Below are 61,205 nucleotides of genomic sequence, written 5' to 3'. Positions count from 1 at the left end.
AAATATTTGTTTTTATTATTTATTATTTTATTATCGGTGTTATACTTAATTACAACACCGATAATAAAATAATAAATAATAATCCATTATGGACAATAATGGATACTTTTGGATACCTGGATACTTATTTAATTTCATAAATAAGCAAGTAATATATAAAACGTTATTTCATGTATAAGTAACTATAACTTACTTTGGGAACATTATATGCAAACTGCTCATGTAAAAATGGGGAGGGGGAGGAGAGAGGGCCTTAATAAAACTGAGCAGGAGAAAAATAAAGATCATAGCGTTTTATGAACTGAGAAATGAGAATTTTAGAATGTACGAGCAGAGCACTAACGAATTAGATGAAACGAAAATATTGTTTAAAATAATGAAAACTGCTATTAAGGCTTGATTGGAGGACGTGAGAAAAGAATAAAAATAAAAATGCAAAAAATACCGAAAATAAGTGAAAATATAGCGAATAAATGAGAAAATACTTTACACACTATTCCGACTAGTCACGTTGTAGATGAGTGGCGTAAATTGTCGTATAACGGACATCGTATTCACCACCGTTTTGGAAAAATTGCTTGTTCGGTTTAGAAATAAGTGTCTGCACCTTTTAATTTAAATATTCTTATGAAGAGGAAAACTTTCGTGATCCGGTAATTTTTGTTAGTATGTTGTTCTAAAACGTTTATAATTTAAGGAAGTTGCTTTACTTTGCCATGCACCAAGAACAGCAAGTCGTAATGGCGAAGAAAATAACAGGACTTACATTAAATCTGTAAGTTCGGTGTTTCATACTGATACCCGATTACAAAGAAATGTTGAAGAAGATTTTAGTTTATGTGACGAGGTAACATTAAATTTGTCCTTGGTGTTAAAATTGTATGAAAACAGATAAAAGATTTCTTCTTTATCGTTTGGCGACAAGTTTATTGCCATGTAGTTTGTTGTAACATGACTAAACAATTTTATCAGACAAGAAGTCATTTCAGTTCAGTATGTCTGTTAAGTGAGAGGAATAGTATGATTGGTTGTTTTTCTCGCAGTGGGGGAATTGTTTTCACCGTCTGAGATGCTTAACTGTTGGTTTAACTGTATTAACGTATAAAATAGCGGGAATTTGTGAACCTCGTGGATTTTTGGATTGTTGCTGCTTGTACACTTTCTGCTACTTTCATGCTATTGCCGCCTTTTTTCAGGGTTGGCTTTTCTTCGCCATTTTTTGCAGTGTAGCGGAGAGAGTGCTAGTATGGCAACGTGCCGAACCTGTGGTGATGATTTTGTTATTATTGGCGTCTCAATTAATGAGAGATACAGTCCTCTTCTTATTTTGTTAGGAAGTATGTTTGGCTTTTCGTCCGAGCTCACCGTATGGGAGATGTTGGCTGCTATTGCGAAGATTCTGGAGTTACATTCGGAACACATGTACACCACTTTTCAGTGCCAGGTATACGTGGAAGGATTCTGCAGTGATGGGCCTCGAATAATCGTTATGGACCAGAGTCTAGCATGGCATAATGAGAAAACAACTTTTGTGAATGTACTCGGGACTCTTCCTTTTATACTGGACTGCTCATCATGACACTGCAAATACCAGGATCCTGTCTCGTCTAAGCCGCTACATTATTAAAAGTTATTGAACATTACCACACCTAACACACCTCCGACACGATTAGTCTATACAACACACTAATGCCTTTTCCTTTAGAATTTGCTCTGTCCGAATCCCAGGGGAGGCTTGAATTAAATTTACTGCCAAGGTAGTTTGCTTTGCTATTTACCGAAATTTTTTCTCCAAGTAATCTGATCTCAGCGCTTGTTTTTCTTTGCTTATGTATACAAATAAGTAGATGGTATTATATTTTTTGGGTTAATGTACGTCCTCTAGTCTGCACATCAAGACGCGATCTCCTAAATTTTGTCTCGAAGCTGTTCAATAACAGTAATCAATGTTAAATGACCTCTTGCTGAAGACCTCTACAAACATGGGGAATAAAACAGTGACATAAATCAATTAAAGGCGCCAAAACTGGAAAAAATCGAATTTTTATATTTAAAAATGTATTAATCAGAAGTTTAAAGAATGCTTTTAATAAAAGCAAATTTTTACCCTCGCCAGTTTCATCGCCTGCTATTTTTACTTAACTTCGTTTTATACGCAACCAAATTCATTTCAGATTTAAAATTGTGTATCATATATGTAATAAATACATCTTAGTGACGTCAAACAATAAGTCAAATACTATATTATGAATAAGAAACGTTGTCTTCTATTAAAGAAATGTTTAACAGCGGCAAACATTTACTAGGATAAAAGATTTTTATCTTATTTTTATGTGCAGCAAATGCAACATAATCTGAAAATGGTTTATGCCCGAAAATACTTCCTGATATGAACTGCGTATACAAGTTTTAAGCAAACTTTTATTTATATTTGAAGGAATTTATTAAAGTTCTTGTAAAGTAATTAAAAAGTGATCTTTCGCTGTGGGCATGTTGCTAATTTATATCACCTGCACTTCTACTCTTTCCATCAACACCATCAAAAAGTACAATTTAAGCGAGTTTAACTAAAGAATGACTATCTAAGTTCAGAAAGAGGTTATTGGCATATCAAGCATTAGGTGCTGTTTCTGTCATACTGGTAAATACAGTGGTTACAGTCACTGGGTAGCTACAGTAGTTTTTGGCGAGTTTTCTGAATTTAGAAATCTGGGCTTAAAAATCTCTCATAAATTAGTTTGTATAGTTATTTAAATATAGTAAAGCATATGGAGGCTACCTGCCTAAAGGGAGAAATGTTTTTTATGGAAGACTTTACTAAGAGGAACGTTTCGTATTCATGCTGCGTATGGGGAAAAGCACGCAAACCATGTACCCAGCTTATTCACCTGGATTGAACTTCAGAACAAACTAATAGCACTCAACAGTCTTTAATCGCTCGACCACTGGTGGAACTGTTTAAATTAAAAGTGTGATTAAAGTGTGATTATGGCAAAGCCTCGAGGGCTATCTGCCTAAGAGGAGGGATGCCTTCGTGGAGGACTTTCTAAGGGAAACTGGCTCGTATACACGTTACACACGGGGAAAACCACGAAAACTCCCATGCAGCCAGCCCGTTTGCGGGATTCGAACCTCGGACCGAACTACCAGTGTTCAGCGATTTTTACCGCTCGGCCGCTGGTGGGCCGAAATTATTGAAGATTCAAGAATTTATTCAAATAAGCGTTTAGACATTAGTTAAAATAAGTTAAGTGCTCATTTATCATGAAACTAGTTTTTCTTTCTTCCCCTGCCTTCAAAATGCCTAGCCTCTAAAGACGTTCAGTAGCATGGACAACATCCTTTCACTAGTTTCCTCTGACCACATACTGATGAAACGGAAGCGATATCTCTTCTCATAAGAATGCGATAGAAACCAAGCTGTTTCCAAACTGAGTATGGTATATATGGAATAAAAAACGTTTCTTGAGACGATAAGCCATTAAGAAGAGAAATTTAAGCAAATAAAATGAATTAAGGTATTAAGCAAAATATTTATTTTTGTTTGATTAGTTTTATTTACTCATTTGCTTAAAAATTTAGTCTTTTTCATGTTATGCGATTTGAAAATGAAAAATTTGAGCTTATAGGAAATATGAATAATAATTTAACAAACTTGTAGGGTTTATATTTATTTTAACTAACATTTATTTTAAGTTTAAACTATCTTTCCTGTCAAGCCTTACTTTCCCCTGGAACTGCCAATGCCAGAATATGTAAATTTGAGTAGAACGCGCAAGGATTCAAATTATCAGCGGAAGTATTCTGATTTAAATAGAAGGAAACAAGTTCGGTGTGGGGGGAGATTCTCTTACTTAGCGAGCGCGGAGGTAGTTAGCGAGAATTGAAGAACCCCGCGTTGCGGCCTATGTGCTTGGCGGGAAGGAGTGGTCATCGTTCCAGTGAGCTTCAAGTCTGCTGAATTAGCAGCGGTATTGTAAAACGCAGTGAGTTAGTTATTTTAGAGAGCCTCGTAGTTAGAATCTTGTCTTTATTTTCTTTTCAGGTTATTATTTTTATTTGACTGCCAAGTTGGCACCGTCTGTAAGCGTCAAGAGAACGCAATTGTAATTTATTACGTTGAATAAAAAGGGACTTAAACCCTTCACAAGCTTCTATCTTTTATACAAGTTTTCACAGTCACCTCTTGGTTGCGTGCAAGTTGGAGGCGGGCAACGTTATATTGGCGCCCGAACACGTATCGAACTGAAATGGCCGAAAATTGGATGGAAGCCGCTGGACAACACCAAGAAATGACAACGCAGTTAGAAGGATTTGGATACCTGGTCCAGACTTTGAGAGCATCAATCAAGCCAAACGTCTATTTCGACGGAAAAAATTCGGTGTCCGTATTTTTAGAAGGTATAGAAAACCACTTTCAGCTCTACCCTGTGCCTGAAAGACAAAAAGTTGCCATCGCCACATCAGCACTAAGAGGACAGGCCGCGCTATGGTGGAAAAATATAGGCAAATTTCTTCTAGGTGAATTTGGAAGCCCGACGTATACATTTGAAAATTTCAAAAAATCGTTAGTAAAGGCCTTCCCCATAGTGAAAGATCGCGCACGGCTGGAAGCCGAGCTATATAGTTTCTATCAACGGGATACAGCAGATTTGACGGACTTTATTTTACGAAAAATCAAGCTAACGGATATGCTGTGTGATAAAAAACCCGATGCGAAGATAATTGAAATAATATTACCAAGATTGTTACCCGCTGTCCAAGACTACTTTGAAATTAGAAACCCAAGCACATTGCAGGAACTTTTCGAATTGGCGGTGAAGTTTCAAAATCGCAGAATAGCGGAAAAAGCGAGAGGGGAAACATATTCTCAAAGTACCCGAAGGAAGGAGGAAACCAGAAGTGGAAATCGCTCATATGGGGGAAAGAACTATCAAGCTAACGCATCGAAACTCGAAGGTCAAGGCCCAAAAAGAAAATTTGAAAATAAGCATCCGCGTACCCAGAAGACACAGATTGAAAGGAAAGCTTTAAACGACTAGAGGGGCCTGTGAAAGGGAGGGTCCAGACCCCGGAAGTTTTAAAAAAACCCTCAAATAGACATTTAAATACAGTCATCGTAAAAAACTCACAGCTACCAATTATACAAGTCCTGGTTGGCGATGTACCAGTAGAAGCCCTCATCGATACAGGAGCAGAAGGAAATTTCATGAGTGAAAAGTTCTTCAAAAAGAATTTTTATAGGATACGACTATTTGAAACCAAAAATACGGAAATTATAGCGGCGCAAGGAAAAACATGTCACTGCATCGGGAAATTATCATTAAACTTACAGGTAAAAGAGGAAAATCTCAAAGTATTAATTTTTGTGGTGAAACACCTGCAACACTCTCTTATTTTAGGTATGGACTTTTTAAGGGCCGCGAGGGCCAAATTGGATTTTCAGGATAGTTCCGTGGTGTTGGAGATGGACCGGAGGATGGTGGAACCTGTGGAGACACCTGAATTGGACCTTAGCCATTTGAATGACCAGGAAAGTAAAGCAATACAGCAAGTGGTGAGTAATTTTTCTCATTTGTTTTCAGAAAAACCAGGAAACTGTCAAATCGTGACTCACAAGATTCAATTAAATGCCGAAAAACCTTGTAGGACTAAACCGTATCGCTATGATAAACAAAAAGACTTAATCATCGAAGAACATATTCAGGAGATGTTAAAGAATAAAATAATAACGCCCATAAATAGTGAGTACGCGAGTCCAGTCGTACTATGTAGGAAAAAGAACGAGTTTCCTCCTTCAGATAAAAGGGCTTGGAGGTTTGCTATCGATTATAGAAAACTAAATAGTATCACTAAATTCCAGTTTACCCTTTGCCGGTTATAGACGAGATCATTAGACAGATCAAATCGACAAGATATATGTCTACTTTGGACTTAACGTCTGGCTACTATCAAATAGCTATGAGACCCGAAGATATACACAAAACCGCGTTTATAACAAAATCGGGCACTTATGCATTTTTACGCATGCCCTTTGGGTTGTGTGGGGCCCCATCAACATTCCAGAGAGCTATGGACATTGTTCTATAGCCTGTCCTAGGAAAATCAACTTTAATTTATCTAGATGATATAATTATAACGAGTAGTACGTTGGAACAACACATTAATGACCTCGAACAAGTTTTTAAATTATTAAAAGAGGCCGGTCTTACAATTAACGCCTCAAAATGCAAGTTCGCAACTAAAGAACTTAAATATCTCGGTTATAAAATTTCGCAAAAGGGTATAGAAACGCAAGATTCAAAAATAAAAGCTATTAAGAATTTCCCACCGCCCAACACCGCCAAGAAACTTTCGTCTTTCCTTGGATTATGTTCTTACTATCGATCTTTCATAAAAGATTTCGCTAATATTGTTGAACCACTCTTAGTAATCAAAAGAAAAAAGAGTAAATTTACGTGGACAGCGGAAGCGAACACAGCTTTTGAAAGATTAAAAGAAGCGCTTATTAATGCCCCTGTTTTAAAATTCCCTGAGGGGGACGAAAACCTGGAAATTGCGGCAGATGCATCAGACTATGCGGTGGGTGCGGTTCTTATGCAAAATAACGATCCGCTGGAATTTTTTAGTAAAACATTGAATCAAACACAAAGGAATTATACAGCTACAGAAAGAGAAACATTAGCCGTATTAATGGCTGTACATAAATTGAGTTTATTTCGGCAAATCGCCAGTAACAGTCTTTTCGGATCATGCGGCTGTTGGTAGACTTTACTCGGGAAAAAACCTAACGCCCAGGTTAATAAGATGGGCTTTAAAACACCAAGAATATAATATCACAATAAAATATAAACCGGGTAAAGAAAACAATGTAGCTGACGCACTTTCTCGTATAAAACTGGACGATGAAGGTAATGAACTTAAATGCGCTGTGTTGACTTCAAAAATTTTAGATTCTAGAGATACGGTTATTACTGAACTGAAAGCTGATCCTGAATTTGGAAATATCTATGCTTATTTGAAAGACCCCGAAAGCTTTGAGCATACAGATATCGATGCGATAAGAAATAGAGCAAAAAACTATGAAATAATAGATAATTTATTATTCTATACGAAAACAACAAACGAAAATCTTGAGTATAAGCCAGTCATCCCAGCCTCGCTTCGATTAAGCATTTTGAAGGAGTTGCACGAAAAAAAAAACAGCGGGCCACCTCAGGGTCAGAAAGACTATAAAAAGGGTACGCGAGGCGGTATATTTCCCGCAATTATACAAAATAGTAACGGCGTATGTCAGGTCCTGCAATCAATGTCAGTTAATAAATGATATTAATTACAGCCCGGCCGGGTACTTAAATAGCATTCGCGCTACATTTCCGAATGAAATTTTAGGCATAGATCTTCTTGGTCCCTTCCCCCAGAGCGAGTTAAATAAAAATCGTTTTCTTTTAGTAATAGTAGATCATTTTTCAAAATGGATAGAAATTGTTCCACTTAAACGCGCGTCAGCCAAAACAGTCGCAGATGCATTCTTACACAGATACATTTTAAAATACGGTGCACCGATAAAAGTCATTAGCGATAACGGAAAACAATTCATTAGTCAAATATTTGAAAACATATGCAATGGACTAGGCATACGCCATATCAAAATGGTTCCGTATAGACCACAGGCTAACATAGCAGAAAGAGTTAATAAAAACATTGTAAAAATAATTCGCAGTTACGTTAGCACACATCACAAGCGCTGGGATGGCTACATAAATGAATTAGCTTATGCTTTAAGAACGGCACATCATGATACTACGGGAAAAACTCCAGCAGAATTATTTTTAGGCAGAAAGTTAATTACGCCTTTAGATAAATTATTCTTTGTGCAACAAAGAGAGCAGGAGTTTAAACAACAAGATGTGCAAAAGTTGATTGATCAGGCGCTTAAAACCTCGGATACGGCAAGAAATAGACAAAAGTTATATTATGATAGAAAACGCCGTGAAGCAGATTTTAAAGTTGGGGATAAAGTATTGAAGCGGAAATTTTCTTTATCAAGTGCCCCAGACAATTTTATGGCAAAGCTAGCTCCAAAGTTTGAAGGCCCCTATGTAATTCAGGAAATCAAAGGAGTAGTCTTATATCTTAAAAACGAGAGAGGGGAAATCTGTAAAGCAAGTTCCGACCAGGTGAAAAAAATACTATAATCCAAATGATTTTGAAATCCTTAAAAGTTTCTTGCAGGGCTCAAGTCTAAACGAAATAGAAGGGTCAGAGACTACAACAACTATTCCACCACCCAAGAAACAGAGAAATGAAGAGAGATCTAGCACTTCTACAACCCGGACGTCGGTATCAAAAAGAAAAAATGATTTTCAAACTCCGGCGTTTAAGAAAAACAAAAATACAGATGAACCGGGTAAAGAAACCGTGGTAAAAAGAAAAACACCACCTACAAACGATAGCAGGAGAAATTACACATCAAGGAGAACGCGCACACGGCCACAGAGTCAGGTACCAGCAAGGCCGCCCTGCCGGAAACTGAAACGCCAACAGGAGGCACAAAAATACGACGAACAGAAGAAATTCAAGAAGGACTCCAGACCGGAGGACGTCAAGACCAGCCGTCCCAGGCAGAAACGCAAAGGCCAACAACCAGACGATTACTCCGTCAAGAGGCCAGCATGTAGAGGACGCAAAAGAAAAAGCAACGGGGACGACACTCGGAGATCAATAAGGAGAAGATTGACATCCATGAAACCTCTAACTTGGGATCAATTTTGCCAAAAACGGATGACGGAATTTCAAGCATCGAAAACTCAAAGATAAGTTAAAACCTTCTATAAATTTTTCTTTCTGTTTTGTTCCGAAATGTTATGCATAAGTACGAAGTTCTATGTTTTGACGAAAGTCAATATGTCTCGGTTGAGACTTAGTTTTGTTTTACTTTATTTAGCTAAGGCAAAAGTATTATTTTCTTTAAGTGTAAAAGCTAAAAACAAGCATTTTCTGTTGGTCGAAAGACTAATTCTGTTATGTTAAAGCCAAAATTTGGCCGGAGATAAAAATAACTTCGTATTCTTGTATTAATAAGAATTTTACTTTCAGTGCCGCCAGCTTGGCGAAGAATGAGTAAAGTAAAAATTTATTTTCTCTTATTCATTTTATGGTAAATTGTAAAAAGCATATGTATTAAAATTTTGTAAATGTATGTAAATACTTGCATGTTATGTAAAAGTAGAATTTAGTCTAGAAACATAAAATTGTAGAGGCTAAAAGTGAATGCTTAAAAGCAATGAAGTCAAAATTTAAGTATTAAACTGTAAAGTCATGCTTTAGAGCGAAAGCCTGCATGTTTAAAGATGAATGAGGGGGAAGTTAGAATGAATGTGTTTTGTAGGGTTCTCCACCTACATTTGAATTTTTAAGAATATTAAAGTAGCTCATTGAGTTGTAGAATGTCGAGTAAGGTGTGTCTATTTGGTCGTTGAATTCTAACAAATCATGGTGGTTAGGGGAAGTGTTGTAAGACTAAAACACGAATATTTCCGTTTGACACCACACACGGTGGAGAGCCAGGGTAAAGTTAAATTAATGCTTGAAAAATTGAATGAATGTGAATTAAGCAATAACTAAGAAAAACGAATCGTTTAAAAACAAAAATTTATTGTTTCAAGAAAGTGTAAATTATAATGTATGTAGAAAGATTGTTATTACTAAAACATAGTCTTATCATTAAATATCATTTAAAATAAAAATACTTCCGTCACTCATCCCAGATACCGAGCAATCCAGAAAAACTAAAGACAAAACTTGTTCACTTACCTGGGTAGTGTGAAGTTGAATCTGTAATAAAAACTCTAATATGTTGATTTATCTAATTATATTCTTTTTATACTACAAAATATATACATTTTTTAACAATTGTCGGGAAATTTTTCTGGCCCCGAAAGTTATTACACACTTCATCAGTTCACGTCACGAGATCGAAAGGGAAAAACCCTTTTTTTCTTCCTACTTCAATGACAGCCAACGCCATCTGTGTCTCGCACATCAAAATGAAGAGATTTGTTTTTAATATTTGTTAGATACAGCTAATCAGTTTCACAACACTCCCACCTTTTTGATTTTCAGAAGGAAAATCAAAAATCAAATAATGGTATCCTTAGTACAGGAACACACTTCTGGAGGGTACAGTTTACGTACAGGACGAATCAGTATGCCATTTCCAGTTTTTACTTTTACAACTCTTACACGTCCATCTCTGCTTGTACAAAGTTCTTGGACACGAGCAATTGGCCAGTTCATTCTTTTAAGGTTCTCACAACCTATTAGCACGATGTCTCCAACTTTTAATTCACAGTCCGTCTGTCCATGCTTTTGTACTAACTGTCCAAGGTACTCCTTGCGGAAACGGCTACGAAATTGTTCTCGAAGTTCCTGGCAGAAACGCTGACGAGCCAAGAGTTTATTTCGATCTAAAGCATCCAAATCTGCTGTACCTGAAACCTTAATGTCCTGTAAGAACATGGAAGGCGTTAATGGTAGAAGGTCCTCAGAGTCATTTGACACGTAAGTTAGTGGTCGACAGTTTATTACGGCTTCCACATCACAGATGACGGTGAGTAACTCTTCGTAATTGACTGCAGCTTGTCCTAAGACTCTCACAATCAAATTCTTGGCTGTGCGGATTAGACGCTCCCACCATCCGCCCCACCAAGCAGCAGTGGGCGGAATGAACTTCCAAGTGATGGGATGCAAAGTTTCCTGAGCAATTACCTTTACCCAGTCAACCTTTTTCAGCAATGCAGATGTACCGATGAAATTTGTGCCGTTGTCTGAATAAACTGTAGATGGCCGACCTCTTCTGGCTATGAACCGACGAAACGCTTGAATGAAGCATTCGGTACTTACGGATGTCACTAGTTCCAAATGTACACATCTATATACAGCACACGTAAACAGTACTACCCAGGTTTTGTTTTTATTTTTGAGAATCAGAGGGCCACATAAATCTATGCCGGTAACTTCAAATGCGAACGCATCTCGAACTCTGTCTAATGGTAATTGAATGGATGCAGTAGTTGGAGGTTTTGCTGAAAATCGTTTACAACGGACGCACTGTTTCACCACCGATCTAATTCGGCGTCTTGCAGCAATGATCCAGAATTCTTCTCTAATTATAACAGTTAATGCTTGTACGCCGGCATGAGAATGCTTTAAATGGTAATCTCTAATTAAACAGTCAACAATGTAATGCTTAGAAGGTAATAAAATCGGGTACCGGAATGCATAAGAATCATCTCGTTCGGTGATTTTTGTTTTTACTCTTCTTAAGCCACTCTGATCTCGTACGGTCAAAAGACCATTGATGGAGTCTCCAGTCTCTGGAAAACTCTCCCCCTGAACAAGTGAAAGAAGTATAATTTTAGATTCCTTCATCTCGAAAGCAGACAGAAAAGGCTCTTTATTTACAATTTTCTTTTGACAATTTTTGATAAATCTATTTATCCAACCTAAAACTCTTAACATTTTTGAAAATTTAGAGAACTTCTCACACCACTTAACTTTATCCGCTTTTGTAGTTATACTAAGATTTACATTTAAATTTATACCTTTCCTGCGCTCTGAAAAAACTAAAGTTTCATTTGGCTTAACCTCTAATTTTGGCCAGCTATCTCTAGGGTCTTTGAGCCAAACAGGCCCTCTCCACCAATTTAATTCGAAAAACCGAAGAGGGGAACAACCACGAGAAGGTAAATCAGCTGGGTTAGAATGACCCTGTACATATGACCACTGATTTGCTTTAGTGAAAGCGCAAATTTCCTTCACGCGATTGCCCACAAAAGCCCCCCACGCATCATTTCTTTGAATCCAAGATATGGCCGTGGTGGAATCGGTCCAAAAATATTTCGGGATGTCATCCAATGTAAGAGCTTCTGTCACATATTTGGAAAGACGCACGCCCAAAAGACAGGCCATAAGTTCTAGACGGGGAATAGTAAGTTCTTTTAAGGGTGCGACTCTTGACTTAGCCATTACAAAACTGACTAATGTTTCTTCTTTAGTTTCGCATCTCAAAAATATTACCGTGGCATAAGCATGCTGGATAGCATCACAAAATACATGAAGTGTCCAGGAACTTCTATCTCCAAAACCTATACGTCGCGGTATTCTCAACTTATTCAAAATTTGTAATTTATTATACCACCTCGAAAATTTACTTTTGATACTATCTGGTAATGGAGTATCCCAGTCTGCTTTTATCGCCCAAATTTCCTGTAGCAGTAACTTTGCAGGCAATAAAACAGGTGTCAAGAAACCCAAAGGATCAAACATTGTCTGCGTTACTGACAAAACCTCTCTTTTAGACAAATTATCCGAAACCAATACAGTCTTAATTTCAATATAAAGGTTATCTTCTATTCTGTCCCACATAATTCCTAAAACTGGTACAGAATTCTCCATTGTGGACTCAGTGCACAAAGTACTTTGGGTTAGTTCCACATCTTTTTCTACTGGGCCATAGGTCCACATACGTAAGTCCATTTTTGCTTCAGCTAATATTTCAGTAGAAGATTTCACAAAATTCACAAGCTCCTTTTCCTTATCAACAGAAGTCACACAATTATCAATATAAAAGGATTTATTTAATTTCTGAGCAATAGAACTTTGTTCCTTTGGTACTTGTGCCAAATGAACTGGAATAACCGCTCCTAATAGAAAAGGGCTAGACTTTACTCCAAAAACTACCCTCGTATGGCGGAAAACCTTCAGTACATTATCTTTCTCCCACCATAAAAATCTTAAAAAGTCCCTATCTTCTTTCCGTAATTCAATCTGTAAAAATGCACGCCGGATATCAGAGGTTACGCCAATGCATTTTTCTCTAAATCTTAACAAAATTGAAGGGATTTCTTCTATTAAATTTGGTCCTTTTACTAAGTAATCATTAAGGGAGGGCGATCTATTAACTTTGCATGATGCGTCAAAAACAGGTCTTATCTTAGTTGAGACACTGTCTGGTTTAAATACTGGGTGATGCGGTAAGTAGTGCTCTTTATAATTCAGTTCATTGTCTGGTACTATTTCAATTACACCCTCCTCCATCCATTCATTAAAAATTCTATCATATTCTTCATATTTATGTAAAGACTTGAGTTTTCGGGTGACACTGAACAATCTTTTTTCTGCTACATGACGATTTGATGGCAATTCTGCGTTATATGCTAACCAAGGTAATCCGACACAATAACGACCATCTTCGTTTCTGGAAAGAGAGTTTAAAAATTGTTCGTGGGCAATTTCTTCCTCAGCAGCGTTAGTTGAATTCTGGTGAGCATCTAATATTCCGATCGTTTCTAAACTCCAAAGATCGGAGATTTTAAAGTCGTGACCCACTAAACTTGCACACAAAATGGAAGCATTTTTATCTTTGTGATTAACAAATTCCTCCGATACACCACAAACTGTCCAACCAAGTTTCGTACAAACTGCTATTAGTCCTCCTTTTAATTGTTTTACTGATCCCGTGAGAATTTTTCCATAAATATCACTACCGATGAGCATTTCTATTTTTGGACAATCTGCTCCCAGATCCGACAACCAAATGTTGTTTCGTTTTAATTCTTTTAATATTGGACGTTTGGGTACCCGAGGTATATCCCCACATATTATGTGTTGATCTAAAAATTCAAATTCTAGATCTGAATACTTACGCGGACTGGCTGAACATAATTTTACCAAATATTTGTTATGCATCTTTGCCTCTGTTCTGGCACCTCCAAATAAAGTAAGAGCAACATTTTCTTTGGAAATAATTGGTAACCCCAATTCAGTAGCTAATGATTTCAAAATATACGATTTCTGGGAACCACAATCTAAGAGTACTCTAACATCTTTATGCTTTTTGACACCAGCTACGCTTACGCGTAAAGTCATTAAAGCTACGTCAGCGGTACAAGTTTGCCTGGCTGTAGCCGTATGTATGTTGTCTATTTCTGATTTTTCTGTAGCAAGTTCAGTTTCATTATTAATGTCCGGACACACAATAACTGAGTGTGATATACCACAAGCAAAACACCTAACAAACTGTTTACAGAACTTTGCCATATGATTTGGTTCCAAGCATTTTAAACAGCATTTTTTCTCCTTAACTTTAGAAATCCTTTCATTAAGAGATAATGAACGCGCATCGTAACAATTTTTACTATCATGCATTTTACCACAAAAAATACATGCATGTTCTCTGGTTGTAAGAAAACCTGTGGCAGTGGAAACATTTCCCTGTTTCTTAAATTTAAATTTACCTTTTGTTTCCCTCTTTGCTTTATCATGATATCCTTCTTTACGACTAACACCATCGAGTCCAATACGCGCCAATTTTAATCTCTCCTCACCCTCCACTTCAGACTTTAAAAATTTCATTAAGTTGGTAAGGCGAGAAAGATCAGTTCCTTCAGGCTGGTTAAAGAGCGAACTCCTTTGCCGCGCCTTTAAAACATCCTCTGTGAGACACGATTCCACCATCGGAAATAACCACGATGTGTTTTCGCTCGATTTAAGACCTAAAGACTCTAAGGCTCTCAACTGAGCTTCAATTTTATCATACAGTTTATCAAGAGGTAATTTATCCTTTTGATCTGCCTTCACATTAGAAACAATTAATTTAATTAGTTCCCTAACATACACTTCTACTAATAATTCAGGTTTCTCAAAACGTTCCTTCAAAGCTAAAACAGCTTTATCATAATTTTCCGAAGTCACCGGATAGCTTTCAATGAATTCTTTAGCACGTGATCCGGGCTTCATACACTGAATCAAATAGGAAAATTTGTCACTTTCATATAAATCAGGGTCAGTGTGAATTTTCTCAAACTGCGACCAAAACGGTAACCAATTTATCAATTCCCCATCAAACTTCTTAAGTTCGATTTTCGGAAGTCTATACTGTTTAATCTTACTACAACAAATACCAGCACCATCATTTGGTCTTGTTTCTAAATTGATTTCATCTGAAAATTGCAATTTTTCATTAATTTGCCGAGTTAGTGTTATGAAATCATCAGAATACACCTCGCGACTTTCGATTTCTTTAGTAACATCATCCTCTAAAGTTTTCCCGTCTTCAGCTAACAAATCAAGAATTTTATCATCTACATTTTTTATATCTGAATATACAAGTTTTGTATATTCAGATATAAAAATCTGAATATACAAGTTTGTAGTTTAGTAAGTTTATCTCGTACTAAATCTACAGAAAAATCTTCTTTTACTAATTCCGTTTTTAAAATATTAGCAGTTTTTGCAAAAGAAGTGCGTAAACCTGCCCGTTTAAGTTTCAGAGCCTTTAAAGCTTCCATAGTTAACTTTCAAAATAAAACAAACTGCTTTACAAAAAATAGTTTCGAATTTAAACTTAATTATACTTTAATACATCAAAAACTATCTATAACCATTAAAATAATATTTTTTAAGTTTATTTCTTAGAGTCCTGTCACGGGACGCCACTTTTTGTTATTACTAAAACATAGTCTTATCATTAAATATCATTAAAATAAAAATACTTCCTTCACTCATCCCAGATACCGAGCAATCCAGAAAAACTAAAGACAAAACTTGTTCACTTACCTGGGTAGTGTGAAGTTGAATCTGTAATAAAAACTCTAATATGTTGATTTATCTAATTATATTCTTTCTATACTACAAAATATATACATTTTTTAACAATTGTCGAGAAATTTTTCTGGCCCCGAAAGTTATTACACACTTCATCAGTTCACGTCACGAGATCGAAAGGGAAAAACCCTTTTTTTCTTCCTACTTCAATGACAGCCAACGCCATCTGTGTCTCGTACATCAAAATGAAGAGATTTGTTTTTAATATTTGTTAGATACAGCTAATCAGTTTCACAACAAAGATACTGATCCTTCCAGATGCTGGAAGGAAAGACCAAGATTGATTGATGAAGTCCAGGAAAAGTTGCTATAAGAAGAAAGCTTTGTAACGAGCAAAAGAATTTTAGTATATAATTGTTACATAAGATTTTTTTTTGTGTAAACGAGGTTCTCGCCAGTTAGTTCAGAATTAGATAAACTTACAACAGGTCGTTTGTAGGACCTGCTTCCAAGTTTTCCAAATTCTGGCAGCGGCAAATGTAGGGTTTATATTTATTTTAACTAACATTTATTTTAAGTTTAAACTATCTTTCCTGTCAAGCCTTACTTTTCCCTGGAACTGCCAATGCCAGAATATGTAAATTTGAGTAGAACGCGCAAGGATTCAAATTATCAGCGGAAGTATTCTGATTTAAATAGAAGGAAACAAGTTCGGTGTGGGAGATTCTCTTACTTAGCGAGCGCGGAGGTAGTTAGCGAGAATTGAAGAACCCCGCGTTGCGGCCTATGTGCTTGGCGGGAAGGAGTGGTCATCGTTCCAGTGAGCTTGAAGTCTGCTGAATTAGCAGCGGTATTGTAAAACGCGGTGAGTTAGTTATTTTAGAGAGCCTCGTAGTTAGAATCTTGTCTTTATTTTCTTTTCAGGTTATTATTTTTATTTGACTGCCAAGTTGGCACCGTCTGTAAGCGTCAAGAGAACGCAAATGTAATTTATTACGTTGAATAAAAAGGGACTTAAACCCTTCACAAGCTTCTATCTTTTATACAAGTTTTCACAGTCACCTCTTGGTTGCGTGCAAGTTGGAGGCGCGCAACGTTATAAACTAAATGCACTATGATAAAATAATGTAATGCAATGGCACAGCGATAAAACGATGGTAAATTATTTGTATACATATCATTCTAGATTAAAATGTAGATAGTACTACTTTCTCACTCATATATCTTTTCTGAATGTCATTGAAAGATGTATTAACCGTGCTTTATGGTATTTTCTATTTTAATGTAAAATGCAGTTTTCAAAGGCATAATGACGAGTACTGGTGAAAAGGATTTTTTCGAATAAAAAAATGCTTTTCAAATAAATAAAATTATCAAAACATTTATATGAATAAGCATGTTTAGATCACGCAATGCAAATGAATAAATAGAGCCTTTTAAGATTTTAATTTTAAAGACTGTAATTCAAGACCTCAACTCAAATAGTTAAAATAAAATTCTTTAAATGGAAATATACCTAAATATGACAACTATGATTTAAATATTTATAATAAAATTAAAATATTTAAAGAAAAGAAAATACAATAAGAAAAATTTAAAAAATCTGAAAACTTTCAGATTTTATATTACGCCCAAAAGGGTGTTTTTTTAAAACATTTTTTGTGTTACCTTAACTTATTAAATTTCATATTCTTTACGCTTAAACGATAAAATTCAATTCAACAGCAATATCATAAAGTATTTAAAAGAGCATATATATAGAATTTCCCATGCAGAGACTCGTGTGCTGGAGATAATTTTTTTTTCGTACAGTGTTGTCATTGCTGGCTTTGAAATCGTTGAGTTTCTTAATCATAAATTCTTTAATGTTTGAAAACATATGAAATAGATAATAAAACAAATTCCAAATTCGGGCTTCCAGATGCGCATATAATAGAGGAATGCGTTATTAAAAATTTGATGTCTCCAGGTACAATTGTTTTTTTCACAGTGTCGGAAAGATACATACATTCATGCAGATTCTTCGTTATTTAACTTCTTTAAATATAACGCAGGGCTCTAATATTTGGTAGCAACAGTTTGAAAAGCGAAAAGACATTTATAGTAAAACGACTCAAAATGCCAAAAGGAAATTAATAGCCGTTCCGGGCTAAAAAAGAAAAATCTGAAAGGTTTCAGATTTTAAATTAGGTCCAAAAGGGTGTTTTTTTAACGTTTTGTGTGTTACGTTTAGTTATTAAATATCATGTTCTTTGTACTTAAACCATAAAATTCAGTTCAACAGCAATGTCGCATAATAATTTTAAAATGAGCATATCTTTAGAATTTCCGATATGCAGTTCCCCCGTTTTTCCCCCGTAGAGTGTTGCCATTACTCGCTTTTAAATCGTTGAGTTAGTTAATTAAAAAGTCGTTAAGGTTTTACAAAATATGAAATCGATAATAAAATAAATTCCAAATTTTAAATTTGGGCTTTCAGATGCCCATATTCGAAGAAGGATTACGTTATTCAAAATTGGATGGCTGTAGGTACCGTTGTTTTATCGCAATGCAAGAAATATGCATACATTTATGCAGATTCTTCATTATTTAATTTCTTCAAATATAATACAGAACGATATATTTGGTAGCAACGATTTGAAAAGTGATACAGCCTTTTAAAGTTTTCAACGTAAAATCGCAAAACGAAAACAATAGTCCTTCAGGGAGAAAGCCCTTTATCACTAAAAATAAAATCTAGTTTTGCCTGACGTCTAGAAAAAAAGGGAAATCAAAAATTTTAACATGCACTCAGAAGTTCTCCAAGTGAATTATTTTCGTTGGAAAGTGAAAAACGTACGTCAAACTGCAGTTTGAAATCACTCGGTATCTCTCTCACCAAATTGTACAAATTTATTTTTTTTTGGGGGGGGGGGGGGGTTAGGTGTAATTTGAGTCGTAGAATCAACATAGTATGTCACAGCCGGCTTGTCATTCCAAAAGAGTTCGATTTTGCGCAAATATATGTATGTTAAAAAAACGCTATATATAAATTTAATATATATCTTATGTTGTGCTTTCAATATATGACAAATGCATAGTGAATTTCGTTGATCGGTTGAGTGCAACGGAAGCTATAGAGCCGTTCTTCTTTTTTGAGCTGGTATACATTTTCTGTGTTAAGTGGCGTAGGGAATTTGCGTCTAATTTTAATGAAATAATAATTTTCTCCTCCCTTTCTTTTCATATTTGTACACGTTTTCCATTAATTAAAAACTGTGTAAATTATAAAAAGAACTGAGATTTATGAATCTCTTGAGATGGATGAATCACATTTGTAAATAATAAGGATATATTCGTTTCATTAACTTAATATCATTAAGAAAATACAATATGAATTTCTTTTATTACTAACTTGTCAATAATGCATAGTTAAATAAGCTATATTTTTCAGTTATTGCTCATGTTTCATGAATAATTTTAAAAAGTTCTTTTATAAAATGAGAGATGATTTCAGTCAGGAACTATTTATACTCATGTGTATTCTCTAAGATATGATTAGAAATTTTACTAAGATGCTAAAAAATTATTTTTTTCCTAATTCCATATAAATTATGTTTATTAGTAACAAATGGTGGTTAATGTTTAATAAAATGTTTAATGTTAATTAATGAGTGGTTAATTAATAAATGTTAATTAATGAGCGGTTAATTAATAAATGTTAATGTTTAATAAAACACGTTCATTTTTCTTTATTATTACATTATGTGATGCGTAAAAAATAGTTAATAAATTGTTATTACATTGCGAAAATGATGTTCTGTTAATCATGTAAGTTCTTTTGAAAGAAATATGCTTTCGAATTTAGTAGATGATGATATAATTGCTTCGACTTATTTACTTATTTCAATATATTTACAAATTTGTATTCATTCATATCAATAAATGTTAGTTCACTTTTTGCTAACTATTAAATATTATTTTTTAGTATTTAATTATTTGTTTTACCAGTTAGTTTCTTTTACCAGGATGCATTAGAAATATAAATCGTTACGTGCACCTTGATTCCCTCCCCCCCAAAAAAATGAGACATTTCTGTAACTCCCGTTTAATTGGAACAGTTGACAAAATTTATCATATATTTTTCACGTCTCGAAAGCGCGACTTAGGATGTATGTTAGATTTGTATATAGTACTGTTCTAATATAGGTATTTTGTCAGAAAATATTACTTTTCTGAAATGGCATATCTGTTTTTTTCATATTTTAATTCTAAGATTCAAATTATACCAAAATTACAAGTTTCGTAAATCGTTCGAGTAGTTTTGAAAAAATAAGCTGTCAAAAAGTTCTTCAATGTTAATTGTATTTGGTTCTTGTTTATTAATATCTCTTTTATTTAACTTACTTCATTTATTCTTTAATAGTTCGAAATTTAGGATGAATACAAATAAAATTCGCAGATATCTTTTGATTTACTTTTAAAATTTGTATTTTTTGTAACTTTTATAAATTTTTCAAACACTTTTTGAATTATTACGGAAAAAAATTACCATCATCTTAAAATAGCTGTATTTCTAGACATACCTGCAAAATGTCAGAATATTTTATTCAAAATTTTCAAAGATATACGTAAATTTATATATTGAAGCGATTTTAAAAGTGGCAAATTTTTTATATGCGATAATTATGCCAAATATGCTTTACGCAATTTGTTAAAATTATTTGAAAGAATGAACCATGCACTTAACGTTTTCCGCTGGAGCACAATGAAAATAGGGGAAGGACAATGGGTTATATAAATTGAGATTTTCGCCAAATGAATTATTCTTGGTGCAAACTCAAAAAGTGCATCAATTTTTAAATTTCTCGCTAAGTTTCTCCCCAAATTTTATAAAATTTAATATTTGGGCATAATTTGCGTCGCAGAATTGAATATGGAAAAAAATTCCATATGTCATTCCAAAAACTGTCCAGTTTAGTGTCAAAATACCTATGTTAGAACAATGATATGTATAAGTCTAATATATGCCGCCCAAACGAAATAGGGGTTAGGGAAGCCGACTGCGATACTAAAATGCCCGGGTTCGAATCCCGGAAGAGGCATGATTGCAGCTGTCCGTCCCTTCATAGAAGGCAAAGGTGGTTCACCTGTTAGGTTCCATCAATAAAGCGAACAGCGCTTCTAGCCTTAGAAGTGGCCAAACCGAAGTCGGCTTAGGGCTTGCTAATAAAAAAAAAAAAAAAAATGTCAGATCTATTTTAAGTCGTGCTTTTGAGACATGAAATACTCAAGCTAAATTTCGTGAGTTGGCCTAGTAGAACGGGAGACATAGAACTGTTCCATTTTTCTGCACAGAGTCTAATATTTAAATGACTAGTGTGATTAGTGATTAAAAATATATGCAGAAATAACTATCTGTTTTTCTAATTTAAAATGAGTCAAAACTTATTCCAAATATCTGCTCTTACAGGTGTCATTATGGATTCTCATACCGTAATTAATAGGTTTTTTGCTTTAACTTGTTAATGGAATTATGAATTTAACACAACAGTTTGTACTTAACACATACAATTTTTCTTTGATTGTAAAATACTTTATCTGTATCGATTGAAATTATCAAACAAAATCTTTGTGAAATATAAACATAAATGTAATTGAAATTATTATTAATCTTTTATTGTTCTAATTTTTGGCAGGGTTATGTATTTAATTTTAGTAGTATATATGCCTTAAAATAAAATCTGATAAATTCTTTACATTTGCAGTATTGAAAAATTTGTTACAACCATTATAGTTTAAAAGTGTTACTAACCTTTATGTGTAATAATTTATATACTTATACTATGCAATTATAAAGTATTAGAGTCGAATCCCTCTAACTCGGCTCTCAGTTTCTTGAGAATCCGTATAATTCGATCATCACCTTTTTTATAAATCACTAAAGATATTCTGATGACCAATCAAAGAATTTTCATTTGGAATAATATGTGATGTATTAACAGCTAGACTGGAATAATTTCTAAATCGCCTATACAATCCAAATGGTATAGATATATTTTAATTATTGTATTATTGTAATTACAATACATATTTGTACGAGTTTTAGTGAATGAGCACATGATTCTTGATCGGTCCAAAGACTGTTACAGTATTCTAGTTTTGCAGTTTTTATCCATTTGCTTTTGTGAAACTAATTCTTAGATTGTCTAACGAATTTGGTTATATGTTTTGTTGTCTTCTTGAAAATTAAAATCTTCCCTATTTTCCTTTCAGTAACGAAGTGGCTGAAGAAAGTTAGATATCCTCTGTTAATTACCATCCACATTTCTTTCTATCGCTGGCTAGCTGTTGCTTCCTTTAGCAAGTTTGCCTGAAGGTATCTTGTTGTATTTTGTTGTAAGTTAAACTTTCAATTCATTGTGGGTGCACTTTATTAGTTTACATACAAATTTAAAAGTGTTGGTCTGTGTTATATGTACAAGTGAAAATGTACAGCGAGCAGGAAAAAACAAATTAATTTGACAATGTAAAATGAAATATTATGTATTAATCAAACTAGACAAATGAGAAAGCATTAATAAAATCACCAAGGATTTTGGTGTTGGATGGAACTACGACGATACGATGAAACAAAAGAGGTTCAAAATCGAGTTTTAGTGTATGAAAAGATCATGTATTCAAAGTTTACAGGAAAGGAATGTATGATAGTGCAGAATATGAGAAAATGAGGGTTTTTATATATGGTTTAGGCAACATAGAGACCATCCATTTTGTAGTAAAAGCCCTCAAATCCTACAAGGAATTTCAAGAACGAGAGCTTGAACTTATCGCTAGTGAGATTATTGGCTCTCTCTCAAGTGACGTTACTGGCACTTGTGAGAATTTCAGCTTACTTTCAGGTGAAACAAATGCTGTGGCATCAGACAGCTACACGTTTGTGGAAAAAAGTGTCTGCTAGCTTTTAAAAACGTTAACAAATTTAAGGAAAATTTCTACTGACTAACTAAAAGAAGGGTTTATTTGGGGATCAAATTTACAACTGCTGATATATCCGGTCGGAATGTTCAAATGCTGCCTTCGAATATGGTAGCATCAGGAGAAGAAAAATCGTTTCCAAACTATAAAAGATGTAAAGAGAAAGTTATGCCCTGGTGTTTAAAAACGTAAATCGGTGCAGTAATGAGATTGACACTTTCTATGAGTTGCCTATTTGGCACAGTAATTTGTCAAATGCATGTATGAATGGAGTGATTTTCAAGTCATTTAATTTAGTCATTGAATAGAGTCAGTGGAGTTTAGAATGTAGTCATTTAATTTAGTCATTGAATAGAGTCAGTGGAGTTTAGAATGGAGTCATTTAATTTAGTCATTTTAGAGAATATTTGTTTTTTCGGTGTAAAAAATTCTTAAATCGAAAAATCTGCCAAGGAAATCAGTTCCGATTCTCTGCAATTCCTTATCCTATCCTGATGTGGATCAATTACAATGAAAACATAAGATCCATGTAGGAAGGAAAACACCTAACTTTACGTCGGTATATCAGCCAATAGAACAGGCAACTCTGTAAGAGTTGAAGAAAAGACACAGAATAAACTTCCTTCTTTCCTCTTATTACTCATTGATAAAGGATGTGACAAAGTTGATAAACTAAAAAATGTAATCACGTTGGCGTAATAACTGGACATCTGAACCTTGGAATGAACTTGAGAGTTAAGCTTCATTCATTCCTGGAAAATTTGCTGAGTGATTCACGATGAAATCGGTGAATGTTTAGAAAATGGTAAAATAATTGCATTAAAGAAAGAAATTGAGGATAATAATGAGAATAGCGAAGACAACGAAGAGGTAAAAGAAAAATTAAAAATATAACTCAAAGTGAAGGAACAAAGGTCGTTGGAAAAATACACCGTTAACTTGAAAAAGTAAGCCGCATCTAATATGGAATAATTTTTTTCATTGCTTCACGATGTCTCCACGAAGACAAAATAAGTGAGCGAGGCAATCTGGAATCAGGAGATTGTTTTTACCAAGAAATGTAAGTCATGTCTTCAGTTTTGTATGAGATATCTTTTTAAACTTTTGTTTTAGGGCATGTACTTTTCCGTGTTTTTGTGCTAGACCTTTTATTAGGATAATATGCTTTAAAATATTATGCGTCGTGAATAACCCGCCTTTATTATGCGGTACTTGACAGTTTCACTAATTCCTCACTCATTCAGTGCACATTACATCGAATATGAGGACTCTACTATGTTAACTATATTACAAAAGGTTATTTAGTTTGCTTAGTGATATTCTGTACTGCATTCTTCTCTTCTATCTAACTGAATGCTTGCTTATCATCCTTTTTGTTATGTAATTATCGCTAGTAAATGCCGTTATTTTTTCCTGTAGAGATAAATTGCAATTCAGTTCATTTGTATGAAGCTAATAAAAATGTCTTCCATAAAGTTAAAACATAATTAGAAATTTAGACTTCATTGTAACTACAAAACGATTAAAATTCCTGCACTGAAGTAGAATTAAAATGAATAAAAACCCTTCATTTACTTCATTCAGGTTTCGTTTACCCTTTCTTTTAATGTACTTTTAAAATAACCTTTCGAAGTATTTTACTCAGTCTGTAAATATTATTTTTACAATTTTGAGTTGAACCCTTCTAACTTAGCCTAAGCTTAAGAAACTGTTCTTCTTTAATATTTATAGTTTAGTGAGAATCTTGCAATTAATGAATGGAAAACACCAAAAAATATTTATGAAAAACATACATTTTTTACAGTTTATTACATATAATGTCCTTTACCATTTACATCCAAATGCCTTCTTGTATTTCTTTATCTTATGTATAGGATGCATCGTATATTTCAATGTGTCTCTAAAAAATATTTCATCGTAGCTGGAACATTTGTTAAAACAAATAAAAGAAATTTCTTTTTCATGTCCGCTAACAATAAATGTTCTTACAATTTTAATTTAACATTTATTTTGATTCTTCATTTCCTGCTTGTTGTTTATCAGATCTGCCAATTCTAGGTGTCAAAACAGCTCTGCGTCCGATCCGAGGAATAAAAGCTCCCCTGCTTTTAACCTTGAACCTGGGGTCTCGTCCTATCCTAGGAGTTAAAGGAGCCCTTCCGATTCTTGGAGTGAATGCTACCGCTCTTTTGCTTCCAAAGTCTTCTTCATCGAAACTTTTCTTTCCTACTCTTGGCACAAATGAATTCCTGCTGCGAGCAGTCTGGCGATCGGGACGGAAGAAATACTCGCTGTCGAAACCATTAAGTTCGTCCCATATAGGTCGGCTAAGCCCAGACACTGACTTTGAAATCTCTTGTCCACTTTCATTCTCAGACTGATCATTTTGATTGCCTTGATCTTCATCGATTGATCTCTTCTTACGTCCAATGCGAGGCACGAGTCTAATGCTTTGTCTCTTTTGTTCTTCTGGTTGGTTGCTTAAGACAATATCCGGTACTTGATCATCAACAGCGGGCATGATATAATCGGACGTCATCAAAAAATCGTAGTCGTAGTTTTCTGGATCGACGATTAGTCTTCCAGCTCTTGGGTAAGGTATAAGAGTCTTAGGAAGTTCCCAGACATGCCGGCCGAGGCGTGGATATGGCATCATGCCTCCACTTTGCTTCTTTTCCTCAACGAAGGTCCAATATCCCGCTCTGCCAAGTCGTGATAGGGGAATCAGGCCTTGACGCTTGTCTCCTTCGTACATTTCATAACCTGAACAATATATTGAGAATTAGCTGTTTGGGAAAAGCACTGAATAAGAAAATTTTATTTTCAGTGAAATATTTATTTAATGGTAAAACGTACAGCCAAGCAGCCTCTACTTTTAAAGCAAATAATGAATGATCCGCACTATTATCTAAATAAATACAGTATTCTAAATATTAAAACACTTACTGAAAGCTTCTAAACTTTAACACCTGCAATTTCCTTCCACAGGAGTTTCTTAATTATCTGATTTAAGAAGCATGATTTGGAAGGAATACTAAGAATTAGCACTTGAATATATTGAGAGTTAAAGCTAATTTTAAAGAAATTAATTGTCTAATCTTTTTATTTTGCATAAGAAATTTTTTTCTGCTCATTGTAGTATATTAAGTATATACTTTGAATATAACTAAAAATTATGATCGATCAAGACACATAACAATTGGAGGTGAAATCAATCAAGAATAATTAAGAAGTTTTTCATCGGTTAGTTCTAGATATTAAATCTTTTTTCCCAAAATGCAAGCTGAAAAGAAATTATGATTTTTTTCTCTTTCTTTTACTTATATGTTTAACATAGTCAGCAAATAAAAAACAATAAAGCATCAAAAGCACTGCAAACATCAATAATTTATTGCACTGTATAATTAGGCAAATACATAAGCAGCAAATAAAAATTAATAATTCAGTATGCAAATGTTATCCTGGGAAAAAGAACATGTCAAAATTCAGAATATCATTTTCAGATTTAAAAGTTCTATAATAAATATCATTAAAACAAAAGAAAACATAATTTAGAAATATTTTTATAAATTTATTATAGCATAATAAAAGATCTTAAAACTTATGCTTAATGTACTTGTTTATTGTAAAAATTTTGTATGGTTATTATTTTTGAATGATCTGATGGTTTTTATTCAGGGGGAAAATGTGATCTTCTTCTGTGCTGCTGCTTCGAATGCAAGTCGATCATTTAATTACACTAGTGTTATATGATTCTTATATTTCGGCAGGAATTACTTTTATGACGTAATCATCAAGAAATAATTTAACGTCTCCATTATTATGAGATGAATCTTCTTCATAGGCATTAATATCAGGAGCCAATAGGTGCTTCATTTGATTAAAATATTTTCCGTAAAAAATATTATCATTTAACAGATTTTCATTAGATGGTTTTGCATAATCTGAAAATATCTGTCTATGTAAATCTTCTGCATTTTCTGGTATATGTAAATTATGTAAATTGCTGGTATCATAAAAATCTTCCGAAACTTCTTCGTCAAATGTCTCTAATCCGTGTTTAAGCATGGCTTTCTTAGAGACCATATTCGCAGTATGCAAAACATTATTTGCCATCAGTTGTTGCTGGACTGCATTGATTAAAGTCTGAAGATTTGGAAGGAATTCGGAGACTAATGTGCTTTCTTCATCTAGTAAATCTCGACCAATCCTAGGAAGAGGAATCATGTTTTGCCTTTTATCCACCAGTTCACGACCGATTCGAGGGTAAGGTACCATGTATCCGCCTCTCATCTTCTCTAGGAAGTCCCAAAATCCATTACGTAGGAGCCGAGACAAGGGAATAAATCCTTCTCGGGTATTTTCTCCATAAATGTCATAACCTGAACAATACATATTACAAATGAGCTTATTTACATTAACAATCATGCACATTTAAACTCAGTAATGTGTGCCATAACATTAATCACATAGCTAAAAAACATTTTGAAACAGATGTTATTGAAATTGCTTGCTTTTAATTTCATTTAATTGTTTTATTTTAGATATCTGCTTTCTAAAGCAATGCTTAGATTACAGCAGTTCCAAGTTATTGACATTAGGCAAAAATTAAATTTCGATTCTGAATTATTCATAGAAATTTAGACATATTGTTAAGTTTTAAATATTATTTTTCTTTGAGTGAACTTATATAACACTCACTTTAAAATGATTTAAATTTCACTATGAAAATTTTAATTCAATATGGAGAAGTAACTTTAAAGTCATCTGCTGTCATTAGCTAATTGTGAATTCAATTCGAATTTGATTTTAAGTAAAAAGCGTTATATTATTAAATGCTAAGTATTATTTCCTCATTAAAGCATATAACACAAATGTATATTATTAAAGCTCTACCTTTCGTGAAAAGTCGTTTGTGATAATATCGTGGTGGGTAATTACAATGCATGCAGAGAATAAAAATTATAGTTATTACAATATGGTAGGCTTAATCTCATTTTGGATGATTGTTTTAATTCTCGTAAAAGTATTTTAACTTAAAGATACAATCTGCGAATTCTAGGAAGCTATTATGTGACGTGAAAGTTGTGAATCACTGCTGAGAAGTAAAATGAGCGTAAGGGTTAAATTGTGGAAAATTAAAGAGAGGAACTAAACCATTTCGCTAGAGCACACAGACACAAATTTATCTCAAGTTGTTGTAATTTTGAGGAGTGCACTTTTACATCGGAATCTTTCCTTACATCAGTAGTCTCAAACTGAAACTGCTTGCGGGCCGAATGCACGACCCAAAAGCAGCTTACAGGCCAAAAAATTGTTAATAAAAGGGGAATCTTTATCTTTAACAAAACACAGTTCTTCAAACTAAATTTTAAATTTTATTTACTAAATATTTATCAAAACATATAATATAAACATTCCTAATAATGGAGCAAAGGAAAAAATGAATTTATATTTCTTTCTGTCTGAAATCTAAACGTTAGCATTGGCCAAAAATTTGTTGATCACATTGCGTTATTCAAATACACTGATTACTACATTTTTCACACTGGATTATGTTTTAAATAACTTTGATACACATAATTGGTCGATGAATAACTTAATTAAACTAAAATGTATCAAATCATGAAACTTTCCAATGTAACAAAATTTGAAAATAAAAAATTAAACCCTGTTCTCATTTTTGTTTCATATTTATTAAGTTTTTTGATGCATAAAGAAAACAATATATGGAAGTAATTATAAGCATTTCTATTTATAATTACAAATTTCTGTTACAGCATCTCAGGGTGTTCATATTTTGATTCATTTTCAACTTTTGAGAAACATTACTCAACCATGCCAGTCACGAATTGTAGATACTCTTCTGTCAGTTTGGTTCTTTTCTTAAGCTTATTAATTCTCTTCTAAAAAAACTGTTCAGACTTAAATGTACTGTCAAGCAAAGCGATTATTATTATTGCAAAAGTTCGTACCGTATTTATCTCTTGAAAAGTACGAAAAATGATTAATAAAATCTGTATTTTCAAATCTTTGAATAAGATTTATATTACACTGTAAATAATTAACTCTATTTGTAGGTTTTCAGGGACTTTAATCACGTTTTTAACGATAATGAAAGTAATGCAAAATCATTAGAATAATAAGCTTTTTTCAAAATTCTTTTTATAATAATGCTAATTAACTTACGGGAAATGAATTCGAAGACTGTGTAAATTTCGGTAGCTTTATGCGGCCCAGGGACCACTAGTTTCAGGCACTTACTTTATAAAACACTCAAAAATCTATGTATTTTATATTACACTCATAAGGGCGATTTTTTTAACATTTTGAGTGTTATTTTTATTTATTAAATCTCAAGTTTTTCGCCCTTAAGCCGCACAAAATTGAATTCAACAGCTATATCACAAAATATTTAAAACTAGCATATCTTTTATTATCTTATTTATCATATTTAAAAACAGCATAGAATTTCGATACACTGTCTCGAGAGCTGAAGGTAAAAATGTTTTCTTTTTTCTGCACTGCTGCCATTACTCGCTTTGAAATTGTTGAGTTTGTTAGTGAAAAATTAATTAAAGATTTGCAAAATAGGAAATAGATAATAAAACTAATTCGAAATTTAAAATTCGATCTTCCAGGTGCCCATGTTCGAGTGGAGGATTACGTAATTTAAAATTTGATGCATGAACGTATATATGTTTTTCGCATTGCGAAAAACATGCATACATGCATGCAGATTCTCCATTATTTAATTTATTTAAATATAATACAAAACGAGAGTATTTGGTGGCAACATTTTGAAATGTGATTCAAAGCATAATGCCTTTTCGAGACCAATAGCCATTTTGGGCTAACGCTCCTTTGGACTAATAATTTCAGATTATATGAAAACAAGATATTTTAAAAGGTTTAATGAAGGATTAAACAACTTATTAACTTTTATTTATAAAATTACATGCTCTTGTTTGTTGTAATTTAAATAATATTTCTTTTCTTTAGAATCCTGCGGAATTTAAATCGTTTTGTCTCTTTTATCTCATTTATTTTTTGAGTTATATATTTTTTAATATGCTGAACTTTAACGAGGGAAGCCGGAACTTACTATTCATTAATTTCCGAAATGAATGTGGAATAATATGTAAGAAATTAAACACTTCATTTTAGCTACCTTTTTATAATATATCAGATCTCGATGAAGTGACATCAACTCTTACGATCTATTCATTCCCAAAATGAAGAGAAAACTACCAGAACATAAAAAACCTCAGCTTTTTTTACCAAAAGCGAGACTGCAGACAGCTTATAGTTTGGTGGGAAAAGAGTTGTTACGTATCTCATATGTGTAGTCGTAAATAAGACGCATTTCCTTCGCTATTTTTTCCCTGCTTTGTTTTATTAAGGAAACGCGAGGTATCTGGGGGGATTAGAGGTATTGGTGGCAACCCCCTGCCGTGTGATCTTATGTCTCCTTTTTCGGGATAAAGATTCCCCAGAATTGCTACGAATTGACTAAGTTTTCTGATGCCAAATGAAACAGAGGTAGCGCGTGCCTGAAATACTGAACGAAAACGCCTAATGAAAAAGCAGATTATTAACAACAAAATTACATAAATATTTATTTTATGTTTGGATAAGGGTATGGAATAGAATAATTGATCTTTATCTTAGATGTTCCATTTCTCCTTCAAAACCGAATTACACTTTATACTAAAATAACAATCGTGTTTTCTATACGTAACTTGTTGATTGTCTCTTCAGTGTATCATTAGTATACTACGCAGAAGAGCCGAATTCTAAATTTATTCGTATTGTTAATGAATCACTCAGATGTGATAGATATTTTCTAAATGAAATTACTGATTCTCAGATGTTGATAGGACTCCACCGTTAACTACCGTTACCGATAATAAATGAAAATACAAATGATCTAAAACAATAAAAGAAGCTTTCTTCAGAGATTGCTCAGTTCAGCAGAAGAAATTCAGAAATTACTTAAATATTTGAAACAATAAATTTAATAAACCTGTAATAAATGTAGAAAAAGTTTAGCCCTGCTTAAATAAAAAAAACGCTGGACAGTATACAGCAATTGTTAAAATGTACTGATTATTATTTTAAAAATCCTTTCGAATGTATGTTCACACTTTATAGCAATGATAAAAGAAGTGCTAATGACACTGTATTCCTTTGTTTTACAGTAATACTTATTCAATAAAAATGCACCATTAGATTAGAGTTTCAAATTTTATGCACAACATAATTCATACTATTGCATGCCTTTTGTATGGTTTAAATTTATCTGTAACTTGAATAGCATTATTATAAATTTTTGAGTTAATTCTAGAAAGAGGTGTTTAATTCTGAACGAAGTAGTTTAACAAAACTTTTAAACGTAATTCCAAATTTCATAATCTTGAAATATATTATTTTGAACATACCATCTTTGCTTAGATGTTGCTTTTATAATATAAGGATACGAGGTTTAGATAGAAGGTTCTTCTCAATGTTAGCAGTTGTTAAAACCTCCAATTATTCATTTACTTGTCTTGGGATAATGTATAGCGAAGGTATTAAAAGGTAAGAAAACTATATGAGGCGAAACTGTTTCAGAAATTTCTTCACTTAAATAAATTTTTGTCGCGAATCAAACATTATAACACTTTTTTTTTCACTGTTAAATAAAATAAATCGAAAAATACATTTTAAAGTGTTTTCTAAAATTTCATTTTTAAACCAATTAACTCTGTTTTAAATCGCATCAAACAGTTTAAATTTTATTATAAAGCGGGAAGGACGAAAGAAGGATGGGAAAAATATTGCATTAATTTTTCATTCATATTGGGTTTATAAATAAATCTTGCTTTGTAAAGGCCGATTGCATAATATTTCCACATGTTGCATTAATTAGTACTTATTACTTTGTTTCCCATCAATAATTAGCTTAAAATGGTCACTAAAATTATAGCGTCTAGTATACTTAATAAAAATACACCAATGTGTTCTAAAAGACTAGAAGAATTATCTTCAAGTCTTGACACAAGAAAAAATCAGAAGAAGGCTATATAATATCATCTTATTCAAACACAAAGATCTTCGCAGACGGTCTCACTTGGGCTGCCATAAGCCAGCACTTCTGGCTGTACGTATGCAATTAATGCTGAACTAAAATTAAATGTAGCTAAATTAGCCTAACGGCTCACAGGCTAACGTAACGCGCAGGAAGGCTCTGGTTTGCAGAAAATAGGCAGAACATGCCTAATAGCTAGAATCATTCAGCGCCACAGAATCAAATCGCTATTTAGTCACGGTAATGACATGGCGTCAAGTAGGCAGAACACGCTCTAAATAAACTCGCGAAACCCGCTTAAATAGCATTTCCTTCTCCCTTAATCTAAATAAATTCTGGCATGAAAAGAGTGGGTGAAAAGGAGAGCGACAGAAAAGTACTTTAGTTAGTAAAAATTTAGTTAATAAGTAAAACTAAACAGGACATCATCAAGATCAAACGTATATCACTCTGTTATCACTTATTTTACTTTCATTAACTCTAGTAATTCATATTTTGATATTAGAAATATATTGCTGTACTTAATAATTACAGTATGCTTTCTTTACAATTATTATACGTTATATTACGTTATTTATATTAAATTCTTCACGTCGTTATATACACATTCTGAATGAATATATTTACTCAATAATTTTAGCACTATTTTGGAAGTATAGGAATCTTCAAAGTCATTACGTAAAAGTCTTATGATAAAGTGAAAATTGTATTTATATGTGCGCTCCATATAAAACCACATTTATCGGAAGCATATATTTAGTTCTTCGTTTCTTAATATTTAAATTTGAAAAAAGAATTAATATAATAAAATTAAGCAAAATTAACACATTTGAATTTCTCATGATTTTGTTATCGAAAAAGATAAGTTTTTGGATGTGTTATAAGGTATTTCTCCCACCTTCTTAGCATGCCTTCGTGGTGTAGTGGTCAGCACGTTTGACGCATATTCGAGAGGTCGGTGGTTCGAGTCCCGGCGTCATTTTTCACCTCTCCTACTTCGAAAAAACCTAATGTCTCAAAAATATAAAACAAATTTATTAGACAGATGTAATTAATTTATATTTTCTTCAAGCCACATACTTAAATAAAGTTTATTTTACTCAGAAGGAGTAATATTGTGTTTACTCAGAAGGAGTAATATTCGTAGTTGTCAATAATTGAATGGATTTAGTTTCTTTTTATGTATTATCTGTTTTCAAAAATAGATAATTAAGTTGTAGAAACATTAAGATATTTTTGGATGCAGGCAAGATGAAAAATGAGCAATCGCCTCGGCCGGGAATCGAACCACGCACATCTGGAATACCGGCCCAGCGCGCAGAACCACTATACCACGAAGGCACGCTAGGAAGGCGTGAGAAATACCTTATAAAGTAACAGCAACTGCAGCTTATGAGAAATATTTAGCCAATGAAGCTCTTCTTTCTTTCTTTTGTAATCTCATGCTGCCTTATGTTTCACTGACTTTGCATTTAGAGGAAACTTTTTAGCATCTCTTAGGTGCATTTATTATGATATAAAATAAAAAAATATCAAAATAAGATTATTCTAATAGATGAGGGATTTTAAGTTAAACTTAAATAAGCGAAGCTCATTGTCATGGTGGATTTTGACAGTACTTCACTCTTTTTAAGAAGGGAAATATGTGTTAAAAATTCAGCGCTTACCTACCTTGCTGTCATAAAAAACGTCGGACTCCTTCATGTTCATCAACGCCTTTCATATATCCTTAGGTGTCTGAAGCTGCGATAAAATAATATATAATAATAATAATAATATCACACTTGTGTGATGTAGCAGGATTCTTGAATTATAGAATGTTTTATTTTAGTAATTCCAAAAGTGACAAAGAATTCTTATTGGAAGAGAGATAGCTCGAAACTGAAATTTGCGTATGATGACATCCTGTTCGGTGACAAGTTTGAAAGACTTTATATTAAAATCTGGTTTATCTTTCGACAGTTTTACAATATTTTTGGCAAACTTTTTGTTTTTCTTTTATAGGAAAAAATAATATCAAAAATCGATTTCGCTTACCTGTTTTTGCAAAACAAAATACAGCAGTTTTCAGCATAAGTGGAAATATCTTAATATATAAACAGAAAAAGCTGTTAGCGAAAATCAAAAGAAAAGGTTGTTATAAAACATGCAAAAATTCTTTTGAAATGCAGGAAAAGAGCAGAAATAGGCAAACTAAATGGCGCACTTTTATATGTCTGTTAATAATTATACTAATTAATAAACTTAAAGAATTTGCAAGGTATACTCAAGTCAAAAATTTCTCTGTAGATGTTGCTGAGAATTTATTTTATAATTGTGAAAAGTAAATTCGAAATGGGAATTTTTAAAGCCTATTTTGCTTAATCTTGATTACCTCGCACAGAAATGTAAATTAAAGTAGAGGTTCAAAATGTAGGAAAAAATAGTTTTTAAATAATGCGTCTTCATTGCATTTAACGGCTCTAGTTAGTTTTGTCATAGACAAAATCATTGAAACCACTTAAAGCCACTAACTAGTATTTTTCCCTTGGGTTCTACTCTGTTCTTCTCTTTTTAATTTTAAATTACAACGAATTATCTCTAGAAGTTTATGCAAAGTAGATGAAAGAGAGGGAAAAGCGTTGCCTAAGATTGCATAAGCGTTGCCCGACGTTGCATGCCCATACGTGACATGAGCTTAGATCAGTGTTGAAAGCGTGATTCGAGCAATTTTAGAATCATTGCTAAATTGAAGTTTAAGTATTAGATTTACCGAAGAATGGATATTTAGAATTATATTTTGAAGAAGAGAAGATTTTTATAAATAAGTGATTTATCACTTTTTATAGTGCCTTTTTGGTGACAGAGTTCTGTAAATACTGTTCCCTTTTTGGTCGTAATATCCAGTATATTATGTTTACGTATTATATTAAGAGGGAGTTGTAGCTATAGGTAAATCATTATACGTCAAAAGGATACTTTAGCATAAGTCGTAAAGCTTTCGTATCTAATTTTATAGAATCATTATATCCAATTATAATCCGAAGGGAAGCTATGAGAAGGGAGGAATTTCTTTACGATCATAAGTAGTAGCTTTTAAACCTGTTAACGGCTGTATTTATGTTTCTTTTGTTTTGTAATTAGTTAAATAAGAAGGTTACTAGAGACAGGTCAAAAAAGCAGACATTCAAACCTCTGATGCCACAAGGTGGGAATTTTCATACATGTTTTGTAAATTAAATTTTATGCGAAGATTTAATGAACATTTAAATCTAAATATGAGACATCAGGATTTTTTACTGTCATTCGAGGTCATAAATTTATTTCTTACTTTGCTTCTTATTTCAATTTCCTACGCAAAAGTAAATTTTTGTGTACTACTTCTCAGCCAAGTTTTAGAGTACAGTTACTTTATATTAAAAATTATTCGCTATATATAATTATCATTTTTCTTCATTTCTCAGTTTATTAGATTACATGTGAGACAAATCTAATGCCTTGGCGAATATCTATGTCCAACATTTATAATTAAAAGCAGTGAAAAAAATTTTAATGTGAAAGCGTTCAGATTTTAAAAGTCGCCAAAAAGGTTTGTTGAGGTTTTTTCACACTCTCGCTAATCTCGCAATCTACCACTTTGCTGTTACTCCTACTAACCCATTTTTTGCATCTTTTTAGCTTTACTGTTAAGTACGATTTTCTTCGCACTTACGTCATATACAATTCAATAACAGCAAAATTTACAAAAATTTTTAAAGCAGCATGGCAGCATATGTTTAGAATTCCCGATGAAATGCTAAGTGTTAGCATACGTTTTTTCTGTTTTTTCAGGCTTTTCTCAGTTCATCATATCAGTGTTCACTTTTCTTACTAATATGGCTAACAAAACTTTTTTTGCCTTTTTATATGTTTTGTGTATTAACTTTGTAAAGAAACATTTAGTTTTAAACTAACCAATTTTTGTTCAATTACTTATCTTTTCTATCTTTCCTCATTCCCATTACCTGCCAGAATTATATTTCAGTCTCGATATGCAGAGTAGGGTAGAAAAAACTATTTAAGATGGTCTCTGAGTTACTCCAGAGAGAGCGTGTCCTGCTTTCTTTCTTTTTTTCCACCGACAGCGAGGCAGCCGGTCCACTGGGTAGTTAGCATTTTCGGCCAGGTAGCGCCACTGACGCAAATAACAGCGGTTTCTGCTGTTTGACCACACTGGTTGCTGATTTAAGCTCGATAATTTACAGCTGTGTATAGTAATTGCCGGTTTGTCGGTGGTAGGGTTAAGAGCCAACTTGCATTAATTGCCTAGACGCAGATTCGGTTGATTATTTAACTTAGTTTTAATTTTATATTTCTGTTCTTGATTTGCAGCCAAAAATATTGGCTAAGATTATAAGCAACAGGAGTTTAGTCTGTAAATTCTTTATTGAGTTATATAAAAGGTTATTTTTACCCTTCTTACGTCTTGTCATCGTTACAGTCTGAACTTAACAAATAGTCGCCTCACAGTTCAAGTAAAGATGTAACCAGCAAAGTAAAGTTAATTTAGCTAGAGTCTTACTACTTTTTATTAAATATCACATTCTTCGATTTTGAAATTAAAATATTACCTTTTTCTTTAACTAGGAGTCCTAAAATAAGACAAAATTATGTGACAAGTGACAAGTGGTTGAACAAGTGACTTCTAGAAGCTTGTACTCTTGATCTTAGCCAAGACGAAGAGATGAAAAGGGTATAGAACAAGCGAGATCCAAACGGTACACACGTTAAGTATTGACTGAACAGTTAGTGAGAAGCAAATGAAGTTCAGATTCTTCCAAAGGTAAATAAATTATAGAATCTGGATTATTAATAGAAAAAAGGAAGATTTTTTATGGATGTTAAAAGCATGTAGGAAATCTAATTCGCTAGATGAAGTTATCTTTTGAATAACGTTGATGACAAAGTATTAGAAAGTGTGGTTTTGGACAACAGTGTGTAGGGTATGACTTATACATTCTATTTTTTACCCTGAACATACGTTTCATGATATTTAATTCGAAATATAGAGAAAATGCAATAAATATAAATCACACAAAAAAAGAATAGCACAGATGTCCCAAGATTTGAAATCTGCAATAACAGCCTTTTAAGGGTCTTTTTGCGAAAAATACATGCAATTGTAACAATTAAAAACAATAATGATAGAAGAACTATTAAAGTAATAGCCTCAGGAAATAAAAGCAGTGCATTTTCACGAGGAAGAAAGAAATAAGAGAAAAGTCATGAGAAGAAAATAATTCCAAATATTTTTGCACCCCACTGCCACAAATTAAGGCCACTTTCGTCTTAGTATTTAAATATTTAGTTTAAAGAATTTCTCTTTTGCACTAGGCATCATAACACCATTTGCTCTAATTTGTCAATGAGCTTAGAAATGCTCTTAGTAACTTCGTCATGCTTTCATTCCATTTAAAATCATTATTCATTTCAATTTTCTTTAAAATTGTCATCCAATTCAGAATCAATATTCAGTTCCAATTTACCATTTCTAATCATTATTCAATTCAAATAATTTAGTTCCAGAAGTAGCATTCAAGGGTGAAATATCTACAAAAAAAATCGAAAATTCCATTTCTAACACGTCGAAGTTAATAAATTACTCTTTGTTTCTGAATGCGTTCTGTTAACAAAAACACAACACGTTTTCCAAAATTGATTTTACCACTAAACTGAATGTTTACTTACTGCGAGTCTTTGATAAATCTCATTTTAACTAGCATTTATTTGCATCAGCCACTAGGTTAGAAATGCTGAAGGTATTTTGTTCTACCTTGAAAAGGAATAATAAAAACTTACCTAAACTTCTTCCAATCGTAAATGCAATTAATCCTGCTTTCGTTTCCATTGAGTAACATTATGTGTTTGAAATTGAGACAACAAAGCATCTTTCACTTTTCACCCCTTTAGTTACATGTAAAGAATTTTTATTTCAGCAGTACTGTTCGTTGCACACTTTTCTGACCTTTTCCAAATCCTATCATTCTGTCCTTTCAGCCTTATATACGTAAAATTCAGTACTTCGTATTCGTTACCCATGAAATTTTCTGCCGACTTTTAATGTATTCGATTTCGGATTTACATTGGAAGAAAATGAACGAAGGTATAAAGGGAAAGAGTCATATATTAATTATAATCAAGAAAATCTCATTTATTCAGTACATTTTGAGGAACTTTGAAATTTCAGAGCTAAAGTCGTAACACTCGGAGGGACGCAGAAGTTGGTTTTTCATTCAAGCTTTCATTTTCAGGCACTCGAAATTTTTTCTTCTAAAGCAACTCTTTATCAAAAAGTCAAGTAATTGAGACAGATTGCAATCGGCAGAGATTTATCAAGCGGTTCAATATTTTCCTCTAATCACATTTGAATGGTGAGAAAATAGTCTTTCATTCCTAATAATTGTAAGAATTTAGTATCTATTGTATTTTTTCTTTTTCTTTTTCTTTTTTTTTTTTTTTTTTTTTTTTTGTTACAAAATTGCACGTACTTTATACGGGTTTAACTTTCTTGTCGTTCTTTTTCATATTAATAAAATCCGAGTTAAAGATATTACCCATGTGATGAACTCCTGGAATATCTACGGTATTCCTTCTAATGTTGTTTATGTTACATTGGTCAGACAAAGTGAATCTTGTTATGTCGCATCAAGGATTATTAGACGGGGGGAGAAGTCATAAATCATTCACAGAAAATTACCATTTCTCAGAAAATTATACTTTCCATTTCTCTGCTGAAAGTATTTTAATCATCTTCAGGTGACAAAGTAGATTTTATGAGCGCTTAACTTTTTGAATTCCATTTTACCCTGTGATTCTTTATTACTTCTTATGCACTTTCATTGAGATATGATATTAAAGGTTTCATTTTCTCTTATATAGCCAGAAACTTCAAAAACGTAGAGCTAATTAAGCACCAGGTCACTATTCATTATATTTTCGCATTTGCAGTTAAACAAAAAGTGCTTTCTGATCTCTAGAACTTTAATACTACACAATTAACATTACACGAACTCTTGTTGTAATTTTTTCCTCTTTCAGTTTAGATTCAAATATTTATTATTATTTTGTTCATATGTTTTACGATAAGGAAAAATGCAGACAATTATTTTTAAAGAAACAAAACGAACGAAACAAGAGATACGTTAAATAATTTTAAATGCCATACATAGTTTTAGTCTCAAATTTTTAAAAGTGAAATTCAGTTGTATTATTGGAAACTAGGTGAACAAAATCAGCAAAAGTAAATCTTATTACATATCTAATTATTCTTAAGATTTTGTTTAAATATTTAACTAAGATTTCTAATCTACTTACATTCTGCAAAACGTCTCATCTCATAACTGAGTAATCTAAGTGACAAAGTACTAATCTATTTCATAATAATTATTAATTCGAGTCTAGTGTATCATATTTCTAAATTTATCTAATATTCTATTAATGGTGATAAAATTACTAATTATGTAGCATACGACGCAGCGATTCCTATATAACGGCCGGCTTGTGCCGGCTAGGAGGATCGGGGCTGTGCCCTTATAATAATAATAATAACTCTTCAATATGTCCCTTAAATTAAAAAATAATTTTGATTTAAGTAAACGTTTTTAATTCTTTTAAACCTGAAAACAATCATAGCAAATTAACTAAATATTAGGAACTTTAGATATCTTCATCCACATGATTGAATACAAAATAATTATTTCTTTGTAATATTTGTAACTTCTGACTATGTTTTTTCATAATATTGCTAAATTCTTAATAATTGAAATAGTTAGATATTGTATATCAGTAGTTACTTGCAATATATATGAAACATTTCTACAGCACTATTTTCGAAAAAAACTTTACATAACAGGAATTTAAGAAAATATTTCAATTTTTGTCATGCATGATTTATATTGCATTCTTAAATTAAATTTTTGGTTAAAAATTATTTGATAAAAATAATGAGCTTTAACAACAAGACTTAAGACAAAGTCAACAGTTGAACTAATAATTTTACATTTCCAACTGTTTTCAGTCCAAAATGGCGTTAGCTCGAACGAGATATTAGTCTCGAAACGGCGTTTCCATTGAATCACTATAAATGGTGTATCATTTTTCAAATTGTTGCCACCAATATATTATCATCCTGTATTATATTTTAAAAAATTAAGTAATGAAGAATCTGCATGTGTGTATGTTCCTGGCATTGTGAAAAAGCGACGGCACTTGGAGACATTAAATTTTGAATAACGTTGTCCACCACTCGAACATGGACACGTGAAAACCTAAAACAAATTTTATATTTTGTAAACTTTAATAAATTTTGATTAACAAACTCAACAATTGGTAGTGCAAAAAGAGCAGTGGGAACACTGTGCGGAATAAAATAATTTTATGTCCAGCGCAAGACTGTCTGTTGGAAATTCTAAAGATATGCAGTTTTTAAATATTTTGTGATTTTGCTGTTGATGTAAATTGTATGGGGCTACCGAGTCTAATAAACTAGCTTCGTTACAAAACTTGCCATAAACAGAGACCAGTTCGCTGATAGATATTCATCTAAAAGGTCTGTATAGTGGGCATCGTTCAATGCCTAAATGTAGCTATCCGCATACTCAAAACAAAAATTATATTCAGAAACGAATTCATATCAGCAAGCATAGTTATTTGTGTTCTTTTAATACAACGAAATATTTTCAGAAAAGTTTAAATTTGAAATAGCTCATATATTTAGATATGTGAATTACATCTCAGTTCATTTAGTGAAGATATTAACACCATAGTCTTTCATACTCATGAGTTATTTTTTAACTATTCGTATGAAGATTCATTTGATTATATTAGTTGATGATGATTAATTAGAATTATTGTTTTATAAATGCTCAGATGAGTAATTATTTAACCACATTATCAAATGTTATTAGTTAAAAGGGGTGAAGTTTCACTAACACTACTGTCAGGTCTGACTAGATTTTTTTCGTAACTAATCTTTTCTCCTAACTAGTCCTTTTTTTAAATAATTTGCTCGTAAGGAAGTAGCTTACAACGAATAAAAGAAATCTAAATGATAAGTTTTGAAAACTAAGAAATTAAAATGTTTTAAGTTAAAATAAACTCCCTTGAAGATTAGCCTTATAACAGAAAGTTTTCATCAAGTACGTAATGCAGATTATAAAGTAAAGGAAAACCTTGCAGGTAAAACTACATGATTACCATGCTTTGCTGCAACTGATGTACACTGATTTTAAACCGGCTTAACCTAGCAAGAGTTTAAATTTCTTTTCAACTTTATAGCAGTTATTCACAAGTTAACTATTACTAGTAGCCATAAACCTAACGGAGCGTTTTCGTAGACGTTAAGATTTTGGACACTCTCATTCTACGGAAATTAATTTTGCACATATTCTTAGCGCTGTTCCATTTACTTATTTATATATTTCTAGAATAAGTAATTGAAATAAAGGTAGAAACCTAGAGAAAAAAATTTAAAGAAAGAAAGAAAGAAAGAAGAACTATCTTTTAAATAATATATTTTTATACCTCTCCCTACGTGGACGAAACTACTATTCAGGAATTGTTGTCCTTTAACTGTACTCCGTTTTAAACTAATTTTCGGTAAAAGTTCAAACAGCTTTTATATATCCTATGTATATATATATATATATATACATATATATATGTACCAAAATATTTTCCTTTAATATTATTAATACAAAATATTGTTCTGATAAGCATTTAAAAAGTGTCCTCCGCGAAAGCATTCCTCTTCTTGGGTGAACAGACTGTGTATGCTTTGCCGTAACCTAGCAAGTATTTTTTATTAAATTCATAAGAAAGCAGTCTTTTTCACTAGAATAGAAAAACAGGAAATTAAATCATTAAACATCTGTCACAATTCACTACACGTCACTTGCTGTTACGTCGAGTTACGAAGGCAGCCTCTCCGTATTAGGCATTCTGAGGCATGTTTCGAGTTTATTATATTTGTTAAAGTAGCCCTCAGAACGTCTTTCCTGAGATATTAAACTTTTTTAAATCACATATGCGGTAGTTGTATAAAATAGGGACTAATTAGCTGATGAGTACATCTCCCACATGCACTAGCCACCTTTGGCATAGGGAAAAAAAGTGTATTTAATGTCTTATCTAGAGTTAGGTTAAAAGTGCTTGGATTTGTTCTTTGAAGTAAGTTTGTAATGGCTCGTTATAAATACACTGTTAGAATATGTATACAACGATCAGGTTTCTAATAACCGAACCCTGGGAAAGGCATTATCGATTAACAGTCAAAATACTATTATTAGCTTAAAAGGTACTTAAATGTCAATTGCTTCTATTGAACTGCAGCTTAAAGATTGAAATTTAAAATTTGCTCTAGTCTTAATTTATTTTGGTATATAATTTAAGTTCATTTTCAGTTTTATCAAAAGTCTAAATACAGGATCCGTCAGAAAAATATGTGCACACGTTAATAAAAGAAAATGTTTTGGTGTGTATTAGTACAGAACTTAGTTATATATTAATATAATATATACATATAATAAGTTCGATTAGGTTATAGTGTCAACTGGTTCCTTTTTTATGCTGGAGACATGAAAAATGAGCAATCCCTCACCAAGAATCGAACCCTGGATCTCTCAAATACGCTTTGAGTAGGCTCCCAGTTACACCACGAAGGCATGTGGAAAGGAGAGAGAAAATACCTCATATACTCCCCTTTTAAACAGCGACTGGGGATGAGGGGACACAATCACCAAATCATAGTGATGACAAATTATCGTCACCACTTTTTTTTTTAGTTCGGGCGCCACTGTAAAGACATTAGGTTTTCTAACACTGGAGACGTGAACAATGTAGAGTGCCATCCGGCGGGACTCGATTCTCCAAACCTCCCGAATACGCATCTAGTTACACCACGAAAGCATGCAGAAAAACGGGAGAAAATACTTTATAAGGTTTAATACAACCTTCTTGCAAATGTACCTGTCAGTTACTTAGAATGCTGAAACTGATAGAGTGGTGAACATTATGCGACCAGACACACAGCACAACGGCGACCAGTTGCTTTAGCAACACTGGTCAGGCTGTCCATGGGAACTGCTGAATTTCTGGACTAATAACCACCAGTCTAACCGATTTCCTGTGCTACACGGCGTCCTTAAATGTCCCATAGAGCCACTGAATTTATATAAGCGACTCGCCGGATAGTGGAAATACGTTATAAGGAATCATTACATTTTCTCGCGCATACCGTTCTATTGTAATTGATTATCACATCCAGCTATCAGTAGATAGGTCTGTGATTCGAATCAAGGTTAAGTCACAGTTGACTTTTCTGTTTTCTTCTCCAAAAACGTAATGATCTCTTGAACAATGAGTTGGTATTTTTTTTTTCTCTTTTCGTGTCCTCAACAGCAGCTGCACTATTGACTCATTGTGCCAAATCATAAGGGGCAGTCTGCTCTCAGAAGAACTGTTTAGTGGAAAAATAGAGTTGTATAATGCAATCTTGAAAATACGTGTCACCAGTTATGGGAATTTAGGCTTGCGTTCTGAAATTATAAACAGAATATAATGTGTTATAGGAAGCACATTTTAATATTAATTTAGTGTTTTAAACTTATGCTTTAAACACAAGAAAATGACTTTTTTCCTGCTTATTTGCACAAATAAGAAATAATTCTCTTAACTTCACTTTGATATTAAATACATAAGGTGGTTATCCATTCAAATTATTTCTATGAATCTTCTTATTCTTTTCAACTATCAACATTACGATATTTAATTTATCTTACCAGTAAGTACTAACATTCTCAATTTCATATAGGATATTTTCTTTCCAAAGTATTGCATTCAAAATGCTTTTTTTGTTGTGGGGAAGCGAGTATTCTTTTGCAACAATATAATCAAGTTAAAAAATGATAATTAGATTCACATGTGATTAGTTATCTAATAATAATTATTATTATAATTATATTATATTATTAATCTTATATGGTGTCTAAAATGGTTTCTAGCTAATTGTTTTGCAGAATGTCCAAATATTTAGATTTCATTATAGGAAAAGGAGAAAAAAATAAAACGAAAATTCAGTATAGAGAGTGACAAAAATTTACTTTTTTTTAACACCCTAAAATATGTTAAAAAGATTTCATTTAGATATGTAATTTCCTGCGCTTTCCAGCAAATTCTCACATTTTCAAAAAAGGCATTATTAATTCTATTAATTAAAGAATATTTGAAAACAGTTCCCCCTCCCGGATTCGCTATACTTAAATGCATACAGATAAATGCATAATAAAACTTATATGTTCTAGTTGCCTGCTTTATTTTATACACACCATATTTACTCGCGCATTTTGTCCTTAGCATTTCATTACCATATTTTGAAATTGCTTAATCATTCACGTAATTTTCAACATCTTCAAGGCGTTTAGAAAGCGAACTCCTGTAAATTTTAAAATGGTCGTTATTTTTATCTTACTAATTAGTTTTCTCATGATTTTTGGCTGCGCGGTCTATGACTGATGAGGCAATAGTAGTAAAGTGCTTCAAGAAACAGGGATATCTAATGCTTTTGATGGTCTTGAAGATCATTGCACGAGACAAGATGGAATGAATGGTGACAAAGGCGATGATCATGCTGATGATGTTGACGACTTGCTAGCAATAGCAGATGATACAGGCATAAATTCCGGCTGCCTTAAATGATCTGAGGCCTAGGGAGTAACAGTGGATTACAAAAAGTATTTCGAGATACAGAGGCGAGATTTAGGAAACGGCGAAGTAGAAATGAAGATATCTTATTAAATATTGCAACGTTAAAATTGCTATGCATACTTACTGGAATGTAGTAAATCTAAATTTAATCGGTAAATCTAAATTATTCCATTTGCACTGGTTTCGACAAGCGATACGGTGTTTATCAGTTTGTTTCCGTTCTTGTATAAAATTTTAAACTGAGAACCACTGAGTCAATTTATTAGAAAGTTGAATATATATAAGATTGCTTGGACCTTAATTCTTTCGTGATGGTTAGAAGCCAAAATCTGGTGCTCTCAAACACCTGAAAAGCCCATGTGTACGAATTTTTGTTGCATTGGATTTCAAACCCCCATACCAAATAGAATGCTATAGCTTTAATAGTAATCTACTTAAAACTTAAAGCGATTACTTCTCTTTTGGGGATCTTTGTGCGGTTTCATCCATTGTACGCAGTTTCCCCGTAGGATCTGTTTACTGGCATCAATAGCTAATCGTTGATGCTAAAAAGAAGAGAGAAGACAGAACAACTTTTAGTAGCTTCCAAATAACGATTGGCATGCCATTTAATAACATTTGAAACCGATGAGCTATGCACTAAGTTGGTGAGTGAAAACACCAGGTAGAAACTGGACGCAGGCGATCGGGAGACTTGCTGATGTCTGAATGCTTGGGCGTTTCGGGCGAGAATTAAATAAGCAATCTTATGAAATTCATCGGTAGTTTATCCATAATTTCTTTTTATTTGTTATCTTCTTAATGTAATTACATACTTCGGACATTAAATCATAAATTTTCCCTCTCGATTTTCGTACGAAAAAATTAGTTAACAAATGGTGAATTATAAGTGAGTAAATAGAGATTTATCTCCAGTAAGAATTTTGAAAGGAATAAACTATAGATTTCCTCTTTGCAGTACGATTTCAAAATCAAACCAGTACCCGTTAGGCACATTTTTTTTTCTTCAAGAGATTCGTTTGGTATTTTGAAACAGAAAATCTTGCACATCAGTGTGACTTTGCTGGGAACGTAATCTGACTCTTCCAAAGACTCTTGTTGAAATACTGATCACTACACCATAAGAACACATGAGAAGAATCTTGCAATAAGAATCCTATAACTTCAGAGATTAATCGATGAGAGATGATTCCTATAATGTACTGGTACACAATATATTGTGCAAAAGAACTAAGATTAGAAGCATGACAAAAAATATTCAGTACTTTTAAACAAAATCATTTAAATGTGAAATGCGATGCCCATTCTCCGCTCAGTTTCCTTTCTCGGCAATTTTAAGATATTAAAAATGCTCACTGTAATTCATCATAATTAATTCACTCTAATTTGTATTTCTGTGATATATCGTAGCATCAGCACATAGACAGTTATGTAGGAAATACTCAGTTATCAATAATTCAGGATATCTTAAAATACCATGTGTTACAAAGTTATTATAAACCAAAGTGGAAAATCGATGAGGAATTATTCATATAATTTCAGATATTTAAAAGCTTCTTCCCATACTAAATTTAGAATTTCTTCCAATTTTTCGTAAGACATATAAATTTAAGTTCTTCCATTTTCTAGTTCTTCATTATATTTTTGTATGTACGGTTTACACGATATTTACTTATTCTTCAAATGATGACATTTATAAAGGACAGAAAGAAAATATAAACAAAATGCGACATATTGAATTAGTAAATTCGAAAAATTATTTTAAAAAAGTGCTATTGCATTCTGCATTACAGATTTACTTCAGAAAAATTAGATCTAGTTGCTCTTGAAATATTCATATTTTTATGAACTGAAATTTGAAATCCGATCGACATATTATTTATTAAATTTTAAAGCAAATGTACCAAAATTGGCTCTTAAATTCTATCTCACAAATTTTCTTCATAATTAATAACATAAAAATATCTTAAAATTATTGATTTGAGTTTTGGTTGAAAATTGAAAGTGAATCCAACAGGCTGCAAAGCATCTATTTTTAAATTATAAAGTAAATACATATGAAATTGCTACTGCTCGTTTTCATTAAATGCCATATTTATCTCATCTAAAGCTTTATTTAACTTAAATTTTATGCAAATTAAATTTAAAATGTACTTTAAACGTGGTAAATTTCTAGCATCTTAAAATTATTTAAGAAATATGTTATCAGTAATAATAATAATGCAAATGAAAGCCAATGACATAACGATTAGCGTAGACAGTTAACAAAAGTTAGTGGTTTTTTTAAATATTTTATTTCTATTACTAAATAAATTTTAATAGTAGAATAAGTTTATCAGTTATTTGTTATTGTTATATTCATAATTTATATTTAAGCGAAATAATTTTATGCCTATTTATTATCCGGTGAAAATTCCTACTCACCTAAAGAGTGCTGTGTTAAAACGGAAACCAAAATGATTTTCCATAACAGGATAGAAGACGAACACCAGCTCATTTCTTTTCCGTTGCGTTTTCCTTCTTTGTGGATTCCCAACGGTAGAACCAAAGGTACTTTGCAACCTAGGAAAACTAAGGATGCGCGGGTTTTGTGGCCAGGACAAGAACTTCGGTTCTTTTATATTAGTCACATGGATGATGGCAATGTCCAGCGTTTGCGTAACTCCTTCCGTGACGTCACTATTTTCGTCCAATCAGAGGACGGTTTCGCACTTTCGGGGATTAGCCTAAAAGCACTGCCGCGAATCAAGATTGGCTGTAACTCAAAAACGTGGGACGATTTCAGAAAGTTGTGGGGGTTTTCGCATTTTCCCTGAATTAAAATGTATGGCTTACACTTTACTAGAGGCTCAAGATTTGTTTTTATTTAGGACCAGCGCTGCTAAGGCATTATGAGGTAATGAAGCAACGAGCACAGTACGTGTCTTAATGGAGCCCTCTATCAATCGCTGCTCTAAAATAATTTTTTTTTCTTTTTATTAAAACCCTTAAGTGATTATTCTACATTAAGCTGTCCCTGAAACTCTTCTCGAAAACAAAAACAAAATCGTGTCTGGAACTTCCGAAATATTTTCACTATATTCTGCATAAATTATTATTATAATAATTTGGCAGACTAATATTGTTATCAGTTTTATGTTTTATATGAAATTTAGCTTTATGCAATACACGACGATTTCCACCTTTTGCATGTATTTTTGTGGATAAAAATTAACTTAAGGTAAGTTTTATATTTTTTCAAATAAATACATGTCCGAATAAATCATGTATATTTTGAAATAAGTACTATTTACGTAATTAATAATATTATACAATGTTATTAAATTTAAAACAAACGAATCTGTTGCAAACAGTTAATCTAATTCGAGTTAATCTCCTTAATTTTCATGGTTTAACCTTGAAACCGTCGGGAAGATACTGGCATTCACCTGCAGAAAAAAAAAAAAAAAAATTATTCCGATTATATTAAAAAAGGGAAAAGTATGCGAGTTTGAAATTTACCGAATTTTATGATAATATTCTAAGCCATTTAAATATTCTGAATCACTCTAATATCCTAAAACATCTCTATCAATTTACTTATTTTATTCTGATAATTTAAATCAATTTTAATTTATTAATGACAAAGTGTTCGAATCAGTTCTACCAACAGGTGTAAGTCTAAGTGTGATAAGATCTTCTTTACTGCGCTGCAGAGTGCTGCTCTCAAAAGTGATAGGTTAAAGTTTATTATTTACTTTACTATCATTAATATATCCATGATAATAAAGAGGTGTGGAAAACACTGATTATTAGAGAAATTTTTAAAATTACTTTATCAACTTTTGCACAATACTAGTCGTATTATGAAACATTGGCCACAAAGGAGAACTTTATTTCCAGGAGATACCACAGATTTCATCTTCTCACCTTCTTCAGTTCACTGAAGCAATCATTAAATTGTAAATTTTTCAATTAGTATGATGATTAGCGAAGACTGCTTTCTTCGATTAGAAATTAGATATAAGGATGAGTCTTTCCAAAATGAGAAAACTTGAAATTCTTCGACCCGAAAGTTCTTTTGAGAAGCTGGTAATAGGCAGACAGAAACCAATTTCATTTTTCAGAGTATTTTAAATCCAAATTGCACTCTATCTGAAAAGTCATAGATCTACACCAATCCTGATCGAGTATACTCGAAGAAAGGGTAAAGTAATATACTACTTTGAATGCGAAATGTCACAACTACAGGGATTGCAACTGACCAAGATTTCCTCTCTCTTAATGAAGGAAAGAAGGAGGGCATATATATATATCCAGCTGACTGTCTTACAGATCTCAAATATTTACTGCCCTTCTTCTTCAGGTTAAAAATTTTGCCCCTAAAACTGGTCTCAGTTCGCAGTAAATTTTTTCCTCCTTTCATCAGCTGTTAAAACTTATCTAGAAGTTCAGACCAAATCAACTTGAACCGTCTACTTGTCAACACTTAAGGATGTTGAACAGTATCACTTTACTCAGCAGAAAAAAATTCTTTGTTTGGTATTCTGAAAAGAAGTTATCTGAAAAATTAATAAAGACGATCCCCTAAAGGTACGTCTTAAAACGAGTAATACTTTTCATTGCAATGCCAGCTAAAGGGGTGGGAAGTGCATTCATATTTACCAACTTTTTAAGTGAATTTCGCTCTGTGTGATTCCAATACAATTCCGTTCTGAAGTGAGCGTGACCAATTAGGCCATAAATCTTTTCTTTTCAAGTTTCAGAATTCTGGGGATTAGAAAATATGAAATGACGAGTCTCTCTCGGGGGTAACAATCCAGGCTGTATTTAACTACGACAAGTGTGTCTCGTTGCTGACACTTGCTCGTTTCTGACATTTTTCAAATCGATGACTCTCTCTCGGAGGGAACGGTGAAGGTTATATATATATATATAATATGTCCTAACAGTATGATGCAAACATTGCTGCTCAGACCTAGAATGGCAAGTTCACTACCTGGTTCAACTGCAATTAATCGCAATGCCATCGATAGCCTGATCATCAGCGAAAACAGTAAGACTGAAACATTAAAAAAGAAATATATTTTAACGTAGGAGCTTATAAAATGATAATTTCCGAATATATCTAAGAGAAATTATGATTCTACAGATTTAACTCATCTTCAGTTAAATCAAAGCTCAAGTTACAAAGTGTGAATGGTTATTAGAAACTATATATTTCAAACAGTTCGCTTTTAAGCGAACTGTTTGTAATGAACTGTTGGAAATGTAGTAAGGTAAATGTGTACAGTTTATGTTAATTAATTCATTTTATTATTATTTGGATCTATACTATAACTTATGTTTTTCGTTAGCTCTCACCAGGATGCAAATGAATTACGATTGTTTAAGGCGAAGTTATTGAAGCTTTTAGAGCTTTTGGCTTGCAGTTCTACTTTTCTCTTCCCCCCCCCCAGCTTTGCTACGTTAGTTGTTTAGCATTAGCCGCTTTTGCTAACCCAAGTTAAATCGCACTTTTAAAATCTGAACTAACGTTTAATTACGCCTAGTATATTGTAATTTCCGGCTACGACTCCATTTAAATTTGAGAATTCCATTTCCTTTTATCCAATACCTGCAAATGCAGAGATTTAATATGAAAGCACAATCTGTCCGGTTGTTAAGTTCAAGCTTTAATTAGATAGTTATTTGAAACCTTCTTAGGACACTGCCATACTTTCTCAGAGGAGTGATATCTCCCTTGAGAATTAAACTGGTGCACACAATTAAACTAGGATTTAAAGCAGGGTTTCTTAAACTGTGAGTCGCCAAAAATTTTATCAGTTTTGATATTTCTTTAACGCATTATAATAATTTTACAATTAATAAATATTCAATGTGTCTGAAAGTAGATAAAGGTAAGACAATACAGACAAAGAAAAAAAAAAAAAAAAAAACGAAAACGTTTCGAAGCATTCTTTTTATAATATAAACGTTCATTTTCCTTGCTTTGCACGTGATGCTCTCATATCGTCTGTTATTTATTTAAAATTTTCAGATTGTTCTATGTCTTAAAATTAGTAATTAAAGTTCATGACATAAGGCTGTAATAGTATATTACAGTGCAAGTGAAAACATTAACAGTTTTCCTCACGCGCGTGTCGGATTTTTGCAATACTAATGGAATCCCACAAACCTGGCACACAGGACAACCCTGCAAATGAAAGTTGTTGTATCGAGTGGATTAAGAAAAGTTTTTTTTTTTAATCTTTCCAAGTGAAAGCAATGACATTTAATCATCATATCTTTCTGTCTACGTCTCATTAGTTTTTCATTTTAAAAGTCTTGCAAATTTCAGCTATGCCAGCTTGAAAGTTAAATTAGCAACGACACTTTGTTACAGTTTACGTTTAACACGTTGACGCCAGCTCGGATATCGTGGGCCGCGCGTGGTCTGGCTTGCCGATAGGACCCACGGTGGCCAGTCGCATGAATTGGGAAATACCGTAATTCGTTTTTATGGCCATAAACCCGGTCGACGGGCATATGTCAATGTCGTACTAGGAAAAAGAAATAGTCGTGCGTTTTTCGTAAATGATGTTGAGTGCGAACCTACGACTGACGATTTCCAGGCTGGCAGACACTCGAGGCCCCAATAGTATTTGGTTTCCTGGGCCGCCGATAAAAGATATATATTGCCGGGCTAAGTGGCTAAGCACTGTCGCGTGGTTTTCCAGAGATCAGTTTGTTTTTCCTTTGGAAATTCGCGGGTCTCGGAGTGGGGCGAACATTGACCCACCTCTGGATATTCGGCGGGCCAATTATAAGTACAGGACCTCCCAAGCATAGTGGAGAAAATCTGTGACTCTTTGGGAAATGAATACGTCCCAGTCGACACTTTTTGAATATATAGTGCGTGACCTAGTAATGAGAGACCATTATCGAACATTTAGACATGTGATTTTACTAAGTTTAGAGTTTACGGAAAGACAAAAAGAGTACTGTTAGTGTGCAAGTATTCTGTGTGAAGTGCCTGTGAGGTACGAGGTCAGTAGAGTTCTGACTTAACGAATTATCTGAGCACACATTTCTTCCGGTAAGTGTAACGGAAGTAAAAAGTTTCTTTCCTTCTAAAAAAGCGGTTAGCATTTTTCATTTTTAATTTTTGCCCATCTAAATATTAGATACAATGGATATGGAATTCAGTGATTCGTCTGATGAATCCGTATGTTGGTCCCCTGTGCATGTTAACCCCTTCGAAATCTCACAATTGCGCCATTATTCTTAGAAAAGATGATAAATTAAAACCGGATACCGTTTTTTCTTACAATAGTGCGAAAAAGGGAGTTGATACATCTGACCAAATGTGTTCCTATTATAAATGTTTACTTAAAACAGTAAAATGGTATCGAAAAGTTGTCATGAAGCTAATATGCGGGACCTCTTTAGTAAATGTGTGGTACATCCACAAAATGTGGGGAACCAAGCGTTATCAAATTTTAAAATTTAGAGAAAAAATTATTGATTATTTATTAAAGAGTGTTGAGAATCCCCTTAGTGAACAATTAATAGTAAGTAGAGGGAAAAAAACATTTTTTAAGTTCACACCAAGGTTCCGCGAGGAAGATGAGGAAAAGATGTAAAGAGTGTTAAAAACGCTTAACAAACTTAAAAGATACACGGTACGCCACAGACACAACAAAAAATAGTAATGATTTTTTGTAGCAGTTGTCCGGATAAGCCGGCACTTTGTTTAAAATATTTTTAAAAATTGCATCGGTAACATAAGTAGTTATATTTGTTATATTTAATGTATTGATTAAATTATAAGTTATGTATTTTGTGTTAAATGTTTGATTATAAGGTAGAAATGTGAACGTATAATGTTAAATCAATAAAATTACACTTTGTACCACGTATTTTTTTATATACAAACGTGGCCCATCGGTGATGCATGCCGCCTCACGGAACAATCTAGCATGGACCACTGGTGGGTCAGGCCGCCTCATGGAACAGACAAGCATGGGCCACCGGTGGGTCATGCCGGCGTCAACGTGTTAAACTAGTTTCTCTACTAGTGAAGTATTCGACGTTTGCAACGCTACCCTACGCTGCTATCTGATAGCAAATTGTTAGTAGTTTGGCAAATGAACATAGAAATTAAATTTATATAGTTATATTTGGATAAGCCCATGTGTATATTTTATTGGATAGTAAATTGTAGATATTAGCAGCGTTAGACCACTTGTTTTAATTCTAGTGTTTTTATAGTCTTTGTGGTGTTATTTATTAAACTTTTGTTTTTTAACAACTTGCGGTCAAAATAATTTTAAGTACTATTCATCTAACTCTTTTGGATGTTCCTCTTTGGCATGTTTGTGGTAACTTGATCTGATACTTGTGCATTTTAATATGCTATTGAATAAAGCTGCCAGATAGAATTTTAAGCTAGAGCTATAACACATACTTTTAAATATTAAAATACTAAACAGTAAAGTTCACTTTTTAGAATTTTAAATAAAATGTTGAAATATTTATTGCTCATAATACTATTTTCGTTACACGTAAACGAAAAATTAAATTTATCGTTCAATTATTACTAAAAATTGATAGCATTTTTCAGATATGCAACTGACTCATGTTTCACCCTGAGTCTATAGTACTAAAACTGTTAACACTGTTTCGTTTATACATAGAGTTTTCATAATTCGGTTCAAAAGGAAAAATGATATATCCATTCACTAATGAGGTTTGGTTTATGTTCATTAAAATAGTGCAGTGAAAGGAATTCACGGGCATTTAAAGTTTCAAACCATTTTTCGTTTCATTGGTGATATGAATACGAAAGTAGAATTTTAAACTTCACTTTCATATTTAAATTGCATGCTTGGGTTTGTGCTTTGGGAAAAGTGAACCAATTTTATATTTTTTCCAGAGAATGTTTAATGATTTTTACTTCCGTATCCTTTTCCTTCATTTATTAGTTAATTATTTTTTTAAAATTTATTAACTGGTATACCTAGAATTGTTTTTACGTCCTTGTATGAAGTAAGGGAAGTATTGTAATCGCGGAAAATTTCGGGTATAATAGTTCAGCGAAAATATTCATTTTGACCGATCTCGAACCTACCTGAACGATGTTTTCGCTTCACATCTGTATGAAGATAAAATAAAGAATAACGGATAGAATAAAGGTCTCTTTTTCCCAAAACGAATTTAAAAATGAATTTAAAATCAATTCAGAAGAATTCTTTTTCGTGACGTCTCTACGTACGTATGTTTGTTTCTCGCATAACTCAAAAGCGAGTAGCCGTATAATGTTGAAATTTTGTAAATGGAACTGCTATGAAATGCAGTTGCGCATATCCTTATCCTTTTTTCGTTGCAATCGGCAGCACCAAACGTGTATTAATATATGTATATATGTCCAGTCTGTTACTGTTTTTGCTTTTTTATATGTTGACAAATTGCGCATTTTTTTAAAAAAAGTCGATTATGTTCTTATATTCTGGATAATATCAGCATGCAATACGTATATAATGATCAAAAATTTAAAAGTACCATTTGTTTACATTTGAAACTCTTAGTAAAAAAGTAAATTAAATTAATAGGTGCACCAACGTCAGTGCCTTTTTCTTCAGTGGGGCAAAATGGTAACTTTCAGTTTTGTTTAACAAAGTTTTGTGCACCAAAATTGTGTCCTCCTGCACGCTAGCCGATTTGCTTGTTTTTGCGTAGAAACTCTAATTTTAATTGTAAAAAATTTTAAACTGTTTTAACTGTATTTAGTGTTTTTGGATTTTCTGTATTTTACAATTTTGAAGGATGATTGAGTTTTTATGTATTGCCGCGAAGTGAGAACTGAATGGTTTGAATTAGAGATATATATCTCTAATGAAATTCCATGACGAAGTGCAGCAAAATAGTATAATTAAATAGACTATACAAGCAAATCATGCGGTGTCTACGTCGGGTATTTTATATTTATTTTCACATGACTCAGAAGCGAAAGATCAATAAAGAATCTAAGTATTGATGCTTTAAACACAATTTTTAAGGCACAAGTTTCATGCATAGTTTCTCTTGCAGGAACAACAAGATTTCGGCATTCCCTGCTCCGTGAACTAGATCACACTACAGGTCTCCCGACTCCTTAGAACCAGGCGCGGAGCTTCAACCTCCGCTCTGGTCCCTCAGAGAGGAAGGCGAATCGCCCAGGATGTATCCCGGACGGCACTGGTCGTTATTTGCTATCTACCAGTCGCTCGGGCTGCCCGTCGCAGCGGGGCATTACTCAGCGAACCCGGGGGCTGCCAATAAGTGACCTTTCCCAGAGCCTTCATAGCCACAAGTTCATAAATTTTATACCCCCGTGGCCGAGACTGCCTAGATACAGATCCTAGCCAGTAGCTTCGCAGAGTTCTCTACCTCGACCCTCGGGGTAGAGGGTTCTCTTGCTGGAAGTCAAACCTACACATTGAATATATGTTTTACAATAGCTAAAGCTCAGTTTAACTGAGGTTCTAAAGCCATCATGCAAAGTTTATCGCAGCAGAACTAGTGAGGATTCTTCAGAGTAAAATATTAGCCGTGATAAAACTGGAGATATTTCCATTATGAATGTGTAGCCAATTTTCCAATATATGGAAAGCTAAATATTTTTTGCTTCAAAACAAATTTGATTCACTTTAAATTGCAACAGATATGTAATAATAAACCGAATTAAGTTAAATTTAATATTATGGGCATAGTGTACTACAATTTTTATACTTGTTTTATTTGACGTCTAACGCAAATGTTAGTAAGAATACAATTAGTTACTTAAAACCAATTTATACATGTGTATTTGCATAAATCTGGACATCGTAACGTATGTATGAACATCATAACTTACGCATCATATGTATGCCAAATTAAATTTAAAAGCGGAATGATTCGTTAGAATTTTTTTCGAGGTAAAGCGAGGAAATACAATTTCAAATTTTTTATAACAGATATGTAAGATTAATAAAAAAGTAAGTTTTCAAATGTGAAACTAGAAATTTTACCTTATTAAATTAATCGTTATTTCGTCATATTTAAATTTATATTGCAATTTTTGCACTTGAAGTATTCAGAAGGATATCAAAAATCAGTGTGAAAAAGAACATTTGGAACCTTAAAAAGGATTGTATTTAAGATAAGCATTGTTCTTTCCTATCAAATATTTTTCGTGGTCAATGTAGGCAGATCTATTTGACATTTATATAATGGAATTAGTTTACGACTATTATTATTATTAATCAAAAGTTTGATCACTTCCATTTCCAGTCACTTCTGTTCGAGTCACTTCTATTCTATTATTTCAATTTGCCTTTTGGTCTTCATTCTTTTTCGCATCTGAAATTTAAACCGCATCCAGATTTTAATCCAAGAACTAAGTCACCAAAATTCGAATTCTAAAATTGAAAAGGCAAAAAGTGTCTTTTTAAAAAGAATGCTAAATTATATTACTCACTTTTTTTACTCACACTTTTTTTCTCACACTCAGAGTTTTGTAGTTTTTTTTTTTTTTTTCTTAGGGCAAAACAACTAAACAAAATATAAATCTTTTTTGAGCAAATGGAAAACAGACAGCTTTTTTTTTCGTTTATTTTTCAGTCTCCAAAAAAGGTGTTTATTGTAATTTTTCGGTACTTGCTAAAATTTGAGATAAGAATTTATATATTTTGACATAAGTTTATATCAATCAATTTGAATTAGGACTTTTTAATAGCATTTTGCTTTTAGTTAGGGATTTTTAGATAACATAATAGTTTTGGAGAATATTATTTTCTTACCTAATTCGATTTTATACCCTTTCCACTTCATTAAATTGTTTTTAAATTGTCATTTATAATTTAGATGTTCAATATTTTACAATACTGTACAATAATTTTGATGTTCAGATATGAATACTCTTGATTTTCATATCGTATGTTCATAAATTATTAAGGATATGTCTGAAATTTGATTACTTAGGAAAAAGATAAAAATAGTCACATCTGGAGACTTCATATTAGTATCAGATTTCTATTCTGCACGCGTTTTAAATAAAGAAAGGACATTCAAATAAAGAACGTAAAAAAAATCTGTTTAGATGTTTTACAGTTTTGCTAAGCTCGCAGTCGACTTAGACTGCTGTTGTACTCACTCTCGCTTACACTTAAGCAATATACAATTCAACAGCAAAATCACAAAATATTTATTTAGAATAAAAGGTAGAATTCTGATGCAGTTTTAAGTGTTGGTATACATTTTTATATTTTTTTCACTCTGTTCTCAGTTCATTACATCAGTGTTCAGTTTTCCTAGTAAAATGGCTAGCAAAGATGTTTTGTTCTATTATTAACGTTTTGTGAGTCAACTTTATTTATTACGCATCACGATTTTCTCACTTGTGCCACATAAAATCCAATTCAGCAGAAATCAACAGATATCTAAAAACAGCATATTTTAGAATTTTCGGTAGACAGTCTCGCGCGCTGGAGATATATCGCCGTATAGTGTTGCCTCTGCTCGCTTTCAAATCGTTGAGTTTGTTAACCAAAATGTCACTAAAATTTTACAAAATATGAAATAGATAATAAAACAAATTTGAGGTTTCAGGTGCATATGTTTGAGTAGAGGACTACGTTATTCAAACTTTGATGGCTCTAGGCCCGTCGTTTTTTCATATTGCGAGAAACATGCATACAATCATGCAGATTTTTCATTATTTAATTTCTTTAAATATAATACGGAGCAATAATATTTGGTGTCAACATTTTGAAAAGTGATACGGCGTTTACAGTGATTCAACACAAATTCCAGTTTCGAGACTAATAGCCTATCTTGGCTTTAACTGCCGCTTTTGGGCTAAGAACCACTGTACAAAATATTAGGTTTTTCGAATGGGAAAATTCAATGGTTTCTTTGTCGGGTCTCAAACCACTGGCTTTCAATAGCTAACTGTTTAGACTAACCATTTATACCACAAGAGCCTATGAAAGCAGTTTCTGTAATTGCTTACCCTATTTTGAGCTATGTATCCTGCTAAAAGGATGTGAAAGTTTCAAAAAAGCGTGTGGAAATTTTTGTACACATAAATACATTTTTGGGTCTGAAGACAAGACAGCGTAAGGTATCGAGGCAATTCAGATGACATTTTTCTTTATGCAGTATTTCCTTACACAGAAATAAACGGAAAGAAGCAGGAAGAAATTTGAAAAAGGATGGCTTCATTTCAATTTTGCAAACTTGTACTCTTTCAAAATCTATATTATCAAGATGAATACTACTTGTCTGACGAACTCTTCAAAGCTGTTGCTACGTCTGCAACTGAAGAAGCTCAACCAGAGATTGCAATATTTTTATAAAGTATCAATAATTGTTTAAAACCTCCATTCGGTTAAGTACTAAAGGGTACAGAGTGCACATAAAATGGCGACCTAAGAGAATAATTCAACTGCATGACAGCCCACCAGCGGCCGAGCGGTAAAGTCGCTGAACACTGGTAGTTCGGTCCGAGGTTCGAATCCCGCGAACGGGCTGGCTGCATGGGCGTTTTCGTGGTTTTCCCCATGTGTAACGTGTATACGAGCCAATTTCCCTTAGAAAGTCCTCCACGAAAGGCATCCCTCCCCTTAGGCAGATAGCCCTAGTGTGCTTTGCCATAATTAAATACACCACACCACCACCAACTGCATGACAAAAACAAATACTTCCTTTCTATGACGTCCACGCATAATTAGCTGCGAATAGGCAAGCATCAACATAATACATAAACTATAAAATTGACAGAAGTATACTATTTCTGAAGTGTAAAATTATTCATTGAATTACCCTTTAGCCACAGTTTAATTACATAGGATATAAACTATTATATTATGTTTATTGTAATTTTTCGGTACTTGCTAAAATTTGAGATAAGAATTTATATATTTTGACATAAGTTTATATCAATCAACTTGAATTAGGACTTTTTAATAGCATTTTGCTTTTAGTTAGGGATTTTTAGATAACATAATAGTTTTGGAGAATATTATTTTCTTACCTAATTCGATTTTATAGAAGAAAGATTAGAAAATATTTCTTTGCCAGTGGAATATCAAAATGCGCATTTATTCCAATGAATCCCATTTTAATGTATTTAAATTACATTCAAACAGGATTCTTATTATTTTAGTGCAGTTTAATATTTGCCAGAAGATGACGGATAGGAACAGCTTCTGGAATACGTAAAGGGCAGCATTTAATGCAGTTCCCTACATGAAGGCAGTTTCTGATATGATATGGTCTGGACCTGTTTTAATGGCTTTCTTGAAAGTACTTTTCGAAATATTCAAATAGAGACAGTACTTGAAAGGTTACAAAAACCTATTGAATTTTCGTCCCCTCCATGGAGAATTTTGGAAATGCCAAAGAGCACAGTACATTCATAATCCATTCCAGAACTATTTCAAACTAATTAACAGGACGTACTGCCTTCATAACATAGCAAGATTTTATTAATGTTATTAAGGTAAAATAACGCGCCGAAACAACAAAAGACAAGTCAAACAACAAGGCTATATTTGAAAATTTTCACAGGACTAGTTTCTAAGGTTTTACCGAATTATCAGCCTCAGCTGCCAAAGCGCAAATGAACAAGATAAGATATAGTGATAAGATAAGAATGGCTGAGCAAAGGCGTTAAGCTACTGGCGCAATCTATTGATGAAACAAGAAAACTGAAACATAATTTCCTTAAAGGCTGAAGGTAAAGATGGATTGGAATGGACGGGAAAGATAGATGCATTATTATGAATCAAAATTATTTGAAACTTTAAACTTCCCGGTATGGTTCCGCTACGTAGAAAAACCTTTTCCTGTTTAACCGTAATAAAGATGATTTAAGTAAGTTTATTCAAAGAAAATTCCATTGATCCTGCTCTTCTTTTGAACTTGAGATATGTATTTCTCTTCCTTTCCTCGACATTTTGGTCACACGTAACACAACCAACTTTAGTACTACGGTTTACCGTAAACCTTTATTCGTTTGCTTTCCGCCATACTTCAAGTCATGTCATCCGATTAAATAAAAGTTAGCTTCATTTTATTCCTTTGTTTTCCATGCACTTCATGTTAGCTCTTGGTCAAGAACTAAATTATTTAAAAGCAGTAGCTATTGGCAGGGCCTTTTCATCAACACTGTTAAGCAAGCAGTTAAAAAATTCTCATCTCAACACACACACTTTTGTTTTAGGATCTTATAAGAAATGTGTTGTCATTCTTTTCTTACATCAATTAGCTATAAATATTGCAGGTATTTTACAGAAATTTTACTTTCGGGTCGTTATTCACCTATCAATAAAATTCCGAGTTACTTAAGACAGTCTTAAAATTTCGCCTTAAGAAACATGAGGCATATGTTAATAAAAAGAAAACACATAAGTCTTCTGTTGCCCAGCATTGTTGGTCCGAAAATCACATTTTAAATTTTTATGCAGCCAAAATTATTCAAAAAAACATCTTCCATTGATGTGTTAGATTTTCTAGAGTCGTATCACATTCGAACAAATCATTCTGTTCTAGTTAACGATCCTAATTCCAATCCATCTTCACCTTCAGTCGTTAAGAAAATTATGTTTTAGTTTTCTTGTGTCATCACTAGATGGCGTCAGTAACTTAAATCCTTGTCCAACCATTCTTATATTATCTTATGACAATATCTTATCTTGTTCATTTGCGTTTCGGTAGCTAAGAATGATGGTTCGGTAAAACCATCGAAACTAGTCCTGTAAAAATATGCAAATATAACGCTGATTTTTGTTGTTTGACTTCTGAATTAATATCAAGATTTATCAGCAAACATGTTTCTTTTGTCAATTAGTGAATTTTTTCTTTTAAAGTATTTTTCAATGACATTTATTAGAATGAATTTTAATTCAATATTACTTTTGAGTGCAATGAATTTTTATCCTCAAAAAGACGTTAGTGCCGAATGGGATATTATTCTCGAAAAGGCATTTTGTGTTGAATCACTATAAACGACGTATCACTTTTCAAATTGTTGCCACCACAGATTATCGCACTGTATTACATTTAAACAAATTAAATAACGAAGAGTCTGCATGAATGTAAGCATGTTTCTCGCACTGTGAAAAGCAATGGTACCTAGAACCATCCAATTTTGGATAAGGTATGCCTCCACCCGAACAAGGGCGCGAATTTTGAATTTCGAATTCGTTTTACCATCTATTTCATATTTTGAAAACCTTTAACCAATGTTTTATTAACAAACTCAATGATCTCAAAGTGAGCAGTTGCAACACTATGCCGAAAAATAATTTTATCCCCATCACAACACTCTGTTGGAGGAAATTCTAAAGATAAGCTGGTTTTGAATATTTTGTGATTTTGCCCTTGAATTGAATTTTATGTGGCGCAATCGCCAAGAATGTGATATTTAACAAATAAAGTAAAGCCACGAAACGGTAAATGATATAAAGATAAAAAAAAAATTGTTAAGCCAACTTAGTAAGAAAACTGAACATTGGTATGATAAAATGAGAAAAAGGACTTTTAAAAAAGTGTATGCCAACACCTAACGCTGCACCGAAAATTTTAAATATATACTGCTTAAAATGTTTGTAATTTTTCAGTTGAATTGAATATAGCATAAGTCCGAAAAAACTGATGCTTAATAATAAAACTAAAAAGACAATAAAATAACGCATTAGTAGGAGTGAGTGTAACAGCAGACTGGTAGTTCGACGAGAGTGTAAAAAACTTTAACAGACCCTTTTGGGCGACCGTTAAAATTGAAACTTTTCAGATTTTCCCCCTCATTTTGTGTATATACATTCTAATTTTTCATTTGCGTGAATTTAATACAACAACTTCAGAT

At 32.9% G+C, this 61,205-nt stretch overlaps 1 protein-coding gene across 2 annotated transcripts; it reads right to left on the bottom strand.

The window, feature by feature from the left end:
* Nucleotides 1–24,356: 24,356 nt before the first annotated feature.
* LOC118198299 (uncharacterized) lies at nt 24,357–46,972 on the bottom strand. 2 transcript variants are annotated; one of them, XM_035369941.2, is made up of 2 exons: nt 46,781–46,963; nt 24,357–25,329 (listed from the first exon to the last, which is right to left on the bottom strand). In XM_035369941.2, the coding sequence occupies exons 1-2, from the start codon at nt 46,851–46,853 to the stop codon at nt 24,572–24,574; spliced, it is 831 nt and encodes a 276-aa protein (XP_035225832.1). In that variant the 5' UTR covers nt 46,854–46,963; the 3' UTR covers nt 24,357–24,571. The 2 variants fall into 2 exon arrangements, with proteins under 2 accessions (XP_035225832.1, XP_035225833.1); XM_035369942.2 differs by lacking the exon at nt 24,357–25,329 and adding an exon at nt 25,934–26,948 and having other exon boundaries at nt 46,781–46,972.
* Between the last annotated feature and the right edge of the window lie 14,233 nt (nt 46,973–61,205).

Source organism: Stegodyphus dumicola, chromosome 5 (genome assembly GCF_044657685.1).
Source record: "Stegodyphus dumicola isolate Sdum_Otavi_A_Nest chromosome 5, ASM4465768v1".
NCBI classification, from domain to species: Eukaryota; Metazoa; Arthropoda; class Arachnida; order Araneae; family Eresidae; genus Stegodyphus; species Stegodyphus dumicola.
Note: the sequence above shows the minus strand (reverse complement) of the source record. Positions and strands in the feature narration are given on the sequence as shown.

What these genes read in the sequence shown, in the direction of transcription:
- LOC118198299 (XM_035369941.2), bottom strand. Translation starts at nt 46,853, where the DNA reads ATGAGCTGGTGTTCGTCTTCTATCCTGTTATGGAAAATCATTTTGGTT. An exon ending in TTTAACACAGCACTCTTTAG is followed by an intron (nt 25,330 to 46,780) that starts GTGAGTAGGAAT and finishes TATATTGTTCAG; the next exon opens with GTTATGAAATGTACGAAGGA.